The 66,269-nt window shown below is 40.9% G+C and overlaps 7 protein-coding genes across 7 annotated transcripts; 4 read left to right on the forward strand and 3 right to left on the reverse strand.

Annotated features, from left to right (window-relative positions):
* Positions 1–13,237: 13,237 nt before the first annotated feature.
* Positions 13,238–23,972, reverse strand: LOC113160968 (shootin-1). The gene is made up of 8 exons (XM_026358434.1): positions 23,882–23,972; positions 22,627–22,784; positions 21,127–21,383; positions 19,893–19,980; positions 18,546–18,658; positions 17,874–18,026; positions 17,585–17,672; positions 13,238–13,486 (listed from the first exon to the last, which is right to left on the reverse strand). Exons 1-8 carry the CDS (start codon positions 23,970–23,972, stop codon positions 13,448–13,450), a joined length of 987 nt encoding a protein of 328 aa, XP_026214219.1. The 3' UTR covers positions 13,238–13,447.
* A 1,626-nt stretch (positions 23,973–25,598) lies between these two features.
* Positions 25,599–30,164, reverse strand: leprotl1 (leptin receptor overlapping transcript like 1). Its single transcript, XM_026358625.1, has 4 exons — positions 30,051–30,164; positions 29,293–29,368; positions 28,777–28,963; positions 25,599–28,052 (listed from the first exon to the last, which is right to left on the reverse strand). The coding sequence occupies exons 1-4, from the start codon at positions 30,064–30,066 to the stop codon at positions 27,936–27,938; spliced, it is 396 nt and encodes a 131-aa protein (XP_026214410.1). The 5' UTR covers positions 30,067–30,164; the 3' UTR covers positions 25,599–27,935.
* A 384-nt stretch (positions 30,165–30,548) lies between these two features.
* srp72 (signal recognition particle 72) lies at positions 30,549–37,577 on the forward strand. The gene is given in 20 exon segments (XM_026357765.1): positions 30,549–30,669; positions 31,176–31,296; positions 31,732–31,852; positions 32,263–32,406; positions 32,552–32,663; positions 32,753–32,784; positions 32,883–33,007; positions 33,211–33,268; positions 33,415–33,546; positions 33,663–33,791; positions 34,034–34,106; positions 34,230–34,294; positions 34,386–34,481; positions 35,000–35,103; positions 35,391–35,468; positions 35,591–35,728; positions 35,866–35,903; positions 36,021–36,180; positions 36,382–36,397; positions 36,399–37,577. Coding segments are annotated over 20 exon segments (2,007 nt in total). The 5' UTR covers positions 30,549–30,569; the 3' UTR covers positions 36,564–37,577.
* Positions 37,578–38,095: 518 nt separating this feature from the next.
* On the forward strand, positions 38,096–39,496 carry LOC113160482 (snRNA-activating protein complex subunit 1-like). The gene has a single exon (XM_026357766.1). It carries the CDS (start codon positions 38,257–38,259, stop codon positions 39,337–39,339), a length of 1,083 nt encoding a protein of 360 aa, XP_026213551.1. The 5' UTR covers positions 38,096–38,256; the 3' UTR covers positions 39,340–39,496.
* Positions 39,497–39,609: 113 nt separating this feature from the next.
* arl9 (ADP-ribosylation factor-like 9) lies at positions 39,610–42,436 on the forward strand. Its single transcript, XM_026357767.1, has 4 exons — positions 39,610–40,194; positions 40,650–40,827; positions 40,910–41,085; positions 41,296–42,436. The coding sequence occupies exons 1-4, from the start codon at positions 39,769–39,771 to the stop codon at positions 41,470–41,472; spliced, it is 957 nt and encodes a 318-aa protein (XP_026213552.1). The 5' UTR covers positions 39,610–39,768; the 3' UTR covers positions 41,473–42,436.
* Positions 42,437–42,596: 160 nt separating this feature from the next.
* LOC113160970 (testicular haploid expressed gene protein-like) lies at positions 42,597–56,926 on the forward strand. Its single transcript, XM_026358435.1, has 8 exons — positions 42,597–42,641; positions 43,469–43,525; positions 43,938–44,110; positions 45,136–45,258; positions 46,545–46,686; positions 46,773–46,907; positions 47,292–47,436; positions 54,086–56,926. The coding sequence occupies exons 1-7, from the start codon at positions 42,597–42,599 to the stop codon at positions 47,412–47,414; spliced, it is 798 nt and encodes a 265-aa protein (XP_026214220.1). The 3' UTR covers positions 47,415–47,436; positions 54,086–56,926.
* Positions 52,826–57,256, reverse strand: hopx (HOP homeobox). Its single transcript, XM_026357300.2, has 2 exons — positions 56,933–57,256; positions 52,826–53,127 (listed from the first exon to the last, which is right to left on the reverse strand). Exons 1-2 carry the CDS (start codon positions 57,083–57,085, stop codon positions 53,050–53,052), a joined length of 231 nt encoding a protein of 76 aa, XP_026213085.1. The 5' UTR covers positions 57,086–57,256; the 3' UTR covers positions 52,826–53,049.
* Positions 57,257–66,269: the final 9,013 nt, after the last annotated feature.

Here is a 66,269-nt window from a genome sequence, read left to right on the forward strand (position 1 = left end):
TGCAGATTCATAACTCATTGATTCATTGTTGGAACCTTCATTCTTCTTCTAGTTTTTATTTTATGCTTGTTTAGACACATCTTCCACAGAAAACAGCCCCTCCCCATTTCTTCCTCTTTTTAATCTGGATCTCCAGTTTTTTAGTGTTGTTCATTCTGAGCAGTGCAGGGATCATCTTACTCTTCTGTTTGGGATCATTGTCATTAATCCAGTTGTGTCTGAGCAGAATTCAGACGAGCATATTATCCTTCTGGGTTAGTGGAGTTTTGGCCTCGCTACTCTCCAATAAAATACAAATATCAATTAAAACCTTAAATGTATTGTGTGTTTGCGGGGCTCCGATGTGTTTTTCTATCTTCTGAATAAACGTATCAAGGTTTGTCTGAAGCTTAACAAATTAAATCAGACAGAAGTCACCACGTTATATGGTTCTTTTGTGTCAGCGTCAAGTGAAACATTGATTTTTATATTCTCAATTTAAATGTAAAACACAGAGAGTTTGTGGCCACCAAGGACGCTGCTTCAACCCTCATCAGCTCTAAACTCAGTGGACTTTTCACTGTGGTAAAACTTTAGGCTGATAAGACTTATTGTTGCTGCTCAGTGTTGTATCATGGTTATATATTACTTGCAGAGATTGCAGAGGAAAAGAATGTTTTTAATTTTCCTACTCGGTGTTGTCCAGCAGAGACTTGCGGAGCCAAGTGGTAAGAAATACAACTGTTGTGACATTGACATGTGTATCTTCAATTTTATGGCTTTTAGCTGATCTCACTCGTCATTCTTCTCAGATATAGCAGCTTGCTGTGTTTCTGGCAGCCCTGACATGGAGCCATCATGAAAATGTAGGTTAAACCTGATGTCTGGTCTTGTCCTCACTCTGAAGAGGCCTCTGCAGTGAAAAAGTGAGGTTTTCTTTGGTGAATACAGCCTCAGTGAATCCCCGACTGTGAATCACTGAAAAGAAGTTCAGACGGGCAGCTTAAAGAAAGTACCATCTTACATCTGCCTCGTCTCACGTCACTCTCGTTTTTTTCTCCATCCTTCATTCTTTTGTAATGTTGTTGCCATTCATTTCTCTGGATCTCCGGATCGTCTTTTCCATTCCCAGACAGCTGGAGCGAGTTACTGTCTGCCTGGCGATTGGGCCAGTGGGAGAGACACAGATGGTTCAATTCTCATGTCACCCTGTCTGCTTGGCAGAGATGTCAGGGAGCAAGTGGAGAGGGATTTACTCACAGACAGAGAACATACACAATATGTACATATACATTCAGATGCACGCACGAATAGGATGCATATGCAGTCACGCATGTATGTGCGGGAGAGTTTCTCACACGTTTTTTTCCATTTACATCTTCAGCTTTTACTTGACACTCTTGTCCAGAGACACTTAAACAGTGCAGCTGTAGAATGAGCTTCAGTTCAAGTCACCAAAATAAGGATTGTAAAAGGTCTTGGCTTTAGCGCTCCAAAAAGAAAAGCAACAGCATATTCAGGGGATCATGTAGAGTATCACAAATAAACAGGGGAGCAAACATTTTGCAGTGTTTCCACTAACAAATCTGCTGTTGTCAAGGTGGAAAAGCCACAGAAACAACATTTACACAGTCACAGGGCACCACAAGCCTCCACTGAAAGGAGCCATAAGCAGTGAGATGAACATATCCAATCATAATAATTATATGGTGCCGCTTCTTTGTCAATGAAACTCATTTGTAGTTGTGGTCTACAGAGTTTAGAAGAGTCTTAAACTTTGGACATAATGGAAACTCAGATGAAATCATGCAAAAGTAATCAAATGATATCACATTTCTGGTTAATAGTCCTCAGCTCTCTAATAGACTGGATGGCACATACACCTGGGCCCCGCCTCCTGCACAGTGACAGCTGGGATTGGCTCCAGCATCAGGAAACATTCACCAGGAGAAGTGGTCAGGATGAATGGATGGACGGAGAAATGAGAAACGAGGTTCTAGCTGTAATTTCCTAAATTGTCCTATTGATATTTTGTGGAATGATCATGTGTCGGAGTCACCTCATTGCTGACGTCAGCACTAATGTCGGGCAGTGGTCGGTTTACCAGATGGTATTTCTGTGTGTCTTAGGTACGATGGTGTGTGTGTGTGTGTGTGTGTGTGTGTGTGTGTGTGTGTGTGTGTGTGTGTGTGGATGATTTGGTGTTCAGTGGTTACTCCTGCTGCTGAGTAATTAGGGATGGGATTACTTGTAATTTATCATCATTTCAAAACATTTTTTTCAACAACGTGTGCAACACAGATGATAAACTGCTTTTTTTTAATATTCCAGTATGAAAACTAATAATGACAATTCAAGGTGAGGTTATGTTAACTACTACTACATAGAGTTTGGAGAGACTCACCTCCCACTGCGTGGTAAGACAAACTGCATACAGTTTCGGTTAATGTCCTTGAAACGGCAGTTGATGTGATTTCAAAGCTGCTTTCAATCAAATTACAATCAATCATATAAAATAATAAAACTTTTATATGGGTTGACAACAGACTGTAGCTAATGGTTATTATTTTAATTATCAATAAATCCACCGACTATTGTTGCAATGATTTGAGTAATCATTCAATCCGAATTAAAAGGAGAAAGAAAAAAGAAGCTCGACGTTGCATGTTTTGTCCAAGATTCTTCAATTTATTATAATGTGAAACAGAGAAAAACAACAAATCCAAGTCTATGAGAAGCTGGAACGAACAAATGTTCTGTATTTCTGGATGACAAATGACTTAAATGATTCTGAAAATTGTTCAATTAATATTCTATCAATTGGCCATTTGATTAATCAACTCTTCAAGCAACATCGTTCACCTTCCTACATGACTCTGCAGTGGGTCGACACAGTGTTGTTGAGATAAAACATGCACATGACATCACATTCTAACAAATCTATTAATACCTGCATAATTACTAACATGTCTTTCTTGCATTACAGTAACACTGTGCTGTACATTTTAATCAAACACACTTCTGGGGTGAGATTTGAGGAAAGGATGTTCCACTCAGTCCTCTTGTTCAGGTTTGTTCTGAGTAGCTCAGCTTCAATTATTGTTTGTTAAATGTTTTCAATTTGTCCGGATCTCACTCTGGCAGGAGGCCAGGCTGCATTCCTGCAGTGCACTGCTCGATCATCATGCTCATCGAGGGCCCTGTGCTCCTGGGTTGGGGGTGGAGGAGGGACTACTGTTTCTGTGTGTGTGCTAACATTGCAGGAACAGTAGATGGGAGGTATTTGTAGCAGGAAGACCCCGCTGACAGCTGCAGACAGGTGGAAACCCTTACAATAATATTACACAACCAGTTAAGGGAATGTGTGTGTGATTAAGTGCATACATGTACAGAACATGCTCTGCATGCATGTGTGAATCCGTGTCAGACTGAATGCACGTGTTCATACATCAACTGATGTGTAAAATGACCTGTTAACCAAACAACATGCTAATATCAGACAGGAAAACCACTGATACATTTAAAGTTACTCTTTTATTTAGTTTCAGTTGTCAGATTATGAACAAACTGTAAATATCAAAGACAAAAACATTTATATTCATACATTTATTTGTATTATTATGTGCGGTCTGTTGATACAGGTCATCTGTATCCTCATAGTCAGCTGCAAATTTATTACCTATATGTTGTGATTCATTTTATTATTTTATTTTTTAACTGGGAACGATAACGACGTTGCCGTCACATTGTTCATTTCACCAACTTGGAGTTGTGTCAAGAATTCCTAATACCTCCAACTCAGCTGCTCTTGATTAAAGTTAAAACAATATTACATCAAAGTACAGATTAGTTTTCATGAAATGTAATAGGATGGAGCACCATGGTAGGAAAATGGTTACAGCCCATTCTACGTAACGTCAGCGCCCCCGTTTCCATTGATTCATTAACCTAACCACGTTTCCTGAAGCTAGAGCCTATAGGAACTGGGTACACCCCAGGTCTGCCATGCAGAGACCGCCCACCATTCACACACACAGTCACACCTATGGGAAATCTGGAGTCATCAGTGAACGCATCCTGAGAAAATACCTGTAAATATGGGGAGAACATGTAAACTCCACACAGACAGGAACCGGGACGTTTGTTGGATCCTAACCCAGGTCCTTCTAGCTGCTTCTAGTTTGGTATTAAACAGTACACCACCGTGGTGCCCATGTGTCTGTTTCAAAGTTGTAAAATTATGAAGCTAACAACCCAAAAAGTTAATAAAATATAATATAACTTGTGTAGTGTCACTAATGTTGCTTCATACCATCTTGTTTCAAGTCAGACTCAGTTAGAGATCCCTCAGTAAGTGCTTCTTCAAATTGGATGTTGCTATTTTTAGCCCCAAAAAGCAATTTGCTGCCAAATGTTGCAGTAATTTACAGTAATATTTTTGTTCTTTTCAGAAACTGATTTAAAAATATGTGTATACATAGTGTGTAAACAGATGAGGCAATAAATTACTGCTAATAAAAATGTTTTATAAAAAAATGTTTCTGAGTTTAATCATATTTCTGAACTAAGGAACGAAATATTATTCACACACAGTTTGAGTCACAGAACCTTCCAGTCCAGGATCCAGTCCTGTGAGTTTTTCCAATCTGGCAGCGACTTGAACTGGACCCATGAAAGAGAGACAACTTAAACCCTCTGAGAGTGTGAACTCAGTGGATATTTAAGTTCTAGTTTAAGTATTTTCTAGTAGGCGTCGGTACCAATGTTAGCAAGCTAATGCTCAAAGTCACTGCTGCCAAGCTGACTTCCACAAAGTACTAAATTAAGGGACTTTAGTTAAAGAGAACTCCGTTTTTATCCATTTTTATCCATTTAAATATAAAATCTAGAACATAGACTGTAGTTCAGGAGAGTAGCAGATCAGACCACATCAACTAAAAAACATCTGAAGTGTGACATTTCCTTGACTTGTAAACTGTTTCCACAAATATGTCAGAAATGGTTTTATTGTATTTGGAAAACAGTTGTAAAAATAGCTGCAGGATCATGGTCTGTATGCTCAGAATCTGAATCTGACTATAAAAGACGATCTTTGAATAAATGCATTTATAAAACAGTTATGATTCTCAGTCATCACCACCATCCAGTAGGTGTGGTTGTCCTGCTCTAGGAAAAAAAGGTGTTGACACCTGAAATAATAGTATTAGTCTGGACCTCTTTCATTCCCAAAATGATGTGAATAAACATGCATTCTTGTCATTTTTGTGCAATTTCTCAAATTTACGGGTTTTAAACATCAGAAGATAAATTCCACAGCAATCTTCAAAGTTCCTGCTGATAAAACTGTGACATGTGTGTTTCATCCATGCATCCTGCTGCTGTAGAATCTTCACCTGTGCACCGAGTTCATCTTCTCATCTTGCCCTTTCACTGCAGAGTTATTAGCCTGGTTGCTTGGACACAAATGCTGCAGCACTAATGAGGCTGCTCACTGAAAGGAAAAGTTCATATGCAGGAGAAGCCTATAACTCAACTGTGCCAACATGAGTCATATTAACTGAGGTGAAAAGTGAAAAGCATCCCTCAGAAGTGGCTTTTTTGTTATCTGCAGCTCTGAATCTGCTTTACAAATGTGTGCAGGACATCTATGACAGAGCTGTCGCTCGCTGGGGTTTTTATGGTGAGATGAAAGAAAACCAGGGAGGTTATCTCCAACTCAGCTGACATTCCAAGTCAGAGGATGGTGTTGACTGCAGCCCACTAATTGAAGACACATTTGAGAGATGTCTCACTGCTTGCCAAATGGGCTTTCAAGCGATGCAGCAAAATTGGAGCAAGAGGGACCTCCAGTGGCGGGTTAGTCACGGAGAACCGTTGCTTTTGGTTCAACATACATGTCAAAATAATGTACACAATCACAAACAAACACTTGAGTGGACTTCCCCAGAATTAAAAGTGTTCATTGCAAATCATATATATAAAATACTTACTGAAATAAATAAGATTTGAATAAAAGTAATAAATTAGATACTGTATGATTAGATGTATATGTAGGGCAACTGCACACACGCAGGAAGTTCACGTTCTACTGTTTTAGGGATGTCCTGATTTAACCAGCGCTGATCTAGCAGCTCTACACAGCTTAAGTCCAGCAGTAGCTCAACCTTTGTTGTAATGGCCATAGAGAAACACCCAGAAAGACATCCTTCCTTCCTTTGCTTCTGTCCTTCCTTCCTTCCTTCCTTCCTTCCTCGCGGCTGACTTTCTTCCCAGGATCCTTCACAAGTCTCTCACACCTTGTCTCTTTAGATGCCAAAAGAAAAACTGGATGTCCGACAAAGAGAAGGTGAAGAGAAGATGAAAAAAGAGAAGAAGCAGCGATGGAGACAACCCTCCAAAACAATCCTGCCCTTGGACACAAAAGGCATTTAAGGTATGAGAGAAATAGATTGCAGATGTTTGCAAAAAGGAAATGTTTACAACCTGGTTCACCTTGTATACCAAAGTGCTGCCAGCAGCATGACCTCATTTCTTGCTGATGTTACATCAAAAGAGATTTTGGGAAATATGAGATTTTTTTTCTTTTTCAAGTTGATATTTGTTAGTTGTTTGTTTGTTTGTTGTTTTTTTTTCTGTAAGTGCACATAATGTAATGTAATAACTAGTGTTGGCATCCAAAAGACCAGAACAGTCAGTAACAGTCTTCATCTGCTCTCTGTGTTTCTTGCACTTCTGCTGAAAACATATTGACAGGAAAAGTGCATGTGATGGAAAATATACAGTAGTTTAACTAGTCACATTACAGTTAACTGTTACGACTGCGGACAGATAATGGATCCAGCTAAAATCTCATTTACTAAATGAAGCAGAGGCTTCACTGTCGCTACTATTACACTAGTAAATCACCCATTTTAATCTCCCATAGTACCGAGAACACTGGCACTTGAACTTGTTTCATGAAAACCAGTTCCTCTCCATGTCTTCACCTTTATCGCTGGTTCACGTGTGAGATCATGAGAAGTCCATTTGCTCTAAAAGCTGAACATTAAATTAAGGTTACTCTCACCTTCAACCATCTGGTCAGCAGGTCATCCTGGAAATCAGCTTGACAGCAATTTATCAGCATTTAGCAAGAACACTGGCAATATTGACGACGTAATAACGATGACATGCAGCCACAGAATATCAGTCACTGCCTTTGCCAGTGTAAACACCCCATAGAGTGGAAACATAAAACACATCTGTCGTCCAGAACATTGATATTAAGCGTCATACGACAGTAAAGGGAGGCTTTTCCCTGCTGGAACGACCTCGTCGCTGCGCTTCACCTGTGCACTCGATGATCCCGCAGCGTTAGCAGACGTCTGGGGCTCTTCGCTGCCACCACACACACTCATTCTGTCTCTCACACACACACATACACACACAGTCACCGTTCAATCACTACGTTGGCTGTAAAATAAGCGGGCGCCACATGTCAGCTGGGGGTCAGTGGTGTGTCAACATCTTGTCTCTGTCAAGCTAGAGGACACACAGCCACAGACAAACTCATACGTCCACACGTGTTTGCATTACAAGTATTGGGAAGGCCTTTGTCTGCAGTCGTTCCATAACCTCAAACCGTTTTCCTTCCAGCTCCACATGCGAAACCACAACTTTTACCTTAAACTAAACCCAAGTCCAAACCCATAAATGCTCCTTAAAGAAATGAAACCCGGCCAAATTGACCTCACCGAAGAATGAGAGCTCACACTGGCTCTCGTTTGGATACAGAAACAACATCACACCAACTCAGAGGGTGCTACAACATACATCCATCATACTTTGTCTGCAGAGAGTTTACTGAAGCCGTACAAAGGGAAGACGTCCAGCCAGAAAGAAATGAATTAGTCAACATATTCACAGTGACACAGTAGTGGAGACAAACCTAGAAGAATCACGTGGCTGGAAATTGTTTCTATCCTCACAGTAGATACAGACATTACGTCTTTTACCCTCCTGGTTTAGGTGCGTTCCACCTATTCTCTGTGTCATCGCTCTGTTATCCTGTCACTGTGCAACATCAGGAGTAATTCCCTCAAATCAACCCGTGCTGCCCCACGTCTCCTGCTAATGGTTTCAGCTGACCCAGTGTAAAGAGCACAGCTGTCAGCCAGCTGACGTCTGAAAGTGACTCCACCTGTGTGAGAGGAAGTCACTAATGTGGATCCATATCCACAAAACACTAAACATTAAAATAGATATTATTAAATGTAGTGATGAGAACAGAAACTTATCACCTGAATCTGTCGCTTTCCTCCACTATTCAACTCTTTGGAATGAGTTTCAGCTCCTTGTTTCGCTGTCTGCTCCTCACACTGACTGTTGGCTCAATGATAAACAATCAACGCTCATCTGAACAATCACTCTATTAGACAACAGTTGCTGTGGTTTCACTCCTGGTTCCTCCTGGACACGTGTTGAGGTGTCCTTGGACTTCTGAACCCACTAAATAGGAGCTTGTGGTGAAAGTAGCAGCTGTTCAAATGGAATAAAGTATTTCAAAATTATAATAAAACAGTCGTGGTGCAGTTTCTTTACATATTCAGAAAATGAATTCAGTTTAGTCATTTATAAACCTCATGTCCAGAAACATTTTCCAACTTCCAACTTAAATCTGGCCTTTGTTAATTCCCTTAAACCTTTATTTATCTGACAAAAGTGCAGATTTTCAGTGTTTTCACTGACAAACTAAACAAATTTTCCTGCAACACACTTAAAAATGTTGTGACACAGTCTTGTTTACCTCTGTGCTACATCCCCTTTCCTCTTAATTAAACTTGGTAATCATTTGGGACCTGAGGATACTGATTGGTGCAGTTTTGCAAGCCGAGTATTTGCCCATTTTGCTGGAGACAAGACTTCAGCTGCTCAACAGTCCATGGTAATCATTGTCTGATTCTCCTCTCAATAGGAGACAGATGTGGCTACAGGCAGGCCAGTCAATATTTAAGCCAGCCCAGCCTTATTTTGCTTCTGTCCCAAATTTTTTAAGTGTGTTGCAGAATAAACAAAGGTTCAAGCTAACTGACAAATCACAGATTTTATTTTACATTTTATTTTTAGAGAAAGTCTCAACTTTTCTGGGCTCTGACTTTGACCCTTCAAAAGGTGGATTTTGTTTTTCTGAAGCCGTTCTGTTGTGTGTTTTAGGTCATTGTTGCAGTGACCAGATGTAGTCCTGTGTGTTCTTTCCAAATAGCTCAGTATAGTTTCATCAGTCCTCAAAACATTTTGCAAATACTGCTGTGGAGTGTCCATGTGCTCTTTGGCAAACTTCAGGCTGCAGCAATGTTCATGTTAGTGAGCAGCAGCTTCCTTCATGGTGTCCTGCCATAGACACCCTGCTCGTTCCATGTTTTACCTACTGTAGACTCACGAACACAGATGTTAGCCAGTTCCAATGATGCCTTCAAATCTTTGGCTGTCAGTCGAGGTTGTTCCTTTAAGTCTTTGACATCGCTTTGTAACTGTTTCCAGCTTTATGTAAATCAATAATTCTTGATCGTAGATCCTCTGAAAGGCATGGATCACAGAAGAATCTTCTTCATGTGCGAAGCAAACGTGTTTTTTGTCACTTGAAGTAGCTCAAGTCCACACCCTCAAAACAGAGGTCATTATTCAAAGGGTTCACATATTTTTTCCACTAGCACCATGAGGTTTTTATGGTTGTTCAGATTTTTTGTGTGTTATTGCTTTAGGCATCATATGTGTTAATACTCTTGACTCATATGGAGATCAGATCACATTTAATGACGAATTCATGCAGAAAACCACAGAATTCCAAAAGGTTCACATACTTTTTCTTGCCATTGTGGGTAAAACTACTGTATGAATCATAGCTTCCATGTAAGACAGCAAATAATAATGTTACCTCTCCAGAGGCAAAGGACCTGCCTACTATGTAGATATGAAAAAGGCTCATTTTAAGCTAATAAAAACACAGTAATCCTTATTTTCAGGTGATCACACAATACTATATTGTATTTCTCTTAATAGATATATAGAATCATGCACACTGCACCTTTAAAGCACGTCATTTCAAATCCATTGTGGCTGTGTACTGAGCCAAAATGAGGAAAATTAAATTTACAGACATAACAGTTCTTTTCTTTATGTCATATTAACTCATATGTTGTTTAAGTTGCATTTGTCATTTGTTGTGTTGTGTCTAACACAAAGATAACAGCAAAGTGACCGCCATCATGCATTTGCATAAAAGTGTCTGCATTTCATAGTAAAATGAAGTGCCTCCCTCTTTGCCAGGTTTGCATTTTCCCGTGACTGGGCTATTTGTTTTGTCCATAGGGAGGATTCCTCTGCATGTGACGTCAGTGTTTCTTTAAGGTAAGGATACGTTCATGTTTACAGCTTTATGCTGTCGTGAGGTTGGTGGCCCTACATGGCGCGGGCGTTAACAACTCAGATCCTCAAAATCCTCTCAAAATCCCGACACCTAACCCTTGTGCATGTTTACTCACGCCACTGTTAAACATTTACATACCCATCCAAACAGTGTCAGAGGGAAAACCGCATCATCCTGCTCTGTTTTGCATTAGCATGCCGCCGAGCACTTCGCCTCTTCCTCTGAGAGGCAGAAAAAGTCCCAAAACATCCATAGTAATCAATCTGATGAAACCAAACAGCAGTATACACGAAGGACACCGGAGTAAACAAGTTTGAACTCAGCTGGACTCAAGTCTCATCCCCACGAGGAGCAAATAAGACATGACTCCATGTTTTACTAACGTTTTGTCTTTTAGTTTAAGCTGCGAACCGCAAACTAGTATGTGCTGAACATCTCAGAGTTAGCGTGGTGAGCACAGACAGAAGGATCTTTCTGAACGGTCCCCAAGTGCTCATAACTGTTAAATAAACACTTTCCATTCACAATAATTGGACGTTTTCCAAACCCATGCAGTGCTATTTATAATTCTTATAAACTATGTACAGTACATGCTTGTACCACATAATCTGTGTTTGTACAATCAAGTGCACAACGTTGCTGGTGGAAAGACAAGTCTCCTGGACTCCAGTTTAACAAGTCTCCCTTTTTAAAGGGTATATCCTGGTGTTAAATATCTGTAATGTGTTTTCCCTGGCTGTGACGACGCTCTGACATAAACATGCCATTCTTGCTCTACGTATAATTGTTCTATTAATAACAGCTATAACGTCTGGGTCTTGTTCTGCATGGAAGGGTGCAACAGTATTTATTGTGTGCAAACGCGACCTGTTTCCAGCTGCCACACGTTGTTAATCTCTGGCTACACCTCTGCCATTCACAGTCCATTTAGGTCAGACTCTGTTAGCGCTTGGCAGTCAGAGGGCAGCCTGCTGCTGGTGTCCCTTGTGGTCAGGGGCGCCACCACAAATCTGGGGCCACACCTTTCTGACGAGACGTTAACGCCGGGTCCTGAAGCCACACGGAGAAGAGAATCGCCTCACTTAGTTACCTCTAACCCTTCAACGTCAGTGCGAGACTTGAAAGAATTACTCAACCTTGATATACAGGCATACGTACATTCTTTTACAGTGGCACTTCAGGGGCAAGGGCCACATAGACCACCCAGACATGAGTCTAGAACCCAGACATGAGTCTAGAACCCAGACATGAGTCTAGAACCCAGACAGCGTCTAGAACCCAGACATGAGTCTAGAACCCAGACAGCGTCTAGAACCCAGACATGAGTCTAGAACCCAGACATGAGTCTAGAACCCAGACAGCGTCTAGAACCCAGACATGAGTCTAGAACCCAGACAGCGTCTAGAAGGCCCAGTGCAAAATGATCAAAATGAACTCTTCGTCGAATTGAGACTCAAACTCCGTCTGAAGCTGATTTCTGTTGGGTTAGCGTTAGCTGCATGAAGCTAACACAGCTCATCACCTACATTCTCATTCATCCACAGTGTTGACCGCTCTTGTACAGTATCACAGTATCTGTCTTTAAAAACCTCTTAGAAGCTATTTGCATCTTTATGATGCATAAAACTGAATCTGCAGTTTCTTGTTTAATTAGATTGAACTGATCTCAAGAGGAATGATTAGATTGTGTTTTAGGTAAAGTGACCTTCACTGTACTTAATATGTAGGATTAACCTGTGTGTTCACCCTAATTATTACAGGAGAGGAAATAAAATAAGGTGTTTTGTTAGACGACCAAGACGCTAAACTAATCCAACACTGTTTACAAGAGTCAGGCTGCAGTTTACATGCAAGTGACGCATTTATTAAATATGTTTTATCTCCAGTTAAATATGTTTATCAATGTAAAACAGTGATTCGAAGCTGATTTAACGTCTTTCTACTGTGTAGTTACAACATTTGATTAATAATTCAGTTACTCTCTAAGTTTTAATTTCAAATGCAGAAAATTATTATGATACTGTTCTGCAAAAGAAAGTGTTGGTAGAAGTACACAGACTCAGTACAGAAGTAAAAACGTAGGAGTCCAACTGTGAACTCTTTACTCAAGCTGAAGTTCTAAGTTGAAGTATTTCGTAGTACTCCACCAAGAAAACTGTTTATTTCCTGAACCAGTTTCATCCCTCAGAATATTATTCTGTGACATATAAATAAAACGACTTCCTTCAGATGAAAGTGATATTTAAACTGAATGTGTGCAGAAGCCAATTCATCACTAGTTGCTATTTTATTAGGGTTCAGTGTTTTACAGCCTTGTGGTGCAGAAAAGTGCATCTTTAAAATACTGTATCTCGGCACAAACATTTGCGTCGTCTGAAAGCCATTGTTGCCTTCACATGTGTTCATCATATGGTTCACCTACATTACGATGATGCTTCTGAGTCACCGTCATTAATCTCAGCCGGTATTACATCATTTACTTTTTAGATTCTTGCTGACGAGGAAAAAGCCAAAGCGATAAGTGAAATGTTCTGATCATTAGAGCCAAGATGCACCAACTCCTCAGTGGGAGAACAATCGGTAGAGCTTCATTTAGACCATAATAACACATTTGTTGTTTCCTCAGTGCACCAGCTGCTGGTTGCCCTGCAGGATTCACTGGCAGAACAACAAAAGAAAACATTCTCAGGTGCTGTTGCTCTTGTTAGTGGTGCTGATTACAAGGTCTGAATAATGGACAATTACTGCAAACTGTGACCAGACAACTTTAGGCACATGTGATGTGCATGTGTCAAAAAGAGAACAGGAGCACGTTGTATAGTGTTTAATTCAGTCATAAATCATGAACAGGATTCTTCTGAAGACAGGCGAACAATAGCGGATGATGAACAGTGAACGTATGGTTTCACAAGTTTGTTTTTTCAGGAGCGTTGGTTTTTCAAACAATGACTTGGAGGTATCCCACGTCGCTAACCGCACAAACAAGCATCTAGTCGTTATCTTCTGGTTTGCAGAAGGTGGGAAGAGAAAACGAAGCGGAGGCCAGGCTCAAGGTTTCTGTCCTCAAGGAGGTTTTTGGTATCTGTTGATAGGAGTCCCTGACTGAGAACAGAAAATAAACTGTAAGTGAAGATGACCAAAGACAATAAACAAGAAGTATGTGCATGGGGGGAAATCAAAGTGAGAACATGCCTTCAGAAAAAATGTACCAGAAAGTAATGACAGGCCAAAAGAAGTCTAAATGTCCAGGTTAAACGTGAGCTGAAGCCTGAGTCACACACTGAAGTTCTCCAGGTGACGTCACAGCCTCAGGCAGGAAACTATTCTCAGCCCTGCACTGATACTTTGAGCTGAGCTCCCTGACTTCATGTGAAGTAGCTTTAATAAAGTAAAAGAAGACTTCAGGAAGAGGAGAGGTGCCAAACACGATGTTTCTTTTCAATAAACATCAGAGGGGTTTGTAGATATCACCAATCAAAGGACACTTTGATGTTGACACTGGAGACTTTCAGAAACAGGATTTAATTTGTTAAAAACATGTAGCACAGTAATTAGAACTCAGATCTTTAGTTTCAATATGAACTACTGTTTATTTCACCCTTGATCATTAGTCAAGACCAGTAGTCCAGGCGGTGTTAGGGCAATATGAAACCCGCAGCTGGATGCAGGATGTGGTGTTTGGGTGGTGACTGTCCTCCCAGGATAAACTACAGGATCAGTTCCACAGGGAAAACCATGACCTGGATGGCTGTGAATCTCCACAGACATGAAGGATCTGTCGTTTCAGCAGTGCCCAAGTGACAACAGCCTTTACTGGCTATAGTAATTCTACATGTAGTTCATCTGCTGTGTTCCAGAGGCTTCGAAGATGCTAATATTATATCCAGCTTCTACTAAAGTTGAGCTGAGATTGATTGTGGATTACTTATTATGATCTTTAGGTTTGTAGACACCTGAGTTGGGATAATAGAAGTGTCACATTCTGTCTGTGTATTATAATAAAGTTGTGTATCGAGGTACTGGACACTGTGCTTGGCACCAGGTCCCTGAAACGAGTCCTATTTAAGCCAAATGTCTAAAAACACCTTTCAACCAATCTTTGTTTCAGTTGCACAGCTGCAGTTTGAAACTATTATTACTGAGATACAGGTCTAGTACCTCAAATATAATCTGTTTTGGCACCAGTGAGATATTTATGTCTGCACACTGTGAATCTGCCGATTATATAAATCATGTCAGAGCTGGTAATGTGTTTTATCATGGTTGTTTCCTCTATGTCTCCTGTGGTCCCTGCTCCTCCAGATAAATTTTATCCCTCTCTCAGCTCTGCAGGGACTGAAAAAAAAACCCTCCCAGCATCATCTGCACTCAATCAGAATAATTATCCCAATAAATGCACGGCAGAGCCCGTGAGAGGTGAAGGGAATGAAGTACAGAGGCTATTGGCAATCACCTCTCTCCAGTCATTATTAGTCATCTCTCTGCTGCTTTGGAAGAGGACCCAGACGGCTTGGGAGGAAGCCATGTGCAGCTGACAGACAGACAGACAGAAAAAAAGGCCTGATGTGACTCCGGTGCCCAGAAAGTATCAGCGATCTCTGAAGACTCTGGCAGCACAGCAGCTCCTCTGGGGGCTGGCAGCCATCTGCACATGAGTATTAGTCTCATGTCCTGTCTGTCAGGTTTCCCCTTAACCACAGATTTTAAAAAACACTGATCTTGTCACTGAAGATGTGGAAGCTTTTAAAAATCCCCAAGCAACCAGAAAACGCCTTTTTGGTTCTTTATTAAACAAATCCTCCAGGAGGATGAAGCGTTTGGGGTCCTGTCAGGATTTGTGAATACATCCTATGGGAGTTTTTGAGGAACATTGTGGGGTTCCTGTTGCAAAATAGCTTTGCAATCAAACATTCCTCAAAGCCCTCTAACTTTTTAAAGCAGACAAAAAACAAGACACTGATTAGACTCCAGTGCCCATGAAGGATCAGTTTTATGAATGTTCTGGCAGCCCTACAGGTCCACAGGGGGCTGGCAGCTGTCCTCAGATAAATATCTCTGTTTTGAATTTCTGATTCACTCCTGAGTTTTGCAATTGCCTTTATTCCAAATATTGTAAAGACAGAACTCTTTACTTTAAAAGTAGAAGATCTGTTCTAAAACCTTAAAGATCGTTCATGTAAGTATGCAGCTCAGCTCTTAATTAAGAACTTATGGTGCTAAGGTTCCACATGGCACATTATACGTTTTCCCCACGTTTCCCTGAAAGACTTTAATTAACCCTTTAAAGTGCTTAGTTACTTAATATGAGAAGCACTTGGTGCAGGGACAAACTGAAGTGACTGCACACTGGTCTAAATCTCTCAACAAAATTCTATTGGAATAAAAATTAGCACGACAAACTGTGAGACCAAATTTAGCTTTTAGTTTACCTAGAAAATGATCCTATATTCATTTATGTTTAACTCATGTCTAGTGGTTTTCAAGACATTGGGTTTTGTGTCACCATAAACATATAAGCTGCTTCACGTTACAAAAACAACAGTGAAAACATCCAATCTGCCCTCTGCTGTGACAGTAAATAAGGCCATTTTGCTATAGTTGTAGTTGGGTTAAATGAAAAACAGGAGGAACGTGCTGTTTAAAAAATACAGAAACATTCAAATTAGCTGGTAATGTTTATCATCTTGGAGCAGTAATTGTTACTAAACAGAAGTACAGCTGGGCCTAAAGGGAATCATGTTAGTTTTGTGGATATTTGATCCAAATAAGCCAAATAACTGTTTAACGTTTGACCTAATCGTGCACTAGTCATAAGGCAGGTATCACTTAAATCATTGGCAAACGTCCTATGAGGTCATTTCATGACTAAATAATGAGCCAAAAATAATGGTGAAGTCTCATATCATGCTCCTCTTTTCTACATGCAAAGCTGCAGAACAGTGAAAACGCTCTGTCTTAATTCAAATACGCAGCAGTCAGACAACATAAACACAGATGAGACTTCAATGCCCACGAACAATCAGGGTTTTCACGATCCTGGCACCAAAACACGGCCACAGTGGACTGGCAGCTGTGCCCAGATGAATATTAGCTCAGGGTTTTGGATTTCTAATATGTCAACCCTGAAATCTGCACTTGTCTCCAATCCAGAGATTTTACACTGAACTGATCGTTGTAACGATAGAGGTCCCTTGAAAAATCTCACGGAATCGAAGTCTGTGGTCAATATGTACTGGAACTATTCCTGAGGGTCCAAGTCAGAGACACAACTGTTTAATTTGCTTGTTTATATGGTTCGAAATGACCTACAGTATGTTAGAAGTATAGCATTTATTTAGCAGGTTCAGCCGATTTTCATGATCCGTAGCAGTTTGTGCAACATTCCTATAACTCTGCAAAAAGTTTAGAGCATTGAAATATGCGAGTTTGACCAGCTTAGACTGGAACGTGGAAACCTCTGTGAAAACTGTAGACTCGGGTTTCTTCCTGGGACAGAAAGTCCTACCTAACTTTTCTAAGAGGTTCTTTATGAAACAGTCTGCTGTTATCCATAGATTACATTCATGCAACCTTAAAAACAATTGTGAGACCACAGTACCCACGGAGTTTCAGACTTCTGGCTGTATGACAACTCCTGTAGGGACTGGCATGCAGGCTAGCTGTGTTTTTTGGATGTCTTCTACTTCAGTCCTGAGATCGTTCTCTGCCTCTGATCCAGAAATGTTTTAATACAGAAGTTATCACTGGTAAAAAATGAGTTTCGGTGAGGGACAGGTTTGGGTTTTCCTCTAGGTTTCTTTAACCTTCTCATCAGATCTGCAGTAAATGTTTGATCAGTTGATTATTTTCTGACATTTTACAAATAACTGAGAAAATATCACGCTCATTATTCAACAGTGAAAGTAATGACATCTCTGACAGTAGAAGTCAGAACAATATTTAAGTAGGTGCTTCAGGACCTCTTTACTCATGACACTCTGCAGCAGACAGAAAACCACACGTGGATGCACTTATCCAAGACAAACTTAATTGAAAACTGACAGCACAGCAACTCCTCTGGGGATTGAATAACCTTTCTTAATGAAACTCTAAATATTTCACACTCTGAGGTTTGAATGTGTCTCTCAAGTTTTCAAGAAGGAGCATTTTATTCTACAGCTAAACTGAACAGCATGTGACCACCAAGAAACACGTGCATACCTGGTTAAAGATCTCTTCATACAGAGGGTTAGACTTGTCCACCTGAGACTTCAGGTCAGACACAGCATCTACGTCCCACGTTGTTCGACTGTTTTAAAGCACAAGTGGGTAGGACATGTTAAAAACGCTGTGGATGTTAATGTTACTATAGAACGGGTGTAGGGAGAGGGCCGAGCTGGAAAGAAGCAGAAAAAAGATGCCCAGTGAAAATGATTTATAAAGGTGGAAACTGACAGATTCTTTTAGAAATAGTTTTGATGCTGTTTGTTTGTTTGTTTGTTTGTTTTACCTGTCACAGCACTCAGTGTCCTGCAGGGGGCAGATGAGGCTCCGTGTTGGACTGTCATCGTGGAAACGCATCTTCAGCTTCTCAGCTTTCTTTTGCAGCTTGCTGACCTGCTGCAGCAGAGCTTCTCTCTCCTCCATCAGGCAGTCTTTGAATCTGTAGAAATGTGGATTTACATCCTTGTAATTTCTGATTATGCTGTGTTTCAGATGGTTTTAACACACAGACATATCAGACAGATTCACTCAATAGTACTGAACATTTAGCAGCTACATATCAAGGTAGTTCTCCCTAAAGCCAGAAGACATAAAGAAGGAACTAAAATTAAAGTCAATATTATATACAGCAAGTGGATGTTAATGTTCTGTCTGTACACAGTTGTAGAGCTATAGCAACTGTACAAGGCCAATGCAGCTTTAAAGCACCTGAACAGTCAGAACCTATGTTTCATTTACAGATTTGTTCAGCAAATCTGTAAATGTTATTCAGCGTTGACAAAAACGAATTAATAAAGCCAACTTAAATCACAAATAAAGAGATTTCAGGGCCTTTAAGGTGATTTTAGAGCAGCAGGTATCGTTATTTCCACCAGCTCTTCTCTTCAGTTGCTGTGTTGGATTATAAAAGACTTTTATTTATTGAGGTTATGAGTTCTGGTAAATCTGAAATCCCCACCTCTTGACACAACACATCCAGTTTCGCTGTTGCTGACAAAGCCACTCAAACTGCTCTGCTGTCTCCTGCAGTTTCCTCAAACTCCCCTCATTCTCCTGCTGCAGCTCCTTCACCTAAAAAAAATCAGTATACCAAACAAAAACAAGACATCGCTTTACTTCCTCTTACAGCAGGAAGAACTGGAGACAACAAAATCAGGAAATAATGAGAGCGATGTGGTTCTGAATCGGTCTGTCTGGGCTTAAATATAGATCAGAAAAAGACTTTGCACTCGCTGTCATCTGGAAAGATGAACGAAGGCAGTGGAGTCAGACTTCATCCCAGACTCCCAGGCCTTTCACCATAATTCACAGGCTTGATCCGCCACAAATAAATGTTCTCATTATGTTTCTCACTGACACGGCAGTCGGTTGTTTTGCTCTTTCTGCAGATGTCTCGAAGGATAGATAATTGTAGATTTGGATTGTTTGCTGTTTGATGAGCTGGTTAAAGGAAGAGGCCAGTACGGAAGTGAGTTTTGAAGCCAAGTGTAAAAAAAAAATCCTGACAGTGCAGAGGAATATTTTCACTAATGCCCAGAACCAACACACACAAACACAAACCCACAGTAATGACAGCAAGACCTGAATTAGTGCGCTTTCTGAGGTGGTTGTAGTGTTTTTAAATGTGGCTGCAGTGGGAAAATTTGAACCTTGAGGTTTTATGTTTCAAGAAATTAATTATTCAAAGTCCAGAGGAGTTTTTTTTTTAACTGGCAGTTTACAGCATTGACCCAAATGAGCCTCAAACTTCCATTAGTTACATTCATCCATTACTTCTGGTTGGAGAAGCCGACAGCTGGATTGACATAAAGAAATTCTTTACAATCACAATAAAATCTAAAAAACTCCACGACTTTTGGTGTGTAAGTGTCCGATCCTGACATCTGCTGGATAAAAGGGAGGCTGCACTCATAGACACGGTTTGGTGACAAATTCAGCAAAGTCACAGAAATATGATCAGATGTCTTATCAAAAGTACATTTCTGTCCAATAATAATGGGAAATAATGGTGTCAGTTATTTTCCTCTTGTATGTAAATGACCAGTATATTAAAAATAACTAAATGACACATTATTGTTAAGTTTAAAAGATCCTGGATCATCAAACACTGAAGGCAGCGACGTCTTGACTTAATAATACAGTTTGAAGATATGTGTGGGTTTGAAACTGTTAAATCCTGTTATTGTTGACACACTGTCCACAGTGCTACAGGCCTCTCAAAGACTGAGCTGACTAAAGCTAATTATAGTAAGTTTTTACTCACATGGCTCCAGAGAAAGTTTGTGACGCGTCTAGATTCTCTTACCTCCTTCTGATGAGCTCTGCGTAAATCCTTCAGCTCCTCTGTCAGAGTTTGGTTTAGGTCTTGTAGCTTCTCCAGGTCCACTGTCTTACTGTTGATGACAAGTAGAACGTTTTACTAGAGCAGAGTCATGTGGATGGATTTGTCAGACAAAAAAATGATCTTTAATTAACATTATTTAATGATTACACAAACTGTTACTACTACTACTATTACTACAAACGATGCTAATTAACACACTATTTTATTAACGTTTCTGCACAATCATTTACATAAATACCATTAACTGTACAATTTGATTTGTTTTTTAGTGTAATTTCTGGTTTTCTATTTGAATTCATTCCTGTTCTTCTCATGAGGTGCAGTAAAACTTATCACTTACATAAACATTGTTTTCACCACTCAGTAGTTTTATTACTTTTTACTAGATTAAAGAAAAATAACCAGGAAGTGCTGTGAATTTAAATAACTGGTGATTGGATTTCACTTATTTTCAGTGTTTTTACTGGAGTTTCTTACACAACCATATTAATGCATTTTATGTTAGTATTGATAAAACATTTTAAGGCTAATATAAAGAGGTCAACACCAAACTCTCCGTTAATGTTCTCACTTGTGGGCTGCTGTGTCCCTGAATCATAGTGTGATGACATATTCTGACTTTCTGAACTCTCCACAGGGATTTAAAGTCAGCAGACTGAGGCGCAGTGCTGCACAGAGGACGTCTGAGCGTCTGCTGACTTCAAATCAAACACTGGAGCTCCGTGTTTTTATTCAGTCTTGAAACAACAGTTTGAGATGAACGTCCTCTCTGTGGGTTCGCAGAGCAGCTGGTGACAGCTTGGCTTCACTTTGCTGGAGATGGTAATCAAACAATATGTTTTATAAATTTCCCTGTTTCTTTTCTTAGTGTGCCGACTGATCCGGATTAATGTGTCTTTATATTGGGTTCAGTTTTAACAGCTGGGTGAAACATGGAGGAATGTGCTTCAATCGAACCATCAACAGTTTTCATCGTGGCCCATGTTAAGTTACCACAGTCATTTTTTCAGGTATTTCCTCCACAACATCTCGTCTGCTGAGGCACAGTCCATCATTTTAATATTAATGTCTACTGAAAACTAGATTAAAGGTCAGTCTGTGTGGGTTTGTCTTTGACTGCATGTCTGTCTAAATTCCCAGTGCCTTGATAGAAACTCCTTCATGCAGACTGACATTACAGTTGCTGTAGGCCTACCTGCGCAGCTCTGTGTGGAGGCTTTCTGTTACTGCAGCGCTACGCTCAGCCTCAGCATGCAGCTCCGCCTGGAGGCCCTCTGCTACAGCAGCCCTGTGCTGGGCCTCAGCGTGCAGCTCCTCCACCAGGCCCTCCAGTTTCACCTCAGAGCTTTGCAGACACAGCAGCTCAGAGCCGACCTGCCGCAGCACCTCCATGTCCCGGGAGCTCTCCTCTACGAGCAGGACCAAACGCTGCCGCAGCAAGTCCACCAAGTCCTGCAGGGGACACACATGCACATACTGACACAAGCGCACACATATCCTCAAGTAGAGAGTTAAATAATACACGTAACCTCACATATTTTCATATGTGTGAGTATTGGATTTAGTTCTTCCTGATATTTTCAGATGTCCTTGGATTTGCTCTGATGGCAGCTTTATTATCTTAAGTCAAATCAAACACACCTATGGTGCAAATACTTTGTGACAAGTCCAAACCTGAAGCTACATTAAGCTACATCTGTGTAGTGAAAGTGAGTGAGTCATGCTCTCACTGAGGTTTGTAGAAAAGCTGCTCATTTAGTACTTTATATAAAAACCAAGAGAGTCTCATAAAACAGCACCTATAGTGTTGTGTTTCAAATCTAGAGTTTGATTTATAAGAAAGAACAAAACAAAAAGGCAAAAACATTTTTCCTCAGGTTTCTCTTCTTTACTGTGTCCTGTGAAATACGAGATTCAGGTCTTTAGTAAACAGCTCTTCAAACTGCTCGTGGTTTGGACATGGTGCCTGTCCACATTCATTTTTCTAGGGGATTAATAAATTATCAGTTATTATAGTGTTCCAAAGGCTGCGTAACCACTCAGCATTTACCGTATGTTAACACTGGTACTTACTGGAAGCCTAATTCCAGTGTAATAACAGTCATTGTAGCATCAGTGGCCCTCAGCATGGTCACGGCTCTTTGCTTTCAAATGAATTTAAACTCTAAGAAGTGAAATGACACACATTTTCAAAATCACCCTGAACAAGACGTTAATTTCCACACAAACATCAACATGAGGTAGAAATAGAACTGAATATTGTTTTGGGACTCGTGACGAGGTGAAAGTCACTCATAGTGACAAACCCACAGAGGAGAATCGGCCGAGCGCTCTGTGGAGGTTTTTCGGCTTCTTGTTACAAAAAGGTTTCGGTTTTACGGCTCATTTATCGTGTGGTTCGTTCTCAGCACTCTGATCAACCTCATTTCCAGCAGAAGCATGCAGCTGTTGTAGGAGAGAAAACCTAATGTGCACTAACTGCTTAGCATTAAATAGCAACTGGACTCGGCTCGAGATTAACAGGTAAACACAGCGAAGCAGTTAGAAGCTAAAGAGCCAGATATTTCTTAGGAATTGGACGTGGTTATTTGCTGCCAAGTGGTCAAAAATCCACGAGTAAACGAGCACTCCATGAAAAGATTCAACCAGTAGCTTCATTCTTTCTGCCCATAGAGCAGCTGTGCTCCTGCTCCACCTGTTGTTCATGGATCCTGCTGATGAGTTGGTTCTGTTTCATCCTCAGCTCCATGTTCATTTGCTCCTGGTGGAGGAGTCGAGCTGTCACGACTTCCAGATCATTCTGCAGCTTCCGCTCCCTCTCTCTGGACACCAGAAAATCCCTGTCAAGCAAAGCTGCAGCCACACAAAGAACAGAGTAAAATCAGGTTGGACAACTCAATGTTCACTTTACAGGGTCACTAACTGTCAGTTGTCATGTCACAACCATCATCACTTCATGTTTGTAATTATGAAATATTAAATGTAATGCATTACTTCTCCAGCCAAAATACGCAGCAGTAGAAAGTAAAAAAACCAAATCACTGACATCATTTAGCTAAAACTGATGTGTTGGCCTCCCAAAAATCCAGACATGTCTAAACGTTGTAATAGTTTCACTTCAGCTATTCTGAAATACAGATTAGAGAAATCTTCAAAATATGAACACAAACAACTTCTTCTTTGTGTCTCCGTTAATCATCACGACTCCTCTGGTGACCTTTGGAGGGGCCGTGGTCCAAGGTTCACCTCCAACAGTAAAATGCTGCATAGTAACAGTCGAATTACACGAACAGCTTCACTCATTTCTGCAGATCGAGAACATTTAAATGCAGTTTGAGTGCAGGAAGATAACTTGGAGCAGAGCAGTTTAACACTGCTGCAACAGAACTTCTTTCATCCCTGAGCGCCTATAACTTATTCTCAGTGCTATTTATGAGTTCTGTGTTTTATTTTTGCTAACATCTGTCTAGCCTTCCCTCCACAGGTCTCTAGATATTATCCAGATGCATTAAACTGTGCACAAACGTTACAGATGTTTGTTTGTTTGTCTGTTTGTTTGTTTGTTTGTTTTTACAGGTCTGATTGTTCAGTGAAGGCCTTTTTTCACTGGCGTGTGTCAAAGTTGTTTTCATGGAACAATTCTGTTAAACATTATTTCTTCTCTATTGACCTTGGTTATAAATAGACACACGTTGACAATCTACAAGGACCAATTCAGGAGAATAAATAAATATCAGAAACACCTGTCAGTTGTCAGGTTCAATCAACGCCTCTCGAAACTAGTTTAAATGAAAACTGAACATTATAATGGAGGATTTCTTGTTGCTCTACTTGTATCTAATAAACTGACAGTGGTAAAAATATAACAGACACTAAATGTAAATAGACACAAGTCTCTTAGATGTAAGTATTTATTCTCAGAGGTCAAACCCGTGACCTCCATGACCTACCTTTGTCATGAGCCAGACGGGTGCACTTGGCTGTCAGATACTGGATCTGACTGTAGTCCTCGTCCCGCTGAGCTCTGAAAAACCTCCTCATGCTCATCGGTGTCTGAACTGCTCTCCACTCTCCCGCTTCCCCCTAAATCCACCTTCCCATGATCCTCCGGGCAGGGCGGGTGTTTCCCATAAGGTCAGATAAGACACAGCGCGCTTTTCCTGCAATATTTAACCCCCCCGTGCAAGAAGACTTGGACCTGGACTGCACCTTCTCAGGACAGGTTTAAGCATTAATCCAAGCTGCTGCTGCTGATGTGTGTGTGAAGGTTTTGTTGCCATCTGGCTCGCTCCTTGAATAAATAGGAAATCTGTGACTTGCTTAATGCACAAACCTTCGTCTGATGTTATATCCAAACTTTGTTTTAAAATTTCTCCCCAAGGCGACGAGTGATACAGCAGAGCACTGAAAGAAGTCGGGCATGCTGTGTCTAGCAGCCAGGCTTGTTTTGAGCAGCAGCCTCAGGTTAGTTCTTTTATCATATAGAGCAGGATTGTATAACACATTATATAGTCTGTGTGTTGAATGTGGTCTGAACAGGTTGTATAAGATATTACATTAAAATTAAAGGAACCTGATGGTTTTATGATGCAGATCCATATCTAAACCCGTAAATTAAGGAGTGTGCAGCTTTGGTGCTTTAGTGTTTTCCAGTGGTGAAAGAAGTCAGATCATCTCCATTAGTAGTAATAACACAGTATAGCAATACCTAGTGTTTGATAATGATGAAGCTGTTTCAACATCTCAGGAAATGTTGACAGCTACTTTTTGTTTTCTAGCTCAATAATGAAACAAATAAGAAATGCAGAAAGAGACAGACGGACAGCGTAAAGTGATCATAAATACTAGTTCTAAGCTTGGTTTTTATCCTGTAGTCAGAAGCAGAAGCCACACAGAGATGTATTTGGTGATGAATACGTCTTCAAAGACATTTGATTTGACTCTTTCTCAGTCTTTATTTGTTGAAATCTACAGACAAGGAGAGATGTCTATGACACAGCTAGTAGCCAGCAGAGGGAGACAAATGTAGTCTTCAGAATCTTCTGGTCCTTAATTATTTAGAAATGTTCAAAAAAATTACTCAGTTTATTGAGTATTTATTATAAAGTATGTTGAGTGGGTCAGTTTTAGTTCCTAAAACAGATACTAGCAGCCTGTGGGTACCTGTGAAGCATACCGTTGTTCTTCAAAGTACTTTTTAATATTCTGGATTACTGCACCACTTTTACGAGGGTGAAATTTAGCACTAACTAAACAGTGATGCTACAAATAGTTAACTTATATTTTACGCAGTTTAATCAAACGTATTGGTCAGAAGAATAATATCAAACATTGATATCTGTTATCACCTGACTGGTTAGAGTGTAAACTACTGCACAGATTTGTTATTACAGGCTGCATTTAATGGTTAAATTAGTTCAAAAAGCAGCCACAGAGTTCAAACCCTTGAATGATTGAAGTGAAGAAAATTATTTTATTTTAGAATTAAATAAAATTGTTGTGTCAGTTGATTAAAACGCTTCAGTTTGTCTCTTCGTACTCAGTGTTGATGTTTAGTGATTCTCCTGACGGTACTGAGCACTTCTCACCAACATGGCAGTATTAACAGGCCGTGCAGATCGAGTCTTGGCAGTAAAGCGAATGCATTTATAGTCATTCAGAGGAGAGGATGTTCAAAAATGGCATTTATTTAAAAAAAAAAAAGAAAAGAAAAGAAAAAACACCATGCTGACTTCTTCCTTACTGTAACACAAAAGTTGTAGATAGAAAATGATGCTCCACACTGACACGAAGCGTCCGATAAAATAAATAATTACATCCTCTCAAATATTTAAGACAAACTTCTCTCTTAAAACAGAAACACAGAGAAACGTGTCGCACAGCTACACACCACACTCTGTCACATCAGGGAGTTCACATTAAAGTATAAAACGTTAAATTCCTTCATAGTTCACACATCAGGAACACAGTATGGAGTTACCCTGCTTGTCCACCCACAGACCGGCTTACAGACGGCCACCAGTGGGTAAATCTACTGTTAGGAACATGTTCAATTAGCTTCAAAGTACTGTTACATCATAATATTCACAAGTGACTTCAGTAGTTTTTGACATTAACTTCTTTTTCAAACAGAAATTAAAAAGCTGCCATTACTGTGTTGCTTAGTACAATCAGTGCCTTCACTGAGGTTATGATCTCTGGAAGAGTCAGGTAACAGATAAAAGGGTTGAAAATATAACACATGTAGGGCATTACTGATCATTTGTAGTCCAAACCCCAGAGGTGAGTCAGTATTTGGAGCAGAAGGTTTCCTCTGCAGATTTCAAATGGTCTTCTCCCACAGCAAGTTCGTGCTTGAAAATTTTAGAATTATGTTTTTCCTGTTTGTTCTTCATGAATTTAAGCAGGATGGACCAATAGTTAAAGCCATTTAGGGAAATGTGCTTATTCAAATTGATCAAAGATTTCCATAGGAATGAATTTACCCACTGGACTGACCTACAAAGACTTTATGATTAAAATGTTTTATTCTTTATCATTTATATCTGTATATGACAGGAAATAATTAGGTTCTGAAAACAAATAAAATAAAGTTTATCTTCCAGAGAGCACATTTTCACACAGTACCACCAACAGAACAAAACTCAAAAATAAAATTAGCATCTACAAAGAAAATGTCTGACATGCAACCCAGCTTCCATGAATGCAGGTAAATGTAACAGCAAACAGGAGAGCTGCACCTGACTGACCCAAAGGAGCCAGCACACACACTTCCTTCCCACAGGCCAGAGAACGTAAAACACTTAATAAATAAATAAAAAATATGTATGTAGCCGTGTTTTTATCCTGGAAATGCTGGTGTGAGGAAATCGGAACTTAATGTGCTTAATTAACACCAAGCATAGTGTGTGGATTCTTTTACTTTGAAGGAGTCAGAACAAAGCAGTCACATCTAAAAGCTTAAAGGTCATACTTGGTTGCAAGTAGCCCAGACTGTGCTGTAGCTTGGCTGCTGGCAATCAGAGCTCAAGCTAATCCTACATTAGCTGGCAGCTACTTGAGGCTTTTCATGCTATCCTGACCTGACTATGTGAGGCTAACCCATTTGTACAGTTAGGTAACAGCTATCTGAGGCCACATCACACACAGGGAGTAAACAGGCTGCATTCACCTGGAAGTCAGTGCAATTTGATCTCTGCGGTGATGGTCAGGGTGTTTAAACGAACATCATCTTTTTAGTGTGAAAAGAAACAACAACTGATCTACAGTAAATCATATTTACGCATGGGTTTGACACGCACTGATATTCTAGTCTTGTTTGCCAAGTTTCACAGTTTGGTGATTTTAGCATTACATTAGCAAAAACATGACACGTCTGCACTCTAACAGCTGCATTTTCACCCCGTAGAATATATTTTCATTGGTGTTGCAGAAATCTGAGCTTGTACTGTGCAGATTTTCAATTAGCTTTCTGCTGACACCCAACTCAGCACTTACACTGGAAATGAAGACCCATCTATTCTCTTTAGACAGAAAGGCTTCTGCCAGAGCTTTTCAGAGTCTACAGAATAGATAAAGGAGCCCAGAGACGTACAACCCTGTCATTTTGGTCATATTAAATCCTATTCGGTGTTGAACTGGATTTTTTTCACATTGTTTCACAGAAAACACAGTTGTTTACCATTGTTTGGCTTGCAACAGTCATAATGAAAGCAGACACACAGGTGGAAGAAACTCACAACACAGACATCAGAGAGCAAAACTGAAAATGACAACAAAATCCAACTGAAAGTCAGCATTTTCCATCCCACTTTTGTCAGTTCAATATGATGCCAGCGGTAAAAAAAAACCAACAAAAAGAAAAAATTAAGTATTGCACTGGTTTGGTGTGAGTCTACGGATGGTCATCATATAAATAACAACAACAAGAACCAAACAGTAATACCATAATAATAATGCTAATAAAAACAGTTCAGACTAACATCTCCCCCTCCCTTTGCTGCTTTACCACTGCTGCCAACTGAAGTCGTCGTTGGATCCAAAGACGAGGAAGAAGCCCAGGATGGTCCCAAAGATCACTATGTTACCCGTTAGCACGAGTGCGCACGCCCCCCAGGCAATCTGTAAACCAGTGCATTAATAATTCAGGTTAACAAATGCTGCTGGGTGCTGCCAGACTGCAGCGCTTATTAAGGCCAAAGTGGAGTGGGTGTCAACACCAACAGTTTAGAGAATGATTTCTAAAAGCTGCTGTAATTTGGTATATTCAGGACACACAGCAGGAACACACATTAGCAGCAGTGATGGTCTAATCATATCCTGGGTCGCAGCTGGTGCATCTCTGTTTCCTGTCAGCTCCTCTGCACAATATTCACAAATCTCCAGTCTCCGGTTTTTTGTTTTCTTTTGCTGCTTAAATTTTGATGTTTACATCAAGAACTGAACTTGTTACAGAAGCAGCATTAGTGCTGGAAGTGCTGAAAATCTACAATAGTTATATTTGAAAATTTTTTAACCTGATATTTCTGTGCAAGTCTGTGTTGTCTTGAACATGCACAGAAATACTATATTATGAACTTATAACAGAACCTTTGAAAAGTTGAGTGTAATCACATTAACAAGTGTTTAACAAGTTGATTAAAGACCATTTTATTGAAATAATTTTAGGAAATGTAGGGGTTTTAAGTGTCATAGCCAATGTACAGTACAGTATAGTTTTCTTCCTGTTAATCATTCCACAACTTGTCAGAATTGTTTTTTGAATATTTTGGGGGCTCAAGACTCTCAGATATGTACTACTACTTTCCATTCTTACAAAGCAAATTAATAAACTACTGTGACTTACTACTTCAGCTCTTGCAAAGACGATGGGCAGGCCAAAGGCTGAAATGACGATGCCTGTCGTGAGGAAGATGGCCAGCTCTTTGCAGGCATTGCTGGCCGAGTCTGTGTCGTCAACCACCCTCCGGGAGATGCAGTATGGAATCGGAGAGAGGATGTAGAAGAAGAGAAGAAACAAAGGCCAGTATTTGCTGCAGAATGAGAGAGATATACTGGAAGTGAGCAAGAAATAAATTCAGTGACGATAAAGGATGAAACCAAGAGGACATGTGCATTGTTCAGCACAGTTATTACACAGATCTTCACCATAGACAGATGACAACATCAATTTAAAAATAACCACAAAGGTGGAAGGTGACTAGCTGCTGTACAGAGGAAGTAGCAGGATTTGTCATACATACAGCACTTGACCCACAGCCTGTTAATCTGTCCATGCCCATCAAGTTAATCTGTGTGGCAAATGTAACATCTCTCACACACATATACACTAGTTCATATGGTGTGTGATGGTGGAACTTACTCATAGACAGGAAGGGCACATCCTAGCATGAGGAACATGAGGCCAATGGCCCCTCCAAACGACAGGCTGATGAGAGCTGCAAGAGAAAGAAGAGGCTCAGTGTGTGTGTGTGTGTGTGTGTGTGTGTGTGTGTGTGTGTGTGTGTGTGCTTTTGTCTCTTATCCCAAGACTCAACAATCACGTCCTAGCAGCAGGGCCCCTGGCTACTTTAGCTATCATGTGATGAATCAGCTGATTTCACGTGTAGCAGCCACAGTAGCAATCCAAGTCATGTTATTATGGGCTCATGTTAAACACTGTTAAACTCTGTGTGGTTGCTCGTTAACAACTATTAATCCACAATAAGCGCAGCATGTCCATCGATCACTGCAATGACTGAAGTTAAGGTGCAGCTAGCATTAGCATTACAACGGCGATATTACATTGGTATACTATCAAAATGGGATGTCAATAAATACACTTTAACAGTGCAACGTCGCACGATTGGAGTGTGTTAACTAGCTTACGTTTAGGTGCATTTAACTTTGCTAATTCAGAAGCGCCTGCCTTATCCGAAGGTTTTCAGAGAGCTAGCTAGCTAACGCTAACAACTGTACTGGCCCTGCAACTGAAAACCGTTACTTCTTCACGGTACCGTTAGCTAGCTAGCTAGCTGGACAAACGCATTCATAGGTCTTCATGATATTTTGATGAAACTACATTACTGAGTCTGGATTTTGATGCTTTCTTGAGTTACTGTGTCAGTGTAAATTGCTCACCTTTAATTCCAGCCATTTCTCCTGGACAAAAGCTCGACACTGGCCCCGACAAATGACAACAGAGCCCCGTCCGCTGCAACAAGCCTGCCTGTGCTGCTGCCTTCAGGTGCTACCAGGAACATGGGACTTCTTTACACATAGGTTTAAAAAAATGATAAGGTGTTCTAGTAAACTTCAACTTTAACATAAATATTCGTTCCGGTGATTATACGATGACCTTTTGAAGTAAAAGTACAGATTCTGTATTAATATATTGAGCATTTCGAGCGACAGTAAAAGCACGACCGATGTGCCTACTGCGGATTCAAAGGTTGGCTGTGAAGGCATCATTTGACGGCGTCACTGCGAAGTAAAAAATACAAAAATGTCAAATTTCCATCTAAATAACAATTTATCAAAAAATACTGAATTTGTGTGTTAAAGGTTGTTTTTAAAATAATAAAAATAAATACATTTCTGGTTCACCCGGAAGTGTACACCTCCTTCTTCCGCCGATGTGCGAAAGCCCATTCAGCCAAGATGGCGAGCGGAGGGGTCTCGGTAGCTTCACTGTGGACCGAAGTGAACCGCTGCGGACAGAACGGGGACTACACACGGGCCTTGAAAGCTCTGACTAAAAGTAGGAAAGCATGTCTGTCAAAGTTACTCTCATCCTGAGCCAACGCCGCGGTCAGACTGTAAATAACTCCACAGAGTTCACTGAGCTAGGTCCAGCAGCATGACCAGCTGTTAGCATGTGGCTAGGCTAACAGCGTTTGGACTGCTACTTGCTAGAACTCATAAAAATCGTTTTAGCTTTGTAAATCAAACTACGGTTCATAATCGCAAACACTGTGAATATCCCCATACATTAATTTGTTTCTTTAGTTGTAATAGTGTAATAATATTTTGCTCCAGAAATGTACCGTCCTCTAAAAACTGACGTGTCTCTAGCCTGACAGCTAGTAGCTCAGTTAGCTAATCATCTTTCAGTATGGCGATATCAACACAGTCGAAACGTTTGGTGACTGTTTACGCTACGTCTTTCAACAATCTTGTTTGCAGACAATACAGTCAGAGTGTTGCTTTTTGTTTATCTGCACTACTGAGTGTTTGCTGATGTGTTTGTTTTCTCTTCTGTTGTAGTTTTGCACGAAAACAGAGACGACGTTACGGCCCTTCACTGTAAAATAGTTTGCCTTATTCAGAATGGCAGCTTCAAAGAGGCTCTCAATGTCATGAACACACATTCAAAGGTGCTCGGCAGGTAAACGACAAACTCTCACTCACCTGTGTCTAACCCTTAATATTACATGTGCTGATTACAGGCTTATAACAGTTTATACTTTAATGTGGATGTTAAATTAATGTTGCTGCTTGATAAAGCTCTTTTTAATTACTTTAGACATTGTCAATTCAAATGTGAATTTAAGTCACATTATAACTCATACTTTAGATCATAATTTAGTATATTTATTATTTCTTATAATAAGTAATACAAACAATTACTAAAATAACACACATAGCACATCACTTTAAATCAGTAGATTAAGGTGACAGTATACAGTACATGCATTGTTAATTACTGAAAATATTTAGTTGTAGTTAGTATAAAACCCTTTTCTATTAAAAAGTCAAATCGAATTCACCAGCTACATTTCTTGTAGTTTAATGCCATTTCTTTATTTCTGTTCTCCATCAGCGAGGTGGTTTTCGAGAAGGCGTACTGCGAGTACCGTCTGAACAGAGTGGAAAGTGCCCTGAAGACCATTGAAGGAGCTCCTGAGCAGACAGATAAGCTGAAAGAGCTTTACGGTCAAGTGGTAAGGCTGCTTGGTGTGTCAATGAATTATACATATATATATATATAGATAGTCACAATCATCCCGTGTCAATAAACACATGCTGTGCTGCACATGTGATGAGTGTATTTCTTTTGTTTTGTTGTTGTTTATGCCAAACAAAGATTACAAGCTTTGGTGCTTCAAAGAAATCAAGTACAGTGACATCTGGTGGCCATCAAAACTAGAAGCAGCCTTTTAAGACTGAGATTGAAATACTTTAACATATTAAAGATTTTTTTAGTTTGTCTGAATAAATCCAACATGACGTAAAGATGCCAATAAATGTATAAACTATGTTTGTTCATAAGTGTTTCATTAAATGAGTGTAAAATATTAGTCCTGTGTGATGTGTTTGGAGAATATTACATGAATGTTATGCCATTGTTCAGCTGTACAGACTGGAACGCTACAATGAGTGCAAGTCAGTCTACACAGATCTGATCAGGAACTCCCAGGATGAGTATGAGGAGGAGAGGAAGACCAACCTTGCTGCTGTGGTGGCTGCAATGAGTCAGTGGGAGAGCACGCCGTTGGTAAGTACATGTGTGCGTGTGTCCTTTCCTGTGTTGTCTGTCAGGTCTGTGTTTATGTCCTTTATGTTCCACCACAGGCAAATTTCAGTTCATCTTCTGTATTTTAATGGTGATTTTAAGATGATGTTTTAATTTTTTTCCGTAGGAAGATCTAGGTCTTCCTGACTCGACGTATGAGCTGTGTTACAATGCGGCTTGCACTCTGATTGGACAAGGACAGCTTACAGAGGCGTTCAATAAGCTACGACAAGCAGAGGGTCAGTGCATTTACAGTTTGACACCTATATAAAGTGGCTGTTTTATGCATTCTTGCTTTAGCCTGACCAGGTTGTTTTTTGCTTTTCAGAGCTTTGCAGAATTTCTTTGGCAGATGATTCAGTAAGTATTAAAACCTTTCATTGTTTGCTTCACATGCGAAAAAAATATACCCATAGAACACTGGGAGATACTAAGAGATAATGTTTGTTCTTTTGCAGGATGTGACTGAAGAGGACATCGAGTCAGAGCTGGCTGTTATCCATTCTCAGATGGCGTATATCATGCAGTTACAGGGTCGGACAGATGAAGCTCTGCAGCTCTACAACCAAGTCATCAAGCTCAAGTAAGTCAAGGATTCCTGATTCCATTATATGCATACAAGTTTTATTCTAGGAGCAGTTTGTGTTTTCAGTCAACAGTCGATAATTTAACAGCTATGGCACTCCAGGACATTTACAAGTTGTACTAAGGAGCATTTATCAGTCATTTAAATTTTAAATAGGAACTCCATAATATGCTTTGTGTAATTGTTTGATCTAATTGCAGGCCATCTGATGTGGGGCTGCTTGCTGTGACTGCCAACAATATCATCACAATAAACAAAGTGGGTGGAAGGCATGCTTGCCAATTTGAACTCATTGTTACTCAACAATAAACCTCAAATTCTTGGCCAAGCACTTGCATTTCCATAAAGGTTTAATCCAACTGGAGGCAAAGGTGGTTTCATGAAAGCTCTGTCTGTTCCCTCAGGACCAAAATGTGTTCGACTCAAAGAAAAAGGTGAAGCTGACAAACGCTGAAGGTGTTGAACACAAGCTGGCGAAGAAGCAGCTTCAGGCCATCGACTTTAACAAAGCTCTGCTGTCTATGTACACCAACCAGGTATGGTTGTAGTAAAAGAGAGTACTGAAGAAGGCACAGTAACGAGGTATTATCCAGGAGTTTACGTTTATTCTCTGACCACAGCTTCCAGTGTTCTGCTGTTTGCTGTCTTACAGGCTGACCAGTGCAGGAAACTGTCGTCCAGTCTTCAGTCTCAGAACCCGGGTCACCCACGGCCAGTCCTCATCCAGGTTGCTCAACTGTGCAGGGAGAAGCAGCACAGTAAGGCCATCGAGCTACTTCAGGTAGAAATCACATATACTAATGGTTGTTTTCAGCCTGATTCACATTCCTAAAGAAAACTAACCTCCCCCCACCCCCACCTCCTTTCTCTCGGATTACTTAAAAGCCCAAGAGTGAAGTATGGTTTTCCATACTAAAAACGTATGACAGACACTTTAAACACACAGTAAATTACTTTAAAGCATCTACAGAACTGAACAGATTTGGTTCGATTCAGTTTAATGACTGTTCCTTTCTTTTCCAGCAATTCTCAGATCAGCACCCAGAAAGTGCATCTGGCATCAAACTGACAATGGCACAACTCTATTTAGTACAAGGTACTGGCCTGTATTCACATGGATCATGTCTGTTGTCTTCACTCTGTTAACCCATCAGTTTACAGCTTTTTATAATATGCACATGCAGATTTATTAGATAAAGAGCTTGTCTTCTGTCCTCAGGTCACGTTACAAAAGCTTGTGATGTCCTGAGGTCCATTGAAGAGTTTAAGCACAAACCGGGGATGGTGAGTGTAACATGGAAACAGTACCAACACTCATATTGAGCTTAAGTCGTTTCTCACAGCATCCACCTAAACAATACCTTTAACTCCTCAGGTTTCAGCTCTGGTCACGATGTACTCCCACGAAGAAGACATTGACAGCGCTATTGATGTTTTTAAACAAGCTATTGAGCACTACCAGTCCGAACAGGTTTGTCTCCAAAGCTTGTATTTTATTTCATAACTTGGCATCTGCTGGGTTGTTTTGAAGTGAGAGTTGTTGGAGATGATGTAACAAAAATTTCTGATTCAAGACGTGAACAGAGTAACTGCAGGGCTGTAGAAGCCAAAAAAACGACCATATAGCTTATTATGATGATCACTTTTAGCAAAAACCAAATGTATCCATTGATTTTATGCATGATCACTTGGATTTAAATAATATTCATTGATGTTTAGGTTAATGCTAATGTGTGGAAATTGTGGTATTTTATGCTTCAATTTTGTTTTGAATAAACAGAAAAGGAAGAAAATAGCTTGAAATAAGGCCCAGTAGCCACCTACAGAACAGAGCATCCAGGGAGGATCACAGCGTATCACTGCAACCCACTCTGTTTGACTGACAGGCTGCCATGTGGAAATGCAGTGCAGATGTACCTCAGCAGGGAGCTTCTGATAACCTAAATCTGTTTCCAGTGTGTAATTAAGCTTGTTCCTTACCCTCCTTAGCCCGGATCTGCCGTGCACTTGGCTCTTGTGCGAGAAGCTGCCAACTTCAAACTGAAGTACGGACGTAAAAAAGAAGCCATTAGTGATCTGGAGCAGCTGTGGAAGTGAGTTACAGTCATGCAAAACACTCTTGTTCAACATGTGTTAAGTATTTGGCAGAAAAAGCACAAAATGTGCTCCAGCTTCGTGTCAAGTAGCCCAGAAATTTATCACATTCTTAAACAGCATCATTACAGTGTGCTGATAAAGTACACTGCATTATAAAATGACAAAAATTAAATTTTCATATTAGTCCGCTTGCCAAGATATACCAGGATCTACCACAACAGTTGTTAGACTTTCTTTTCTTTAACAACAATGACATTTATTTTGCTTTATTTTCTTGAAACAGGCAAAACACCAAGGACATCCACACACTGGCACAACTCATCTCTGCATATTCTCTGGTGGACACAGATAAAGCCAAATCGTATCCTTTTACATACTGAAATTAGATGGTTAAACAGTTGATTAATAGAAGATCAAGAGCTAATTACCGAATTATATTTTATATATGCTACAAACAAAAAAATCCTTAGTGTTCTTGTTCAGCCTCAGCAAGCACCTGCCCTCTGCAGACACAATGGCCTTCAATGTGGACGTAGACGAGCTGGAGAACTCCCACGGTGCCACATACGTCAGGAAAAAAGCTGCTAAAGTGATCGGAGAAACTCTTCCCAAAGAACAAGGGTAACACCTCCACCTACTCACTTCCTCTGTGTGAATAAAATGTCCTTCCTGTCTTCTTGCTGAAGATTCACAGGCAGAGCAGAGTGGGAAAGCTTTTATATCTGTTATGTTTAAACGTCTACATTTTCTTTTTACAGCCAAGTCGAGATCAAAAAGAAGAAGAAGAAAAAGAGAGGTATGGCTGCACTTCACCTATTTCCAAAATAACTAGTAATTAGTTTTAAGACCTTACACGTTTATATACAGAGACCATCGAGTACCCACTCCACGCTTTGCCAAATTGCATTTTTAGGTAAATTACCCAAAAACTACGACCCCAAAGCAACGCCTGACCCTGAGAGGTGGTTGCCCATGAGGGAGCGTTCCTACTACAGAGGCAAGAAGAAGGGAAAGAAGAAGGAGCAAATAGGAAAAGGCACTCAGGGTGCGACGGCAGGAGCTTCAGCCGAGCTGTGAGTAAACTCCACAATCACATACATATCGCCTGTGAGTAGAGCTGTCTGAGTGAACCTTCCTGTTGATAAAACCTTGTAACTGACTCCACAAGTAGAGGAAAAGCACCTGACCAGTGAAACGAGACCTTTTGAGTCATAATCTCATTCCTTTCTGTTTAGCTCAGTCAGGTATTTTGACAGAATTTGTCTCTGTTGCAGGGATGCCAGTAAGACAGGCCAGTAGCCCCCCTACCTCCCCCAGACCAGGGTCTGCCACTGGCTCTTCCGCGGCTCCTGCGAGCAACATCATCCCCCCACGACAGCAGAAACCCGCAGCCTCGGGGGCCACTCGCAAGAAGGCACCACAGAAGAAGAAGAAGGGTGGCAAAGGAGGCTGGTAGTCGAATGGGAGCAACATGTCGGGCAGAGCGGCTGCAGGACGACGTGCTGACGTCTGTGGCTGAAATCATACACTCTCTCTTTTTTATGTCTCAAGGTTAATTTAGTTTTTGTTCATATCATTCACTTAAACATGTGAAAGCAAACTGTCCCCTTTGCTTGTCTCCATACATGCGGTCTTCTTTTTAAAAAGGACCGAACAGAAAATAGGCTCCTTAAGGACATTTCCACTAAAGTTAACTTTTTGTTGTTGCTCTGCAAAAGCTGATGTGTCCTCGAGTGCTTCATTGTTTTTTATTCTTCTTCTTCTTCGATCTTTATGAGCTGAAACAAAAATTACCACAAGAAAACTTTAGTCACTTAAAATTATTCTCCCAATTACAGTGAATGTGCTTTTTCTGTGTTATTACTTGGTCTTTAGGGACGATATTAGCCAAATGTATACTGTATGTAAAAATACATTTTTGCATATTTTTATATCTAAATCATGCCTTTCCTCCCTTAAAGTGTCACGTTCCACACAGAGGCATTGTTCATGTGTTAGAGTCCTGCTAAGAGCTAATGTGTTGAACCTTTGTATTTTAATATGAACATGAATTTATCGTCATCTCAGGACTGAGTTTAGAAACCGAGTAATTTAAACAGTCGCTCACTTCAACAGAACAGTAAATCAGGTCAGTTCACAGACCTCTTGGACATTTTAGAAAACAGCCTTTTTTGCAGTGCAGCTTGAAGTTAAATTTTGTGATAGTCCCTCATATTTCTTAATTACACAGATGTCGTACTCCAGCTGTTTGCATTATGTTTCCTTTGATTGCCCTTTTATTTCAATAAGCTGAGCATTAACCAGTTTAAAGAATATTTATTTTTAAATGCCAGTGTTCGTCTAAATTCCAGGTTTTGAATTGAATTCTGTCAGATGCATGTTTTAGGAAATGAGGGGAGAGATTATTTTGGTCAAACACGCCCCCCCATTTTGTTAAGTCTGAATAAAACTCATGACAACGGCGACACTGGCCACCTGTGTTACTTGTGATAATATTTGATGCTTAAATTGTGAGTGTTGTAGAGAAGATAATAAGGAAGTTGCACTTAGCTCAGTATCAAATCCACTTCACCACCACTGCTCCTGACCACATTTCTATTGGGTTTATCTGTAAATACTGAAACCCACTTATTAGTGTAATAAGATCATGTGGATTCATGCGCTCCTCTTACCTATAAATGATGGTATTTTGTAGCTTAACTACAGTTTTTGTTAAAGGTTCCTCTGTTCACAACATGCAGCATGTTTAATGTAAATAAAACAATGCATTATAATACTTACTGATTATACTCAAGATAATTTGGAGCACACATAATTAGCCAGTGGTGGAAAGTTCTTTCACTTTGACTTAACTACATATCTGAGGCGAATACTTCACTACCTAGATTAATCATTATATAAGGTTGTTAAAATAAGCTCCATTATGACCACTTCTATTTGCCCTTTATTCACCTTCACAAACCCTAAATGGTGAAGAATTTAATTAAATTGCTGCACTTTGTTTGATTGGTTAATTACCATAAGTAGCCACGCCCATTTGTAGATGTAGGTCTCTGTTGATTGGTCAGCAGCGAGTCACACCTGCCCTGACTGCAGTTGGCTTCTCTGTGATTTCTGGCAGAAGGTGTGAAGCTGTGTGTTTGGACGCGATGCCTCGTGTGCTGCCTATTTACTCTGATTTCTTCTTCGGTCCTCTGACCCAAGACGTGGAGGAGCTGCTGGCTCGTTTCCAGCACAATGACTCCGTGAGATACGAGCTGTTTTCATCCATTTGGAGGGAGATGAGGTTCTCCGATGTCTTCACAGGTATCACCAACATGGGTGAAATGAAGAGATACTGCAGGGTGGCACTAGCCACGGCCGTGAAGTACTTCTTGCCTCCATACAGCTACCAGATTCGAGTGGGAGGCCTGTATTTGATGTTTGCTTTTTATCACACACAACTTGCTCTGCCACCGGTTAAGATCAGACTCGCTCTGAAGGACTGGGAACACGTCCAGAAGTTTGTGAAGGACACCGTGGACGCTCAGCATCATGATGTGATTTATATCTATGAGAAGCTTGTTGCTGTCAGAGCCATACACTACACCGCCATGCCGCATTTTCTCACCTTCCAAAAGCAGAGGAAACCAAAGAAGCAGCATCTGTGTGCAGACTTTCTGGGGAGGACCACGGCTGTGCAGGAGCTCTTCTCTGCAGACATCCTGGAGGAGATGGCCAACATCCAGACCCACTACGAGAAGCTGAAGACGGCCACTGTGGAGTCGAGCTCCCAGGTCAGCATGACGCACCCAGAGTTTGTTTCCAGCCTCAGAGACCCCATGTCAGACTTCTTCACCTGGCAGGAGAAGAAGTTCTCACAGAATAAGAAAGACAAAAACTCAGGTGATGAAGATGAGGAGCAGGGGAAACCAGCTGAAGAAGAGTCCAGCAGCAGGAGGGCCAAGCTCCTGTCCTCAATCAAGAACAAGAGCTACAGCAACTTCCAAGAGGCGCCCAAGTCTCGGAGACACCGCCAGGCAGAGACGGTGGACTCGTCCAGCTCGGGGCCCGAGCTGGTGCAGGAGACGGCTCAGAAAAAGAGGCCCCCATCACTGAGGGCCCGGACCTGGAAAAGTCTCGGGATGACGCAGGAGGACAGCAAGCTCCAGGCCTGGCTCCTGAGTGCCCCCGATCAACAGGAGAGGCTGCCGGTGAAGAGGACCAGCCACGTGGAGCCCTACAGACCATGATGGGGAAACTGAATTTAATAAGTTTATCTGGGCACAAACCAGTTCACTTAGTGGATCAGTGTTTGTTTAACTGGACCTGTTTAATAATAAATAAATAAATAAATGTGGTGTTCTAATAAATGGTGTCACACCTGTATGTTTACTGATTTCAACCATTATTTTCTTGATTCTCCAAATTAAAATGTGTCTTATTACATTATTATTATTAAAGTTAATCAAATACAGTGTTTATGCTCCAGGGCCGGTGGCGCCCCCCCGCGGTGACACCGACACACTGCATCAACAGAGAGCCGCACTCTTCATCCCGGAAATCTGGGTCGAAGTTCCTGCTGAACCTCCTGGGTCTTAATCCACTGGTTGAACAAACCCTCAAGGGAAATGTCGGCAGAAGGCGTCAAGAGGGAGCAGTGAACCCGGCGGAGGAGCACCATGTTCGGCCTGAGAGGAGCCGGTGTCCTCGGCGCCTCCGTCGCTGTCGCGGGTGGAGTCGTCTACCTCCTCTGGAACCACGCGTCCTTCTCCGGGGAGAAGGAGCCCGAACCCCGGCCTGGAGAAGACGGAGAAGACGGGAGGAGGGAAAGAGAGGACGGACAAGGAGCTGGACCCGGACCCGGAGCTGAACCTGGACCCGGACCAGGAGCTGGACCCGGACCTGAACCTGGAGCTGGACCCGGACCCGGACCTGGACCTGAACCCGGACCTGGACCTGAACCTGAACCCGGAGCTGGAGCTGGACCCGGACCCGGACCCGGAGCTGGACCTGGACCCGGACCCGGACCCGGACCTGGACCTGGACCTGGACCCGGACCTGGACCCGGAGCTGTGGTCGCTGCTAAAGCTCCGAAAGTCTCCGAGGTAAAAAAAACAAAAAGTCAGAAACACGTTGAATAAAATAAAACTTTAACGTGATCAGCTGGTTCATTTAACACTTCTTCAGGTTTTAAACAGTTTTATTTATTAATCTAGTTTTTAGTTCTGTTCAGGTTAGTTTTACTGAAATATTGTGTAAATTAAATCTAATTTTATGAATTAGAAGAAAAACTTCTCTGGAAACAGATGTTTGCACTTATATCATGCAGTAAGTTCATATCTGGAGTTCATTTCAACTTAATCTTGGGATTTTATGTTTTTTATTAATTATTAATTGACTTTTATCTGATCATTTGTACTTTTCCTCTCACAGTTTGGACTTTTTATTTGAATGTTTTTTCTTATACAAACCTGTAAAATAATAAATTTCACATTGACGCTCATGACAAACTTTCCTCTTTTATTTTTATTTCTTTATAACTGATCTGTGTGTTCTGCAGTCCAGGTCTGTGGAGTCGGGAGGAACACAAGTCCTGGTTCTGGGTCTAGACGGAGCCGGTAAAACCAGCCTGCTGCACTGTTTCGCCACCGGTGGCCTGGACCAGGACACTCAGCCGACTCAGGGCTTTAAGGCCGTGTCCATCAACAGAGAGGACCTGCACATCGAGTTCTTAGAAAGTGAGTCTGGATTCTCAATCACACACGTTCACAGTAATCGACAGGTGACAAGTTGAGTCTCAGTCGTCTGTTCGTCTTTCAGTCGGAGGGAAAGAGGAGCTGCGACTCTACTGGCAGAAGTACATGTCGAAGGCTCTGTTTCTGGTGTTCGTGGTCGACTCCTCCAAACCACAGCTCTTCCCAGTTGCTAAAAAACATTTGCATGAGCTGCTGGCGTCCGACCCCCGGCTGCCACTAATGGTTCTGGCCAACAAACAGGTGAGACTGACAGAAAACCACTCAGGACTGGAGCTGTCAGTGCAGGTCTCCTGTTATAAATAGACTCTAACAGAGATTTTAATTATTGATTCATGTTCTGATCTTTAATGTTTATTTTAAAAACGTTAAAACTAGTGACAAATGTCCATCATATCTTGTTTTTATTTAAAGTTTTTTCCTTCAAGTCTTAAAGTTAAACCCCGTTTTCAGGATCTTCCAGGTTCCTGCAGCATCACCGACCTGCACGACGCCCTGTCCCTGTCTGAGGTCGGAGACCGCAGGTTGTTCCTCATCGGTACCCACGTGAAGAAGGGCGAGGCGGAGCTGAGCTCGGGCGTTCAGGATGCTCAGGATCTGATCATCCAGATGGTTTGTGAGGCCAGATAAAACACGGTGGTGTCGGCCCGTTGATGGTTGTGGCTCAATCTTGTGTTTTTATAATATTTAATAGGTTCTTTGCACTTGTTCACTTCTTTTTCACACTAAGTTATTTGTGAGATAATTAAAACGTTGATATGATCGAGTCTGGACTGTTAAAGTCTATAAACTCTGAGAATCTGTTACCAAAAGACCACGTGCTAGTGTGGTGGGTTTTATTTAGGACGTCCCAACAAATTCTGTCCTCCTCTCAGCACATTTCAAGAATCCTTAGACATTTAGACTTAGACATTTTTGACAGCAGCATCTGCTCCTGGTGTGATCTCTTTTTTTGGTCGACCCTCCAACTCTTCTTCTGTGGTTCTCACAATATGTAGAGAAAATGTGTGTTTGTCTCATTTCATCAGGTTCCCTTTTACCTAGTTTTAGAATTTTTGATACTGTTACTGATACTGAGTTTGACAGATTCACAAACTTTAAAGCAGCAGTGGATCACTTCTTCAGTTTGACCAAAGAAACACACAGAAAGTAGTTTTTATGTTACAGGATGTTCATTCATGCCTCTTGTCAGCTGAACAAAGTCGGGCTTTAATAAACCTTTAAACTTTTCTGAGGAGTTAGCTTTGAATTTCAGCTTTAATAAACAAGTTTAAGTTCTTTATCACATTTTAAGAGAGGGATTCTAAAAAGGGAAATAGAAACGACATGAGATGCTTTACACTTGTTATTCTGTGATGTTACTGTAAAATGTGTTGAATACACTGTTAGTAAACTTGGATAAAGTCAAACTACAGTGTTGATGTGTGCAGAACTTGAATTTGTACCAACCTGAGGAATGTAAAGATAAAAAGGTAAAAAGTTTTGAAATTATTCATCCAACATTTCAGGTTTTTTCTTTTATGAAAACATGTTTTCTCTTGGATGTTGCCTTATATACAGTTTTTCACACTTAAATAAATAGTTTCCTGTTAAATAATTGTTGTGTTTTTATTATATTATTATGGATTCATCCTGTTCATATAAGATCTAAACACACGAGCTCTCGAGGAACAGTAAAGCATTCCCCCTCGCTGCTGACCTCAATGGATCACTTTCCCTTTAACATCCTGAGGAGAACGTCTTGAGGCAGCGAGATGGATGAGTTAGACATGCAGACTCCAGTTTCAAGGAGTCCTCAGGTGTGCATCTGGTTGCTGAGGACTCCATAACAACAGCAGCAGATCAGTGTGACACCATTAACAGGAGCACGCTGACACATCCAGCCGACAGTACGACTGCAAGTGGAGATGACTCCTGAAAAACAAGGTACATTCACTCATTTGTATTTGCAGCTTAACCTACATCTATTTGTGGTGTCGTGTTTTCAGCCTCTTCTCCCTTTTGTGTTTATTCGTGCAGGTGTCCAGTCCAGATTTGAACCATCAAACAGGTGAGGAGGGTACACTGAACTGTATCCAGTTGAAATCGACTGCACATGTAATAATAATAATAAACTCTTAGAATATGAAGTATGTTGGATTTATTAAGGATGCAACGTGGACTTTATTCACAGTCTGGGGTTTATCAGCTGCTGCTCCGCTGTGGTGTGTTCAGGGACAGTACAGGCTGTAGGTTATCTGTGATTCTAAAGGCCTGGACCACAAAAACATAAAAAACAAAGTGTGAAAAGTGAATCCTGAAAATCATTACACTGCTAATATCTATTATACAGTGCATACTGTGTGGAGTTGGCTTGTTCTTCTCATGGCTGTGTGGGTTCTCTTCAGGTTCTCTTTGTTGTGTTGTGTTGTTTACATGTACGAGGGCCTATTGTGTAATAAAGGAAAGTAAAACATTATGTTTCAGGCAGAGCAGGAAAATAAAAAACCATGCAAATGACTCACAGAGCCAGTAAAGTGAGAGACGGAGAACCCACTGAGTGATTCCACGCTCACCCTGTCCCTGTAATAGACTCATGTTTAATGCAGATTCTTTTTGTTAATGTTATGTTTTTGTTTTTTTGCAGAATCTTGGAGCTGGCACAGCACAAAACCTCAAAAACAGTCTGGGCTACGAGTCCTTGGTGAGGATCTGAGTCATACGAACGTCTCTGTGATTATTTCTTCTTCATTTTAAAACAAACACACAGTTATCACAGTGGCATGTCTTTACTCCGTGCTTGGTTTGACAGGTTTTCATTATTATAACTTCTGTTCTAGTTACATCTCATGAAATCGAATGTTTGTTCACTGATCCAATATGAAATTAACTCCAAGAATCCCGCAGCCTATGTGGTCAGCGTTTCCTTCTCTGAGTGCAGTTTCTCTAAAACGACGTAATTAAAGTCAGATGTTTAACCTCTGAATGTGGTTAAAAAGGCAAAACATTGGAAAAGGAACAGAAGCACTGTTTGATCTGATGTTTGAAGTATCATTGCTTCATTTTGTAATTTCCTGCTTGGAAAATATTTATCCTGCACTTTTTCATCCTTGCAGCTACTTATTGGAAACGTTTCCATCTTTTTATTGACCAGTGAGAAGCTGAACTGGGGAAACCAGGAGCCAATAAGACCCGTCTCCTCTTCAGCACTCGGAGCCGTTCCAAGTGCAAGAATCCAATACCTGGCCAAGCACAAAAGAGACTACTCAGCATGGGAGGACCACCGGAGGTAACTGTGCCTCGAGCATTATTGATGACTCTGTCAAAAAGGCATAAGAGGGGAGGGGAGGGGGGCAGTTTGTGTTCATGCACCAGTGTACACAGGCTTTTAATGTTGTGCTGTTTTGGCATATTTGTGGAAATGTTTGTGAAGCTGAAGGCTAATGACTCTGATGTTCAGTGTAAAGTGATGTTCAGGACTGATGCCAGCTGCATCCCCATCACCCCCGAGAGAGATGTCGTGATGGGTGTTGCAGCTCCGGAGGCTTTTATTTTGGCATTGCATCTCATTTCCCATCATCAGCTGTCAAATTAAAAGCACAACAACACGGTATAATCCAATCAGAAGCCCACACAGGAAGTACAGCTCACTGATTAAAAATGAAAGTAAAGTAATTGAAGACGACAGAAACCACCTGCTGCTCGTGTCAGAACGACTGGAAATATGGACTCATATAGTCAAATGATTACATACAGTAAAGTATAAATATATATATATATATATATATATATTAAATATTAAATACACATTGTCTTTTGATTGACTACTACTACTAATATGAATTAAAGAAAAGCACCAGAAAAGAATTAGCCAGGCAGTTAATTATCAAATATTTGCAGATTTAATTTCTTTCTACAACAGTTTCAGCTCCACTTTAGTATTTAATCAAACCTCTGCACTAAATAAACTGCAGTGAAGAAACATGCCCCCCCCCCCCGTGTACGGTACACTCCTGCTCTTTTTGTCTTTTCACTGGGTTTTTTTACGATAAGAAGAAAAGACTATCAGCAGACTTGTTCTTTACAGGAAGGATTTACCCACTTAAATTTTTGCTTTAAGAGTAAAACAATATGTCAGGAGGGAGTGTTTGACCTTGGCTCATTCCACGGTCTCGTCTCCGTGTTTAGTGAAATTTAAATGTTCTTTTGTGTGCTGATGATTTTCCAGCTCAGCGCTGACAGATATTCTTTTGTTCCAGACTTACAATGCAACACAGTATAATGGACGTGGTAATAGCTTCCATTTTCCTGCAGGAAGGAGGAGGAGGTGAGGTTCTTCAGGAAGACCCAGTGTCCTTCCTCCAAGACGCCACAGTACGAAAACATCGTCCGCTTGTCAACACCTAAAACCAGCAGTCGCAGCTCCCAGGAAGCAGGGTGAAAACCTTTTTAAATATCAGCAAAGTGAAGCTAAACCGAGCCGAACCAAGCAAATCAGACAAAGACCAGGTTTAAAGGTTAAAAATACTAAAGATATATGTGATGCTAATGCATTGATTATCCACAAGAGGACAAGTTTATTCTAAGACTAAAACAAGAAGGGACTTGTTCAGGGCAGTGACAAAGAACCCAGTGGTCACTACAAGAAGAGAAGAAGAGGGTTCTTAAACATACAGTAGTGAAGTGAATTAATTGATCAGATTTGCATCATTATCATCTCTTTGAAGTTTATTCTCATATCCAACTCTCCAGTAAACACATTTTTTGACTCCAAACTCAAACGCCTCGTATTCACCTTCCTATTTGTGAGAGGAACCAAAGTCTCGAGTTTAATCACAGCAGAATAAAACATATCATAAAGTTAAACATGCGACGGCCAAGCTGAGGCTCATATCCAACACTAACGTCTCTGCTTGGGGCGAGAAAACCAAAGTGAGGATGTCAGAATCAGACTGTGGGAGAGTGAGGAGCAGAGACAATAGAGCTTATTGTGCAAAGTTCAGGACCTGCAGACGTCCACGGAAGTCTTTTTATAAATCATGAAGACAGCAGCAGCAGAACATGTTGTTGTTGGACACGATGAGCTCTTTATCCAGACTTCTATATTCTGAACTATGAGTGTATGTTTCTGTAAGTCAAATAATTGACATTTTGTAGATTTCTGTTTTAGTAGTCAGCAGTTAAACTTAGTATTAACACTGTGAAAGTTAATAATATAATAAATATATTTAGACTTGGCACACGATGAACCGTGTGTACAAACTAAAGAGAGTGGGGCTTCAAACTTTGGTTCATGCATCATCTGTAGAGAATATTGTGTTTTTGTGACAGTCTGACGTGTAGCTAAGCTCCGTCCATGCATCTCAGTCTCTCCGCCACCCGGACATCTGTGGAAAATACTATAGACGTTAAGTCCACATAGTGCACTTAGCTATTCCTGGAGCTGTTGTCTGTAAACCACAGCTTTCTAATTCTGGTCTTCTGTGGGAAACGATACCACCATAAGTAAGTGGATTTTACATTTAGAATATCTGCCACAGTTATGTTTAAATGTTCTTCTATAGCACGTTTTCTAGAAGCAATAGTGTCAGTGAAGAGGAACTCGGATTTTAAGATTTAATTGTGACATTAATGGTTTAATTTTACGAATCTGAAAGAACATTTGAAGAAGAATTAAATCAGTCCACTACAGCTCAGACATTTCCAAACATCTATTCCCACAGGCGTCCTCACACCTCTCAGTGTGACAGTAACTGTTCCATCTGGCACGTTGATCCCAGACTGAAACCTGCTGTGATCACACCTCGACTGCTGCAGCTCTCCAACCCCAAACGGAACCATCCAGACTTTCAGAGCGACAGACAGGTGAGATAGTTGCACGCAGACAATAGAAGCTTTTTGCCGTAGATTTCAGCATGAAAGCTGTGATTCTGATTCTGTTTGTCCAACAGACTGTTGCCTCCATTGCTTCTCGTGCTTCCAGAAGAGCTCGACTCTCCCAGAGACTGGTCCAGCTTTCACTGCCCAGGCTGAAGAAGAGCAACATCAGCTACGAGATCGGACACCCGGAGGAATCAATCCGGACTGTAAGAACACACCCTGACATTTCTTTGGTCCTCATCCTGTCAGAAGCACTCACACTACTGTTGACTGTGTTACTTTTGCCCCCACCTGGAGGTGTTATAGTAATATCCATAGTAAACATGCAATTACTGCATTTACTTGGTACAAAATAACATAAAGATGAAACAAGGGGCTTAAAAATAATTTAATACATGAAGGTTTGTAAGAAGATGATAAAAAAGAAGAAGACTGCTACAGTTCCCAGATTGTCACTGAGCGTCTGTTGTTTTGTAGTTTTTGACAGATACAACACTAAAAATAATTTTGAAGTGACAAAACATCTTGTGCTTTTGTTTTGGTTCCTGAGTAATTATATCTGAATGTTTTAAAGTAATTTATGTCTATAGGTTTCCAGAGCAGCGAGGAGAGCCACTGCGAGCCCCCGAGTTGAACTGCTGGCCACACCGAAGCAGCTTTCCAAGGACTACATCCCCCCGCGAGAACCAGAGTGGAGCCAGACTAACATCTGATCCACATGAGCATCACCACCAAGTTAGTGTTGAGTTTATTTTCAGTGTCAAACCAAATGTGATGTCATGGGAGAGAAAAACTTTATTTTGGATTTGGGGGGAAAAAGTTTTAATGAATATGAATTATCAGTTATTATTATTGTTGTTAACTCTAAACAAAGGTATTGAAATCAAGACACCAGAAAAGAGTTTAAATGGCAAATTGGAAGTAAAAAAGAAAGTTACTAAAATGAATTTATCTAGGATTTAAAATTACAAAGTTATTACTGTGCAGCTGGAGGTTTTGAAACGTGTTCTAAACTTGACCTGTTCAGTCTGTGGATGTCATCACCATGTGCATGAAACTCTAAATAAAATACCTGATTTTGGATTTTGATACTATGATACATCACTAGTTGGAATCTCAGATCGTTTGGCACTGAGAAAATGAGTGATGTTAAGACTAAAAACACGTCTCCTGTGCTCACGAGGATCTGCAGCCTTTGTCTTTGAGCAGCCTTTGAGCCTCGGTTTGATATATTAATCCTCGTGGATTTTCCTTTGCAGTTGAGTTGGATTTAGTTTTTATATCACAACCATGTGTGATGAGTTGTTGTCAGTGAACTGATTTTTATTCAGTGTGGAGTCTTTTTCTCTCCAGCAGACAGGTAAAAGATGCCTCGCTTGTAATTTTAGACCATGCTTCTCCTGCTGTCTTTGAAGTTTATCTACCAGCTTTTGATTTGAGAGAGATGTGTGCACTTGTGTGTGTGCAAGTGTGTGTGTGTGTGTGTGCCATGCATGTGCACGTGCAGCCAGAGTGAGGACATTAACTAAAGTCTTGGTTGACAAAGAGGAGCTGGGGCTTCGGTTTGGTAATCCACTTACAATGCTGTTACATACAAAGTGGTCACAGATGATGTGTTCAGAGGTTGAGGTCCTGGCAGGTGATGCCAGCCTAGTGTGGGATTTAGTTTGGTGCAGGTTTTTAGGCTGGCTGGACATTAAAAGAGATTGAACCCACGTCCTGCTGGGAGGGTAATGTGGGATTAGCCTGCTGCGATCATGATCTTGGACTGTAAGGTGGTGACGAGGATGTGGGTGAATAATGGAGGATAAAAGCTAAACTGTCAAACATTACTCAGAGAATAACGTTTGAGTTCAAGCTAACGTTTCCTTTTTTAGATGACGTGGAATTTTACACAGATCGTCTTTTCATTGGATCTTTTCATTCATCTGGATCCTGTTGATCAATCTTCTTCTTCCACAACCTTTGCAGAAACATTCCTCAGTTTCTATTTACTGCCTCCAACTGTTCCTCAGTGGAACAGCATAAAGTCAGTATTGTGTGAACTGCACCGCGTCATGTAGAAGATGAAGAAGAATATAGAGATGTAAAGTATCCTCCTCACTTCACAAACTGCCACTCGCTGCCGTCATATGTGATGACACTGAGCCTGACGGCCACCGTAGGCTCTCACACTGTAGATGGAAGTTGAGGTGGTTGCAGTCTGCGACCTTACCACTAGATGTCACTAAACATTACACACTGCAGCTTTAAAACAATCTAGACATAACATTTACAAGGAAATTAGCTTTTTGTGCAATTTCTGCATTATAATTCACAAAGGAAGATTTGTTCTGCATCTTTGGGGTTTTGGGCTGTTGGTTGAACAAAACTCCTTGTGACAGATATTTTCTTAATATTTTTATCATTCTTTATTTAAAAAGATATTGGACAGGTCAGTTGATCAGATGCATGATTGCAGGGATTTTATTGCATTTTGCTCTTATTGCTTCTACATCAAACATTATTATTAGACAGGTAGTTGCACAGATAATCACAATAAGGATGTCTATTCGCACATACACTGCGTCTGTTCTTGTGATTTGCTTCACACTCAATATCACATGTTTTGTGCCAACAGCCACACACAGGATGTTGAAGCCAACACCCTCTGCTAACAGGAAATTTTTAGATCAAGATGTTTCTCGTGTCATCATCCTGCTCTTTAGATCACACAAGGTTGATATTTGAGGTTGTTCTTGTTTTACACCTGAATGATTAAATAGAATTGAATCAGTGATTAAAAAACATTTGTTATTTGATGAAATACTGCAGATAAGAAAGTGAATTAGAAATTGAGATGCAGTGCAGTAAATAGAATAGAATCATGTCTGCTCAACTTTTCATTTGCACAATTTAACTCTGCAAACAACTATGTCGGGTTAAAGTTACGGTAACTCTCCAAACAAAAACCTCTTTGGTAAATATTCCCTGTGCAGTGAGGAACTGGCAGCAGCACTGTGTCTGATGCTGCTGTGGTTTTGCCCTAAAACCAGTTGGACTAATAAACCTGCAGGACTCAGTATTCGCTTCATTAACCACCATTTATGCTGCATAAGATGTAGAACTATAACTTCCATATGGTTTCATTTCAGTTTATTCACTAGTGTAAATGGTCCAAAACAGAAGAAACAGACGAGGAAGAATGTGGATCTTCAGGAGGGAAAGAACTCAGCTACAGGGACTGTTAGCATCTCAGAGTTTATCCAAAGGTGTTGGTCAAACTTTAGATTTATTGCACTTCAGAGCAACTACTGCATGTCAGAATTTATCTGAAGGAGCTCAGTCTGTCTATTTGCTTAAAAGATTAATCAGTTACGAAAATGACTCATAGTTAATTATCTTGTCAGCTCAAATGTGCTCAGCTGGAACAAGTTACAGCTAAAAATGAAAATGAGACTTGAACTAAATGATAGAAAAACAGTTACAGGTGCAGAAAGTCAAACTCAAAGAATGGAACAGATTCATTTGCTGTGAGGAAATGATCATATCTGTGTCGCATTAGGTGAAACAGAAAGTCAGGGTGCAGAGAGTGGCACCGAATGAGCCCGGCAGCGTCTAAATGACAGATTCCCTGCAGCTCTGCAGAGCTCTCTTAGCAACAGACAAAACCAGGCTCCATTCAAATTCTGCTCGCAGTCTCTCTGCTCTTATGGCGAAGCATCAGACGCTCGAGTCATCCTTTCACTGGAGTGACTCGAGGCATGGAACAGCTAGGGAGGCAGAGAGGAGCAAGCACCATCACGGCTCCTTGACCTCTGACCTTTTGATTGGTTCTCTTTTTAATTCCTGTAATATTGGTAATCGGGAACGTCTGTTCCACTTCGCATTTATTTCTCTTTGTTGGCAGAAATCTGCATTAAATATGAAGTAATCTATGACTTGTACTTGTCTTTGTGTGTCTTATTTACTTTTTATGGCTCCAGGATCAGATCAAAGTGACTTCTTTTCTCACTTTAGCTTTTGGTTTGCTCCTTAGATTTCCACTTGGTTTACCAGCCAGTCGTTAAATCTGTCTGTTTGCCTGTTGGTGCTGAGCAGGGAGCGTGCCGAGTGTTTTTAGAGCGTTTCTGTTGTAAAAAACTTCTAAAAACAGCAGCAGCTGGGTTTGCTGTGGCCAAAAACCACAGCATGGAGCAGTGACAGCGGATTAAGATTTATTCAATAGAAAACAAATGTCCTGTCTACATCAGGTAAAAGAAATCATCAGGCTCAGGTGTTTGGGAGCCATGTGTTCAGTATTCAGGGATTCTCTGCTGTTTGGTTGGTGCATCTGAGAATGTGCTGGGATGTGCAAACTCTAACATGATGCATTAAGTATTTAAAATAGTCTAAAACCTAAGTAAGGAAGACACAAGACTGTGCAAACACATCACTTCACAAAACGCAGCTGCATTCAAGCACTGCTTTTAGCTAAAACTATAAACAAGACTGTCCACTGTCAATACAATATACAATATAAGAGTAGATCACTGGTATTAATCGATAACAGATTCACAGTATCTGGATCATCAACTAGAGGAAGCAGCAAAGATGCTTAATGCCCCCTGTGAACTGTCAGTTATCCAGTTTGCAGTGGTTTTTAACTCAGACTGTAGAGCGAGTCTGGAAAATGTTTTGAGCAGGAGCTGGAGCAACTCTGCTAGAAACACCACCTGAATGCTTGTTCTTCTTTAGAGGGTGTGACTGGTTTGCTGTTTTTTTTTTTTCTTAAATACTTTGCTGAATGAAGGGACACACCCCCAGGAAACAGGCACCACCATGCTCTGTGTGGGTGTATTAGAGAAAGATCTTTCTATATTTATGACGATAAAATAGCCTCATGATTAAATAAGAAACATTTGAATCTTGCAAGAGGAGCGAGGAGATGCTGCCATGCTTCGACTGAGACTAAGACGAGGCTGTGGACACGGATATCAGTGCTCATGTGTTCATCCATCATGAATGCTTTCAGCAGATGCCAGAGGAAACTGTCAAAAGCAGTTGAAGTACCTGTTGGGTCGGTGTTGGTTTCTGCTGAGCTCATTGTGCAGACAGTTCCCACGATCACAGCGTTTTCACTCCTGGCTCTTTGGCAGGAAACCTCCTCCTCCTCCTCCTCCTCCTCCTCCTCCTCCTCCTCCTTCTCTTCTCCCTTCTTCAGTCTCTTCTCACACAATCAGAGAAAGTTTGGAATTTTGATTCTGTCCTGTAAAGTTTGAAACTTGATCCTTTCTCAGTCTGTGCATGTTCCACTTTTTACAGAGTCACGTATTTACATTAGTTTGTTGCAGAAAACTTTTGCAGCAGCAAATGTGCATCTTTAACTTGATGAAGGCCGTACTGCAGCTACTCTGGTCCACATTTAAATGTTTTGTATGTGATTACATTAACCATAGTGAGCATTAAGGTGCTGTATCCATTACTGCCACCATTAGTGAAGGAAATTTTGATTCACTGTTACAGGATTATTTTAGGTTTTTAACAATTTATATATTGTAATTATATCATAGAACTGAGTCTTAGTTGCAAAAACGCTGCTGTAGTTACTGTAAAATCGGATGAAATGGTGCATTAGGTGCAGACTTTGTTCAGTATTTGTGGCAACAGGACCGTTGGAGACGTCTTAGACAATGGAGCTACGTACACAGAACAACAAACACAGTACCACCTTCCTTGTTGAAGCTAAATGCTTTAACTTTGGGCTGAGATCACATCCTTACTGCAGATCTCATTCACTGGGTAAAGGAGACAATGAAATGACATCACCTGCCATTTGTTTAGCCCATGACGTTATTCAGTTCAGCCAGCTCAGATGTCCTCTCCCCTAATCCTCCTTTCTCTCCTACTGGAAATGTTCCAGATTTGACCCTTGAAGTTCCTGGGTAGATTCCAGCAGCTTCCTTACGTCGTCAGTCGTCCTGTGAACGGCTTGGCTTCTAGCTATACTCCCTGCTGACAGACATACATCTAAACAAAGACTTAAAAACAAAAGAACGCTGTCCCCAAACACTCCCCACCCTCTTTAAACTTCATCCCACCATTGTATAACTCGGCTTCCTCAGCGTATTTAGACCCACGTAGCCTGAAAACACACTCGACTCAGTTTAACTTACAATAACAATAACTTTATTTCTGTACACATGACGGTTATAATTGGCAAAAACATACAAATGCCTTCACATTCCCTAAGTTAATATAGCTTCATAGATACAAAAAGAGAGATGGGAACATGGAGAGGGAAACATATGAGGAAGAGGTGATCAGCTTGTCCAGTTGAAAATAAGGTCAGTACAGCGCTCCCAGCATCCAAAAGGTGGTCCGAGAGTCTCAGTCCAACACCGATCCCAGTTTAGCAGGAAGCCCCTCGGCCTCCCTCCACTGTGCGTTACGTAGGTCGAACCATTTCTGGAGGAAACAAACAAAAAAGGACAAACACGCCCAGAGAAGGAGTTAAAACCAGGTAACAGGAGGTTTGTGTACATACAAAAGCACACGTGTTCATCTGGCACAAGCTGCTGCAGAGCCTGAAACACGAGAGCATGGAGGCGACTGGTCGGGCCGAGAAAGGACAGTCATGACTATTCCAGATCAGGTGAGGTTGAGAACGATTTCATCAAAGTACTGCAGAGTTCTCCAATAGATTTTTGTAGTACTTCTTCTCATCCTCAAGTCACTGCACATGTTTATATGTGGACAGTAATTTAACAAAAAGCGAATGGGCCTCAAATTCCCAAATTAGACGTGGAGTCATTCTTCTGAGCATCATAAGCTCTGTGAATCTCTCATTATCAGAATCTATTCACTTTGGTTGCTAGTGTACATTCTCTATGGGCCCACCCATAGATCACGATCAGTACAGTCACGTTTCTGAATTGTGGTTGCTGACTCACACGCTGAGCAGTGACCCTGAGGCTAAACCACAGAAAACCAGTGTCTCCATCTAATTTCACCAGTGGACTCAGGCATTCACTACTATAACTTGAAAGCTGTGTGCACGCTGATGCTCACTTAATAACCAAATGATGATGTAGGGCGACACACACCCATGGGCCCATTGCGGCGTTGGTCCACGTTGTCAGGGATTCACAACAATCCTGACATCATCTCGATAACACTGAGGGGAAAGGGAGGGATTCTGCTCTGCAGCCTTATGAAACGAGACGCTGTCTGAGAGTGGGAGACATGCGCCTGGGACCGTTTCCATATTTTTTACAGAAAACACATGAGAATGTCATCTGAGTTTGTACTTAAACACAAACATGCTGCACTCTGTGACGTTAATTTGGTGAAATAAAGACTCTATAGTTTATCAGGAAGTATTTCTCAACTAATCCAGTCTAAAAATGCCATTTTTCTCTTCCAGGTTTTGAATGGAAGTGAGCTGTCCCTTTTCTAAATGGTGAGTTTTGTACTTTGTTTCTTTACAGACGACATAATCCTGCTGACCCCTACAATGGTGCTTCTGTCATACTTTCCCATCAGCTAGCTGCGTGTTACATAACGAGGTCTTTCAAACTTGACTCTACCTTCAAGGCACTGAAAACAAATAAAATGGTCTGTGTAAAGAGCTCAGACTTGCCTCACAGAGGCTGAAGCATGCTGCTGTTAACATGAGATGGGGAGTGGTAGCCGGGGTGTGTTCCTTTTTAGTTAAACCACCTCCAATGAGAGCTTTGTTAGTGGATCTAAAACACTCGACAGGAGGTGGGTGGCCAGAAGAAAAAGAACGCAGGCATACGAAGCACCAGTTGTGTTCATATAAATCCTCATGTGACTTCCAGGATGAACAGACTTGTCCTGGATCTTTTTCTACACACCTTTTAACAGTAGATAAATAAAACTCAACCAGCCTGTATATAATGGACACTGCATCATGACAGCAGCAGAAAGAAGCAGTAACACAGAGACCAACAAAGTATTTAAATCAAAATGCAAAACGTAACGTATTAACACTAAACTGCAGCTGTGTGTTACAGGCAGCAGGATTCAGCGCTGCAGAAGGATGCAGCTCCAAATTCTAGTGTGAAATAAATGTAGTGGAGTAAAAGTAACATGAACTGGAAAATTACAAGTACCTCAAAGTCCAGGACCTGATTAGATAAACTTAATTTATAATATTATTATTTACACCACTGAAATACTGCACGTATTTTTAGGACCTGATACCAGCACAAATATCCCACACATATCAAAGTCCAGTCCAGACACTTGTGGAACATGCTGACACCTCAACAGCCTGTTTTTGAATTAACCTTCCTATTTGAACAGTGGCCCCATGTGGCGACAGCAAAGGTACAATATGTGTTTTTCCTGATAAATGTAGTCGAGTAAAAGTCCAGTCATTTTATTATTCTCTGATTTTGATCCAGAAATGCTCTAATTTCCCTTTCAGCAACCTCTGAGCCACTAAACTGTGCATTTGAACGACGTTAAGAAGCTCTGATGTGCAGCTGGAGTCAAAGGACACAGCTGCACGTAAAAAATCATGAATCTGTCTTTATGAAATGAGGAGAGAGCCGAGCGCCTGATGCACCTGTTTACAGACGAGGATAAAATCTGATGCAGATTTCTTTGCGTGCCTGCAACTCTGAGAAAGGTGGAGGAACCTGTTTGTGGAGTTAAAGCAGAAAAACCAGTGAGGAGCATGTGTCTGACGTACACAGGTTATTTATTGGCCAAATGTTTGTACAGAGAGAAAGGACACATGTCCCAGGCGAGGTCCGAGCTCTGCCTCTCCACAGACCTGTCAGCCTCAGACAGCTGGAGAAATTTGCCTGTGAAATCAACCTCACGTCAACTTAAATGTTCCATAATCATTTACATGTAAAGCTGCGTACAGCTAAGCTGATAAGAATGTTTGGCTGCCAAAGCATTCACAGCAATACGTGACCGTTTAATTCTCCAATGAGACGTCCAGCGTTTTCTTACTAAACTAAAAGTCAAGTGCTTTTCCAATGATGTGTCTATCAGAGGAATGCCGCTGGAGGTGCCTGCAGAGCTTCAGCTTTTATCGGTGCTCTGAAGCTTCACATCTGGCTCTCGATGTGACCGTAGCTTGTTGTACAGTAGACCAAAGACATTCCTCAGATAGAGCGATGGTGGGAGAGTTTACATGGAAGATAACAGGATGATAGAGCCTGAAGAGCCTGATGGGACGTTTTATACTGTAGAATTAAAACAGGACGAACCGAAATCTGCTGGAAAACATGGTTCCTGATTGGAAATCTGAGCACAGTGACTCGTTTCACATTCATTCATGTTTGGTCAGAAAATAATGCGACATCACAACATCACACAGCAGTCGACAGGTCTCTGGTACAGATGTTTCAAACACTAAACCAAGTGTTTTTGTCCTGATATTAGAAATGTAAATCTGTAATGATGCATTCAGTGTCCACACACACACACACACACACACACACACACACACACACACACACACACACACACACACACACACACACACACACACACACACACACACTATGTCACTAACACAGTCAAACAGCCTTCAGCAACATCCTACAACAGGTTTGTCACAGATTTCTCTGTAACTCTTCACATGAATCAGTGTATCTAAGAACATCCGAGACTCTGACGTGACTTCACCAGGAAGAGCACCTGGAGCTGCTCTGCTGACGATCAATGGGGCGCTGCCTTTGTGGTCAGTGTTTGTTTGCACTCAAATGAGGAGAATGTGATCAGACTGTGGCATTTTAACTCAAATGATCCTCGGCACTGTCACTCTCCACAAAGCTTTCACTGTCAGAGTCGCCCCAGGTCTGGAAAGATTAAAAGTCTAGTTTGGCCTTTAGCTAAACTTCTCTTTTTAGCAGCATGTGGTTACTGAGGGTGAAATAAAATATGGTACCTGGACACTGGAGTGTGGTTCAGAGCAGTTACACTGTACTTTACTCCACTACATTTCAGGTAAAATACTTTTTACTCCATGACTGCCACTACTTTACAGAAGAAAGATGTGTAGGGTATTAGATTTAGAAAGTGATGGATCAACAATGCCCTTTTAGTTTGTTGGATCCTAATACTTGGCTCATTATGATTGAATGCTGGACTCTTTGGGGAGTGAACACTGAATGTGTTTTGCTCAAAGTGCAGAGACTACAGACAAACACTGTACAGAAAAAATCCTATGGAAGCAATTTTACAGGAATGGAGAGATGGAAATCCTCATTATAAATCTTCTACTCACTAGTGTCTCCTCCTCCGTCAGTCCGCACTCCGCAGCGATCAGCGTCAGCGTCGCTCCGTCCGGATGCTTCGTGTCCCTGTTGAAGCAGTTCTCCAGCACTTTGACCTGATAATCCGACAGCTTCATAAACTCCATGGCTTTAGAAGCAGACATCGTTCCTGTGTCCTGTTTTCCAGTCTGTCCCGGGCTTTTAAACTGTTCAGCTTTGGACCTGGTGGCAGCTCCGGAGCGCACGGCTGCGACGCACAGGAGGAGGCAGCGGCGAGTCACTGACAGCTCGACGGCGGCGTGTGAGGTGGAGATGGTGTGTGTCTGTGCGTGTGGAGGCTTTTACTACTGTCAACAGAGGCACGTCATGAGGCCAGTCCCACCAGCTAAACCCTCCCACAAACACAACTGGACCCGGAGCAGCACACAGATCCTGCTGCGGATGTCAGGTGCGCACATGGAGCCGCCGGTGACTGTGTGTAAAACACAACAGAAACATTAACCACCGTCCTCTCACAAACTCAACCAGCCCCCAAACTGCTAAAATCCTAAAAACAGCACTTGACACTTTAATAAATCTGGACTAAAGAACCAAGCAGCGGTTTTTAAACTGCCTCTGCACAGACAGGTCTCCTCTCCTGGTTTTTATTAATCAGCTGTAACATGGAGGCTGCGTCAGAACCTGTAGGATCAGAAAATACCATTAGGATAAAAACAATAACTGCACAATCACTAGACTAAATTAACTGTACTACTTCATAGACCTACTACAGAAACACTGAGGACGTGTGCTGGTTAAATACACGTCTCTGTTTGACCTCTACAGGATATTTATTTATTAAACTTCTCTTTAATTACAGGAATAACTAGAAATGTTCTACAGCAGGATAAATGTGACACGCTGCAGGTGAAATGCTGCACAGAAACATGAACCAGCCGTGTTTTCATGAGATGTTAAAAGCTACTTTAATCCCACTTCCTTTCAGCTTTATCTGCTTCTGTTTACCTTCACGCCGCTTTATTCTTATCTGCTCATTAAAGAACACGTTGACTGACTTGAGATGAACACTGTGGGAGTCACCTGTTCAAGCATGACTACAAAGATAAGATACTCATCATAAACCTCCTTCTCACTCTCTAACACACACACACACGTCCCAAAAGTCCTTCTCTCCTTAGTTCATGTGATTAACTTAAAGGAGGATTCACAGATCAGTTTGGTAATTCTGACCAGGCAGAAACAGTAAATAATGCTCCCGTATCCTCAAAGCTATCTTTGGATTTTGATTAGACCCATAATTATGTGGTGCTCTCACTAAAAGCTTGTGTTAAGAAACTAAGCTTTCTGGGTAATTTCTTCTTGCCTGATGCCAAATAACATCTCGCCCACACAAATCCACCGAGAAATCTCATGTTTGAAACAGACGTTAGGCCTCAACCAGTCAAAACATATTCAGCTTTTAATCCTTTAATGCAGTCACATCCGCACTATGAGGAGCTCGGTGGTTCGAGTCACGCCCAACGTGTCTGGAACTGTTTATTTGTAATTTAGAAAAGTGATTTTACATTTCAAATCTCACCTTGCATCTCATGGAAATCTCATTTTATGTCCCTTCATCAGTCCGGATCCTGTTTTGCATGTTTTGTGGTCACTGTGTTTGTATTTTTGCGTCTCTATGTAATCAGTTAAATAAACGTGAAAGATCTGAGTACTAGATGTACTGTAGTACTACTTATTTTGGTAGTTTCACTCCTATATAGTCTTTGTTTGTACATAAATATAACTGCAGGACTGTACGTGGCAGCTTCCAGTTATTTGACTTTCCAGTAGCACATCATTAAAATGATCACCACAATAAAACTGTGATCGTTGGCCAACACATCCGTCACCTACTTGGCATATTTCCCTAATTCATCAATGACATTTAGAAAACTTGGTGTAATACTGAAAAGTAGCATGAAGCATCCAAACCATCAAATCAACAGTTCATTAGAAGCAGATGAATCATTGAACACCAACGACGGAGCAAATGGTGATTCTGCTGATAACAAGCTGTCAGTTTATGACGGACAAACATAAGACAGAGTTCTGTGGAATACACTGGAAAAGCTCCCGACCTATATAACAGCTGATTGGCTGCTGCAGACTGTCCACGTCACATATAATGATAAGAACAGTCTGAATGATCCAAAGTTCACTGGGAGAGCGCGGCCGTAAACATGTAAATAACATGAAGTATAGGAAAGTATTTCACTATTTGCACAAGTAATGAAACCGAGCTACGGCAGCTCACAGGTGCAAAACACAATGAGACATCAGAAAAAATAAAATAAAGAGAAAACACTTTCAGATTATGGAAAAGGCCCCTGATTGGACAGAACACGAGTCAGTACAACAAAACCTGAAAACATATCAATACTTCATAAACTAACTGTATGAGCACGTAGTGCTGCCCCGACCTTTTCCACAATTGAAAATGTTATTGTGTTTGCTGAAATGTCGTCTTGCACCTATGAGCCACCGTATCTACAGTAACCCCAACACTAGTGATGTTAGCCACTGTGCTACATACAAGAAGTTATGGATAAAACTGTAGTAAACTAAAAATATAAAGCAACTCAAATGAAGAAATAAAATTAATTTTGTTTACTAAATGTTTTGAGACGTGTATCATTAATAATTAAGACATATATTCAACCTACACCTTTTCAGTATGTACAATAGCTTTTATTTTGTCATAATAATTCATAATGCAGAGATATTTCAAATTAAAATGTTAGTTTTAATCTTTTAAAGTCACGTTAAATACCTAAATAATCCAATATTATTTAATAGTCAATGACTGTTATGTAAACTGATTTTGTAATTTATTTTATAGACTTACATCTGTGTGAGAAAGATTTGTTTCTCTCTGTTAATAAAGTTGAATTATTTTATGATTCAAGCTAAAAGTTCTTTTTGTGTTCGTTTATTTTAACATCCTCAAGTAGCTGAAGGGAGTTTCTGTGTTTGAATCTGGATCCTCTGATAAATAAACACTCACACTGTGCTGAATGATAATCTGGCTTCTTGGTGGGATGACCCGTCTATAAACAGCCTCATGATAACAATAAGTGGCTGTGAGCACAGTGAGGGACGGGTCGGGGTAAATTTATCACAGGTCATGACCTGTTGTTTCCAGGCAGTGCATGAGATCGAGTAGTAGCGTCATACGTGAGCTCATATTTCTATTTATGGCGCGGTGGTCAGTGACCTCAGAGCGGGACTGGATTATTAATCTGTCAGTAATGAACGAGTCATGTGGTCCTGTCCCTCCCTCACTAGAGGTCAGAATAAAACTGTATTTTTAAGAAAAACTAAATTAAAATTAGATCAATCAAAACATTTTGCCTGTATATTAGTAGACATTCCTATTTGTGTTGTGACATTTCTGACCGTGATGTTAAATCCGTGCAGCACTTACCTGCAGTAATCTAACAACCAGACCACATCTCATGAGGCCGATTAGGTCTGGAAAACAAACACAAGGTTCTAATCAGCGATTATTGGGATGAAGATGAGTCTCGACAGTCTACAAACATCTGAACCTCATTAAAATCTAAAAAGAATAAACACGGCAGATACAATAAAACTAACTAAACACACTTTGTCTTCACTCAGGAACATCTGAAGCTCGGTTCTGCTTGGAAACCTGATAGTGGCCGCTTAGAGCCTAAAAATAATTACAACATAATATAATATAATATTATAATAACTCTTTAACTTCAGTTCTCCTTAACAGGATAAAAGTCTAAGATGTAATTCCAAACACAGAATCAAGAACTAACTAAAACTGTCATTAGAAGATTTAAAAAAGCGTTCGTCTGTTTCCTAAAACCACTCCACTGGGTTTCTGTGTTTTCTGCGTTTCTCCTGCAGGTTTTCTCTTTTTGCAGCATTTTGTCTAAACATTGCTCCTGTTTTGTTAAATTAGTGAAGCCGTTTTCTTTTTTTTTTTTTTTATTTGGTTGCATTTTTGCATTCACCAAACTGATGATCACGTCCAGCTCACAGAGACGCATCAACGATCACACTGATGTGTCTCTGATGTTCTGGTTCTATCTTCTATCTTCTGGTGACGGTATTTCCAGCGAGTAGTCACCGTCACAAACTGTCCAGATAAGACTCCGTCTTCAGAGAACAGATAAGAAACCTTCACGGTCTGAGCATGTTCTGTTCACATTATCTCTTCATTTATCTCTCTTTTACGTAGCTGGATCATTTTTCACTCACCGCTTCTCAACTGCAGGATTCACACATTTAATCCATCATAATAAAAAGGCCGTCATCATTTCTCAGGATGTGATCTGTGTTGGAAAAATAAAAACAACACTGAAGCAGTTGTACTTGTGATAAAGTCTGAATCATGATGATCCCATGTGGCATTTGGTGCAGCGAGACATGGGATCATCTCGTCTCAGTCTGTTAGTGAGACAGCTTATTACACCACACAGGCACAAAGCGAAATGTTGTTTTAACACATAATTACAAGCGTCAACGTCTCGACACGGAAGCTCATCACACGAGCTGCTGTGATATCTCCTCGTCAGGATGACGTGTACAGATGCTCAGCCATCGAACAGCTGTTTCCCTGAGGGTGTAAATAAAATCTGTCCTTATTAGAACAGAGGGAGAAGCTGATGTGATGATAAACTGACCAAAGATCAATCTACCTGTAAATAATGACCTGAACCTTAAGACTTGTTTTGTTCAACAAACTTTAAGATATTAAGATGTTTAATGAAATAAAACAAGAAAATCTGCAGAAGCTGAACTGAAATCTAACAGATTTCACAAGACGCTTGATGAAGAAACAACAGACAGAACTGTTGTCAAATTTCTTTTAAATTTACCGCATGCAACAGCTGGTTAGTTTATTTTACTGTGTGTATGACTTTAATAAATCAAACAAGATGTGACATGTTAGACAAAGAATGTTTCCACCTGTATTTATCACACAGTTAAGAAACCTGCAGCTGATCACTGGCCGACAGGCTGGGAACACCGTGGACAGGTCAGACCCACCTGGAGTGGTACTTTTCTTTGGCTTAGTGATTTATTCAGTCAATCGTTCTGAAGATATGTTTAATGTGTCACATCACAGTCATAAATACACTGCTCTCCTTGTTCATGATAAAACTTAGGCTACAAAAGCCAAGACTATGTTTAACCAGTGATCTAACCGCTCCGACGAAAAGGAAACAAGAAGAAAATCCAAGACAAACAGAGGGTTTCATCTTCCACATGACACAATAAATCCATGGAGGATCAGATACGTACAGTAGGTTACTATTAATAAATCTCTGGCTCCTGTGGGAAACGGGGAAAACAGATCTCCAGAAGTCTCCGCAGCAGAATCCCCAGTCCTCACTGTTAACCTCCATAATTCACAGAGGCTTGTTTTCATTATAGAGCATCTGTGAGTCAGGACGGACGCCTGGAAGAGGGAGTTCATTATCGGCTGAGGTTCATGACCGACACATGGCTCTTTCTTACCCAAGTCTCAGCTGCCACTAAAACATGTGGGAATGAACAATCTAATTAACGCCAACCTGGACCTACAGCGTGAGGCGGAAACAAAGCTGCTGCCTTAAGTATTGGATTGATAATAGGTTGGTAGAGAGATAACTCGAGGCCAAAATAGTCGTATTTAGGATCTTTGAAGATCAGTTGCTAGCTACCAAAGGAGGCGGGTGAGAAAAAGCAACTTCATATTTTCTCCTCGTGCACACATTAACATTTATTCAAGGAAACTTTGCCAACTCACAGGATGAGCCAAGAATCAGACCATCAGCTCAGACACTGGGCCAACTGTAGCAAAAGTCCTGGCACAGTAGAGACGTAAGATTTCTCAAGGTGCAGGTTGAGAAATAGGACAGTAGCATGTGGACCAACACAGAAGAAATGCAGCCCACACGCTGCCGGCGTGTGTTTACATTAAAGCTCTGTTCATGTTTTTAGCTTGAGGCAAAAGTGCTGTTGTTATTACAACTGGGGGTATTTCTACAGCCACAGACGATCTGACAGCACACAGAGGAGCTCTTTGTTTGTTATAATCAGAACATGAAAAACCCAAAAAGAAAAACAGCGTTTGGACGTTTAACAAGAACAGGAGCAGGGATGGAACATAAACATTATATACAGACAGTGCACAACACACAACACATGCATGAAGTTCATTGTTCTGGTGCATGCACACTGAGCATGCTCACTTCCAGAGTGGACAGTATGTGCAGAGTCGGCTGCATCGAGAGCATCAGGAATTCAGACACAGACAGAGTGAACTGGCCTTAATACAAAACACACTCACCCATGAATCCTGAGGCATTTCCACCAAGAATTAGTACAATCGCCAACACATACTGTGTCTTCTGCAGAGTCTCTACCCAATCGGACATGTCTAGCATACGTCTGGCTGCAGAAATGTCCAGAGGAAACTGTTCTTTATGCCTAAACTACCTTAACTGGACGATTTCAACACACAGTAGCAACATTTCACCTCCCCCAGATGTTCAGCTGATGTTATTATGGAACTGTTGGTAAAGGTAAAGACCTGATTTGGGAGTTATAGAAGCTCTGGTCCTGTGTTTGATCAATATATTTAAGCATCGTTTCTCTCACTGGATAAGGAACCCTGAGCCGTGGTGGTGTTTAAGTGACGCGTTGAGGCCATATAGGAATATAATTGGCGACAGAGAGATTTCTATCAGCATGTTTTCCATTTGTCCCTCTTCACTCGTGCAGGCCTTCAAGGAGGAAGTGCAAAAGACGTCTTAGACAGACAGAATGGGGGGCCAAGACTTGACAGCAGGAAACAACTTCCTGAGTCAGTGTGGGAATCCAACCAAAACAGGGGGAGCAGTACGTTTTGCAGAGCTGTACCTCGAGCAGTATAAAGACAGGATCTCTTACGTAACTGGGAGGATTTATACATCAAACACTGGGGGCCCTCGGTAGGTAACTCACTTCTTTAAGGAAGAGGGTTGAGTCTGAAACCCAACTGGCACCGCAGGCCAAGTACAACAGTTCAGAGCGGCCAAACACCAACCTCTGAAAACAACGCAGTAAAAAAAACAACAACAAAAAAAAACAGATGCAGCTACAAAAAGCTTTAAATCGGTTTAAAGTGTTTAACACAAGCTCTGAATTGTATGAAAAGAACAGGAAAAAAGCTCAGACTGAACCTGATAGTTACATCCTTTGTTGTTTCAGTCGTATCTGAAAAGGTCTTGTATGACTACAGATGGTCTTTACGGAGGTTCAGTTAATAACACTACAAATATTTAAAACTATATCCACATAAACAAGTTGAATTTGAAAAGACATTTTCACTCTTCTAAACTGGAACATGAACAGAAATTCCAGTAAGACCATGAACATGGGATCTGGGGGATGTGGAAACTTAGCAGAGCTCCACTGGATGAGAGCAAAACACTTCTTACAGAAATCCCCACAAGTCTGAACACTCTAATGAGGTCTGCTCTGTGTTTTGAGGCCTCTACCAATGGCGCCATGGCATTCATTCCCTCTGAAACTGTTCTGCATGTGGTTCAAGTTGAGGACTTGAGCCCATCTGAGGAGGAATGCTCATCAAAATAAACTCAGTTGGACTCTCCTTCTCTTCCTCTTGACAGCTGAAAGGCCCGATCGGAAGGCGGAGGGGCGGTTGGCTGAGACAAAGGGGTGGCGTGTTGTTGTGTCAAGCTGCAGGAAAGCTGAACAAACAACAGTGTTGGTTCATCACAAAGTGGTGTGGTGATAAAGAGATCTAAAAATGATGCTTTCACTGACAGGTGTTACAAAGCCAATCTTTTGTTTGGGCTCTTGGAGCTGGATCCAACCACAAGTAATGAACAGAATCAAGCTCCTGGAAAAGGAATGAATCTGCTTCATGAAGACAAAACATGCAACCACACTTGACTAAACCACATTTCTGCATCTACCTCTTAGCTGAACCACATGCTTAAAAACAAGGCACTCGAGGTCCTTATCTAGCCTCAGACTCAAATGTTTTCCTTTACACTCTACAAAAAGATCTTGTTCCTGTATTTTGACTGCAGCCTACGACTATCTCAAGTATATCCGGAACGACAATAAGCCATTGTTTGCTTACAGGACAAACACAGAAACTGCCTTTGAGTGAAGCCAAGACCACACTCCCAGAGAAACTCCCCATGACAGCAGAGCGGCATATCATAGACAGATAACCTGCGAGTGCACAAGACCGGAGCTGAGTATGTGTCTAACAATTCGTTTTGATGCCAGAGAGAGAAAAGGGAAGATGAGGAGGAGAAATTCAGGCATGAATATATGAATCAATCATAAACCACACTTACAGTTTGTTGCATCAGATGATTGCTGCACTGATTTTAAAACCAAATGGTTCTTATGATTAATAATATTTGACATTAATCACTAATAAACGTCACTTTTGGTATTGCTTCTAAGTTAAAACAGCACAAACGAATACCAGACTTACTATTTATCAAAGCTTTTAAATTTGTGACTGTTTATATAATTTATTAAAAGAGAAGCTCTGGGGCCAAATAGTCTGTTTAGCCAGTTTCCTTTGGCCACACTAACCAAACTGGATTTCCTGCCAGAAAAGAAAGTGAAGTTACTACTATGTCTCTGCTTTGCTTTCAGAAATACTTGGTTTAACAAGCACTGAAAGCAGCAGCCAGGTGACTCATAATGATCTAGACCACATTTATTTCTTTGTTGTTTAAAAAAAGCATTATCATCATTTATTTAACCAATTTCTTTAAATTTGGCACAAAGTCCACTTGGATGAACGGATTCGATTTTGGTGCTCAAAAGCTCAGCATCACTGATCTCATGTCTGACTCATTCTACACCTCTGAAGCACCTGCAGGGAACTCATGGACTCATACATCAACTTATTAGAATACGAGTCTGGACTGGAGGGTGGATATGAGCAGAGATACAAATGATAACAACACATGACTGTAACACCTAATTTCACAAAGGCAGTGCTGAAGAACTTTGTTTTGGCTCAGTCATATCTGGACAATTTAGATGTTTCCACTTTGATTTTGAACATTTACATAACTTTGTGAAACGTTGACAAACCAACAATCTGGCGTTCACACCCTCTTCACTGTGACTGAGTTAAGAAAGAAAAGGCCAAACTGCACAAAGGTCGGTATGGGAAGAATCACCAAGATATTTCTAAGGTTCTATGACTCCACTAATGCACAGTGAGAGGTCAAATACTTTTTTCTGCGTCTTTGATAACTGATCTGGCAAAGCAGACAAAGATCTGTGGGGGAAAAACAAAGTCTTACA

This window comes from Anabas testudineus, chromosome 10, assembly GCF_900324465.2.
Source record: "Anabas testudineus chromosome 10, fAnaTes1.2, whole genome shotgun sequence".
Classification (NCBI taxonomy): domain Eukaryota; kingdom Metazoa; phylum Chordata; class Actinopteri; order Anabantiformes; family Anabantidae; genus Anabas; species Anabas testudineus.

Bases quoted from the DNA above. Each gene is read 5' to 3' on its own strand.
- arl9 (XM_026357767.1), top strand. From the start codon at position 39,769: ATGTTCGGCCTGAGAGGAGCCGGTGTCCTCGGCGCCTCCGTCGCTGTC. The intron at 40,828-40,909 runs GTGAGTCTGGAT...TTCGTCTTTCAG, and splicing joins GCACATCGAGTTCTTAGAAA to TCGGAGGGAAAGAGGAGCTG. The intron at 41,086-41,295 runs GTGAGACTGACA...CCCCGTTTTCAG, and splicing joins TGGTTCTGGCCAACAAACAG to GATCTTCCAGGTTCCTGCAG.
- LOC113160482 (XM_026357766.1), top strand. From the start codon at position 38,257: ATGCCTCGTGTGCTGCCTATTTACTCTGATTTCTTCTTCGGTCCTCTG.
- hopx (XM_026357300.2), bottom strand. From the start codon at position 57,085: ATGTCTGCTTCTAAAGCCATGGAGTTTATGAAGCTGTCGGATTATCAG. The intron at 53,128-56,932 runs GTGAGTAGAAGA...TGTTTCCTCCAG, and splicing joins TGACGGAGGAGGAGACACTA to AAATGGTTCGACCTACGTAA.
- leprotl1 (XM_026358625.1), bottom strand. The intron at 28,964-29,292 runs GTAAGTTCCACC...CTCATTCTGCAG, and splicing joins TGTGCCCTTCCTGTCTATGA to CAAATACTGGCCTTTGTTTC. The intron at 28,053-28,776 runs GTAAGTCACAGT...ACTGGTTTACAG, and splicing joins TCTTTGCAAGAGCTGAAGTA to ATTGCCTGGGGGGCGTGCGC.
- LOC113160970 (XM_026358435.1), top strand. From the start codon at position 42,597: ATGGATGAGTTAGACATGCAGACTCCAGTTTCAAGGAGTCCTCAG. The intron at 42,642-43,468 runs GTGTGCATCTGG...GTTTTTTTGCAG, and splicing joins CAGTTTCAAGGAGTCCTCAG to AATCTTGGAGCTGGCACAGC. The intron at 44,111-45,135 runs GTAACTGTGCCT...ATTTTCCTGCAG, and splicing joins GCATGGGAGGACCACCGGAG to GAAGGAGGAGGAGGTGAGGT.
- LOC113160968 (XM_026358434.1), bottom strand. From the start codon at position 23,972: ATGAGGAGGTTTTTCAGAGCTCAGCGGGACGAGGACTACAGTCAGATC. The intron at 22,785-23,881 runs GTAGGTCATGGA...GTGTGGCTGCAG, and splicing joins CCGTCTGGCTCATGACAAAG to CTTTGCTTGACAGGGATTTT. The intron at 13,487-17,584 runs GTATGCACGTGT...TTCTGTTCTCAG, and splicing joins ATGAAGAGATCTTTAACCAG to TCAGGGACTCCTATCAACAG.